This window comes from Sorex fumeus, unplaced genomic scaffold, assembly GCF_029834395.1.
Source record: "Sorex fumeus unplaced genomic scaffold, SorFum_2.1 ptg000058l, whole genome shotgun sequence".
In the NCBI taxonomy this organism is placed as follows: Eukaryota; Metazoa; Chordata; class Mammalia; order Eulipotyphla; family Soricidae; genus Sorex; species Sorex fumeus.
Window position 1 is genome coordinate 10,928,979 of NW_026606115.1, and position 72,089 is coordinate 11,001,067.

Sequence of the window (72,089 nt, forward strand, 5' to 3'; positions counted from 1 at the left end):
TATAACCATGGCCTACAATGTGTACATACAGGCATCAGATTGTTGTTGTATGTCATACAACAACCCCTGAGGTTTGAACTACAAGGCATCAAATTGAGGCTGATTTAAAGGAGAGAAATTCTTTTTAAAGTTTTTTATTGAATATCTGAAAGATAGACCATTTATAAATTGTTCATAATTGGGTTTCAGCCATACAGTGACCCAATACTCACCCTCCATCAGTGTACATTTCCAACCAACAATGTTCCCCATTTCCTTAAAACTATGCCCTAGTGCCATGCCACCATCAGCCTGCCTCTATGGGAGGCACTTTCTTCTTTCTCTCTCCTTTTGGACATCGTTATGGTTTGCAGTGGAGGTACTAAGAAATCACCATGTTTGTTTAGGGTGTTCAGTATTTTTATCAAGAAAGCAAGACTGGAGTAGCTTTTTAAACTGCATGTCAGCTTTGGTGTGTGGACATGACTGACCAAGCTTCCAGAACTACAGGAAAGTTGGGTGAGGTAGCTCATCCAAACCATAAAAAAACCTAGAGATTTCAGTCACAAAATCTTCATACCCTAATTTTCAGCAGATTATATCTCAGTAATTCCTGAGACAGTGGAGTCTGGCCGGGGGCATGGCAGTGATTTTTAATCGTGGAAGCTAGTGACTGCTGCCAGCTCTGCTTGGATGGGTATCAGGCTGACTCAACCCCCTCCAGGTTACCCCAGTCTGTTAATCCTTGCACGTGTCTAAGATTAACTGTGGTTTTTAAATCTCTTTTTAGATTTATTTCTTGGTCTCTGAAGCAAGGTCAGTAGAAGAGTTTGCATGTTGGTGTTGGAGTTGGTTTATGGGAGTGATTGCCAGTGCTTCCAGGAGTATAGGGATATGGGGCAAAGTAGATCATTCCAACTCCAAGAAAACCAGAAGATTTCACTCACAAAAGTCACATATATGAATTTTCCACAGTTAATACCTTGATGAGGTCTGCCCTGAGACAGTAGATTTCGGTTAGTGGCATAGTGGCAATTTTGGATTGTGAGAGCAAAGCGGCAAGGGACTCTGCTATGGTGGGCACCAGGCTAACCCGCTCCCCTCCAATTTATCTTGGTCTGTTTAGCTTGGTGTGGGTCAAAGATTAACTGCGGTTTTTGATCTCTTTCGAGATTTATTTATGAGTCTCTGAAGCAAGACCGATAAATGAGCTTGTATGGACAGATGATCTCGATGTGGTATGTGGGCATGGTTCACACATAACTACCTTCTGTCCATTTAATTTCTCAGAAACTTGGTCCTGAGTGATTGGAGTTCAGCTAGAGGTACAGTGGAAATTTTGGGGTATTGGGATGCCTGAAGCTGCCATCAGGCTGCTGGTGCATTTGTCCTGTGGGTACAGATTGACTTGTCAGTGGCACCACACCCCCAAGACAGAAATACTTTGCCAGAGAGGTTACACAGAGGCTAAAGTGCTTCCCTTGCTTGTATCTGACCCCAGTTTTATTCCCAACCCCACATATGGTTTCCAGACAACAATCAGAAGTGATCTCTGAGCACATGTCCAGTACTAATTCTTGAGTAATATGGTCTAATGCCCCCAAAACATACTCTGATACCTTGTTTATATCAAAAACATAAACTTAAGTATTAATGAATAAACACTAATATAGTAATTGACAGCAAATATCACACAGTACTTCAAGATACAATTTTTTTCAACATCTCTCCAAAGTTATCCAAAACTATCTTACAACAACTCCAATTATATACCAATGATTTATTGGAATGTTTATCTTCATATCTATTATCTCTTAAAATTAACTGCGCTTTATGGTTTTCCAAGAATGCCAATCTATCTATCCATATATTCCAGCTAACAAAGAAACTGTGTTCTTGTAGTTTCCTCATATCCTTCTACCATTATGAAATATAATTTACCTCCACAATTCTTGGTAATTTTTCTTCATTCTGTCCATGATTTTTTGGTACAAAAAGTCTCTGAAACACTAATCACAGACCCTGAGAGCCACCCCCAGTGATACTCAGTAAAGCAGGCCATATTGGTCAACTTATGAATCCAGAGATGCAGCACCTCAAGCCTGGAGGAGCTAAGATACTCCAAGGCTATAATCAATGATGTTCATGTGCCATGCAGTTCCAGGGATATTGGGATTTTCATTCAGGTCTTTGAACTTTTAAGGCATGTGCCTCTGACTCCTGAACTATGTACTCAGCTCTGTTCCTGAATTTAATCATTGTTATTTGTGTTGGTGAGATTAATTTACTCTGTTCCATTTCTGGAATTGAATAAAACTCAGAAAAAATAGCATTAAAAATGCACCCAAGCAATTCAATTCAAAATAGGGAAACTAGTTACGTAGATATTTCTCTACACAAAAAATACAAGTGGCTAATTAGCACAGGAAATTATGCTCAAGATCATTAGTCATTAAAGAAATGAAAATTAAGAGAACAATGAGATATCACTTTACATACATTAGGATAGCTATTAAAAAGACAATAAAAAACTTTGGTAAGGATGGAGAGAAATTAGAACTTTTGTGCATTGCTTCTAGGAACATAAAAAGTCAAAAATAGAATAAGGGGCTATGGTGCTTCCAGCACGTCAATCTGTACCTGTAAGGCACAGCAGCCTGATGGCACCTTCAGGCTTCCAAATACTCCAAAATTGCTGCTGTGCCTTTGGCCAGACCCCAAAAACTTGGGGCAAAGTTTACCAAGAAAGTAAACAGCCAATAGTTAGGTATGTGGGAGACACACCCACAAACCACCTCCAGCTCAGCTATATAATTGGAGGCATGGCCTCTCTGGTTCCTGATCGAACTGCTTAATGGCCATGATCTCATAGAATCAGAAACAAATCTTGAAACCCGACGGCTTTTGGCAGAAATGCGTCCATCCCTGCAGTAGGTTACCGGTGCCAGGCCACCCAGGTGGGAATAGGTTTTGTGCCTTGGCCTGTTCCCCCTGGTGGTCCAGTGGCCGTCATCCTCCAGAGGCCACTGGACAGTCAGGTTTGGGCCCGCAGTGACGAGACATGTGGGACCTCACAGGATGGGGGTGGAGCCAGCTCTTTCCTCCCCATCCCAATGAGACCCCAAGTCGCTGCCCACTAATCCCTTTCTGGCTCCTGATCAAGCTACTTAACAGCCATGATTCTAGAGACTCAGAAACAAATCTCGAAACCCAGCGGCTTTTGGCAGAAATGCATCTGGACTGTGCAGTAGATTACTGTAGCCGGGCCGCCCCAGGCCACTCCAACACCCCAAAATGGTGTTGTCCCTCCACCTGCTCAACCTAGGCAGCTTGGTGGCCGCCATCTTCCAGAAGCCATTGGACAGTCAGGTTTGGGCCCGTAGTGACGAGACACGCAGGGCCTCACAGGATGGGGGTAGAGCTGGCTCTTTCCTCCCCACCCCAACAAGACCCCAAGTTGCCACCAATGAACAGCCTTTTCTGGCTCCTGATCAAGCTGCTTAATGATCCCAGAGACTCAGAAACAAATCTCGAAACCCAACGGCTTTTGGCAGAAATGCATCTGGTCCCTGCAGTAGATTAGCATCACTGGGCCACCACAGGTCAGAATAGGTTTCATGCCTTGGCCTATTCCCCCTATTGGCCTGTTGGCTGCCATCCTCCAGAGGCCACTGGACAGTCAGGTTTGGGCACTCAGTGACAAGACACATGGGGCCTCATGGGATGGGGGTAGAGCTGGCCCTTTCCTCCCCATCCCAACGAGGCCCCGAGTCGCCACCCACAAACATCCTCTCTGGCTCCTGATAAAGCTGCTTAATGGCCATGATCCCAGAGACTTAGAAAAAAATCTCGAAACCCAGCATCTTTTGGCATAAATGTGTCCAGACTGAGCCATAGGTTACCGTCGCCAGGCCACCCCAGGGGGGAAAGGGTGCTGTCCCTCCACCTGCTCCCCCTTGGTGGCTCGGTGGCTGCCATCCGCCAAAGGCCATTGTACAGTAAGTTTTGGGCCCGCAGTGACGAGACATGGGGGTGGAGCCGGCCCTTTTGTCCCCGTTCCAACAAGACTCCGAGTGGTCACCCACAAACGGCCTTTCCGGCTCCTGATCAAGCTGCTTAACAGTCATGATCCCAGAAACTTAGGAACAAATCTTGGAACCCAGCAGCTTTTGGCAAGAAATTCCTCCAGATTTAATTGTTAAAATTTTGGAATTTCAAAATCACAGCTACTATTGCAGCCACGAGACATCATATGTTATTTATAACCAGCAATAGAAAACAAATTGTCTACTGTTGCCTTTTCGGCAGATCTGAGTGTTGGGGTAAAATCCCAAATAATAATGGTGGGTCTGTTGTCAAAATATTGAATGTAATCAAAGTAGAGAGAAAGTAATTTGGAAATCATCTGCCCCACAGGTAGGGGGAGGGTGTGGGATTGGGTTATACTGGGGTTTTTGGTGGTGGAGAATGGGCACTGGTGAAGTTATGGGTGTTTCATTGTATGACCGAGACTTAACCCCGAATGCTTTGTAACTACTCTCACGGTCATTCAATAAATAAAATTACAAAAATTGGGGAAAAAGTAAGGTGGAGTTCATGCACAATTCAATCAGCATAATCAGTGGCTGAATAAATAGCGGTACTTCTATATAAAAATATAATAACTATAATATCAATATGATTAAACCGCTCTTATCTCCTTGAAAATTATCTATTGTGGAAGAATCAGAATACCCTATTACTCATATCCAACTTCCTAACCCATCTCCCAAGCAGAAGAATGAGCTTGGATTATTTGCACATGATGAAGGTACTAAAATTTTTCATCAATGATTGGACACCTAGTTTTTCAGGGCACTTTACTAGTGTTTTACTGTGTTATTTCTTATCATAAAAAATCTGGGAGATAGTTGGATCTCTGTTTTAGAGATCAGAAAACTAAGGCAATATCAGTTATCTGTTTAGATCAAGTCACATAATTATTCAGTGGTTACAGTGGGTTTAAACACAAATCTTTCAGCAGCCTCTCAAATAATGTACTACATCGGAACACTTGCTTGTCACAAGTGCTTGTCACATAGATAGGATATATGAGGGAGGATTTTTACTGGTCCTAAGTAACAAAGACACAATTCATCTAAACAAAAGTATAAATTGAGTGGTTACTTTGATGTTTTAAGTTCCCTAGCTCTATACATTTTTCTAATTTTCTGTACTTTTTACTGTGAAATGCCTATAGCTCAGTATTCTTTGTACCTCAGGTTATTGCAATCATGTATCAGGAGACAGCTTTCTTCCTGGTGATGTTGGCAGGAAAACAAGTGAACCTCCTCTCCAGAACCACCGTTTGTCCATGAGACCAAAATAAGAGAGGACCGGTTTTTATTTCAAATATATCTTTATGTAAATACCTAGAGTCCAGCCAAGGCAGCATAAGGGATAATATAAGTATATTCTGTGACAGCAGATAAGAAAAGTTTCCAGGAAGCCAATGATCTCTCACAGGCTGCACTCAACCCTGATGTCACAAACAAGCAAGGGAATTAAGAACAGATAAGAAATGAGAATATAAGGGGATTTCCAGTATGGTCTAAAACAAACTAACAGAAAAGAGATAAGAAATGTGCAGGGGAAAACACCTGTGGCTGTCCAAAGTGCTAGACTTTGAAAAAATTATGAAGGAAGTTTTTTTTTCTCTTTCACTCCTACACTCCCCTCCCCTCCCATCATTCTAGAAACTCCTCTTTCCTAAAGAACCCCAGAGATAATAAATACTTCTTGAAGAAATTCATGTTCAATCCTTCTAATATGGAGCTGCCTCCTCTCTGCTACTGCTTAACATATTTTATGTCCCATAACCTCCTCAATTCCCAAGTTGAAACGTACTCTTTACTGTAACTTTTTTCTTATCAGAAACTTAATTAAACTCACTTGGTCAATTTATGTAGCAAAAATGTTAGTTTTACTATTAATGACTTAATGGATTATGCTTACAAGTTATATATATATATATATGTATATATACATATTTGTGTTCTGATGGAGCTCTTGAAACGTCAAAGCTATCTCTCTTCCTCAGCTGTCTCTTTCTTGTCTTTCATTTGTCAACCCCTTAATTCCAATATGGTGTGTGTTTTGTAATAAAATTTCCAAAATAGTCAATAATAAAGTTTTGACTACAAAATAAAAGGCTAAAAAGTGGTGTGACAAGTTTATAAACATTAATCAAGTATTTCTGTGATATAGGTATTCTCTGTTTTAAAAAAAAAATACTAGAGAGACAGTACAGGAGGTAAGGTACTTGCGTTGTATGCAACCAACTCTGTTTCAAAACTCAGTACCACAATATGGTCCTTAAAGGACTGCCAAGAATCACTACCTACAGAACGATGAATAGACCCTGAGCACTGCCAGAAGTGACTAACATTAACCCCCAAAAGGAAAACATCAGGGCCAAAATAGAATAATTTATGTAAACTCCCCATCTGGATTTTATACCTAAATCAACTGCAGTTTCAGACTTTTTTCAAAAGTGATATTTTAAATCCCAAACTTGCCAGTAAACACTAGTGAGGTAATCTTCATGGTAAAGTACCTTCACCATCTCCTTATGGAAGATGACTTTACCTGAAATAGTCTTATTTTTCTCTTTTCCCAACTAATGATATATTAAAAACTTTAATTTGTGCACAACTACTTGCAACACTTTTGTACGTGTTGCATGTTATAAAGCCTGTTTCATCGATATTTTGATAAGGCAAGTTATGTTTCTAAATGCTTTCAGATGTATTTTGTTTTTTAACATTTCTATCTTTAAGGGGACTATAATTGAGCTATGAAGAAAAACTTAACACACACAAAAAGGTAAAACAACATAAGGAAAATATGGTGAATTTTCTAAATTTGATTTTCTGACATATCAGCTGATTCCAGTTCATCTAATACCATTGAGCAGAGGAAGAGGAAGGAGGGATGAAAGAAACAAACAGAATCTTTATTCTCAAAGAATATGACCAGAATAAGTAAATATTGGGGGTGAGAAAATCAGTGATAGAGTCACAAACACACTGGGAAAATAGACCCATAATAGAGCCCCATCAATCTCAGTGCTGAGGGTAAAGTCTTTTGGTAAAGTCTTTTGGTAATATACAAATAAGACACTAATAAGGTTTTTCTTTCTGTTTTGGGGAGACACCCTGCTGTATTCAGTGCTTATTTTTGCTCTGTACTCAGGGACTACTTCTGTAGGGCCTTGTGGGACCATATGGGATGCCAGAGATAGAACCTGGGTTGGCCTTGTGCAAGGAAAGTGCTCTGCCCGATGTACTATCTCTGTAGGCCAAGAAACACTGGTCAGTTTCTCCTGAAAACTGCCTTCTATAATTTCTCTAGAAGAACACATTGAAAATACAACTTGATGGCTTTTAATTTATGCTGTTTAATGCACAGTTGACAATTTTAGCAATTATACAAAACATTCCCCTTAGATCGAAGCTCTGAAATTGCAATTTAAGAATCGAATTTTCAAAATGATACTTAAAATCACTACTGGGAGTAATGGTCCTGGTTTACAACCAATGTCTACAGGGGTGGGAGGCTATGGAGTAAAGAGATAAAAAAAAGAATTATCTATTATGTTTTTTTTAATTAAGTCACTACAAGATACAAAGCATTCATGAATGTTTCATGATTGAGTTTCAATCAGAATGATCGAACACCCATCCCTCCACCAGTGTAACTTTCCCACCACCAATCTCCCCAGTATCCCTCCCACCACCACAACTCTACCCCACCTCCTATTTCTATGGTGGGCAGTTTCCTTCTCACTCTGTCTCTACTTTGGGGCATTATACTTTACAATAAAGACACTGAGAGGGCATCATGTTTGGTCCTGTCTACTTCAGCTTCTATTGTGTTTTTCTTTATATATCCAAACTATAAGCATTGAAGATATTCATCTTCCTAAATACAGAAAGGTCAATAAAATATGCCTAATTATCTGTCAAATAACCCAATTTTCTCTCATGTTTAAATTAAATATATTTCCAAAGAACTTTTTCCTATTTGCCTTAGCAGTGCAGAACATAACGTTCACACAGAAAAAATTTAATAAATTAGTTTTTATTGAATCAGTGACATACACAGTTTCAAAATTGTTAGTGATTGAGTTTCAGAAATACAGTATTCCAACACCCTTTCCTTCACCAGTGTATATTTCCCATCTTCAACATCCCCAGTTTCCCTCCTGCCCACCCTCAGCTTGCATTTCTCTCTTTCTCTGTCTTTGTTTTTCTCTCTTTCCCTGTTTCCTTTAAGACACTATGGTTTGCAATACAGGTACTAAAAAGTTATCATGTACATTCCTTTACTTACTTTCAGCTCACAGCTCTTGTCCTCCTGGCTCTTCTTATAACCCCATCTACATATGTCCACAAAAAAACACATTAGATATATATGTCATTGAATCCATAGATATTTGAAAGCTCCTGTCTTCTTCTCAGAATATGTTGATTCCCTTTGTGTCCCTGAGAATAGTCCCCCATCCAGTAAGACTCACTAGCCCTTAAGTTTCAAGCCTGTAGTCACCCTCCTTACCATGGCATCCAAAAGTACATGACTATGACATCAATGAACATGTTGCCATGAGCCCTGCTTAGCAACAGATTGCATGTGAGTGCTCAGCTTAAAAAAGACACTCTCTCTCCTCCTACCAGAAGGACTTTTTTTTTTATTAGTGAAACACCATGAGGTACAGTTGTAGATTTACAATTTTTTGTGCTTGGGTTTGATTATACAATGATCAGATACCCATCCCTCCACCAGTGCCCATTTTCCACCACCATGGATAATATCCCCCCCCACCCCCATCCCCCCATCCCCCCCTGCCTCTGTGGCAGGGCAATCCCCTGTGTTCTCTCTCTCCTTTTGGGTGTTGTGGTCTGCAAAAGAGGCATTGAGTGGCAAACATGTTCAGTCCATAGTCCACTTTCGACATGCATATCCCCTCCTGGGAGGGTCCTCCAAACACCCTTTATTTGGTGTTCCCTTCTCTGTCTGAGCTGCCCTTTCCTCTAGAATGCCCGACTGGCCACTAAGCTATGGAGTAATCCTCCTGGTGCTGATCTCAGCTATTCTTGGGTATTAATCTCATATTTTGTTACTTTATATCCCCCAGATGAATGCAATCTTTCTATATCTATCCATCTCTTTCTGACTCATTTCGCTTAGAATGATACTTTCCATGTTGTACCACTTGTATGTAAATTTCATGACTTCATCTTTTCTAAGAGCTACATAGTACTCCATTGTGTAGATGTACCAAAGTTTCTTTAACCAGTCATCTGTTCTTGGGCATTCAGGTTTCTTCCAGTTTCTGGCTATTGTAAAGAGTGCTGCAATGAACAAACAAGTGCAGATGTCACTTCGACTATACATTTTTGCCTCTCTGGGATATATTCCCAGGAGTGGTATTGCTGGGTCAAATGGGAGCTCAATTTCTAATTTTTTGAGAATCGTCCATACTGTTTTCCAGAAGGGCTGAACCAGTCGACATTCCCACCAACAGTGAAGGAGTGTCCCTTTCTCACCACATCCGCGCCAGCATCGGTTGCTTTTGTTCTTTTGAATGTGGGCCAGTCTCTGAATACCAGACGGACTTTTCCCTATGTAGCACAAGAGATTTTTAAGTCATGGAGATTTGTTCAAAATGCAAATACAACCATAAATGTCCTTGGTTCTTAATGGAATTCAACATGAAAGTTGGATAAAAGACTCAGTTGAGCTTTTCATTGGATGCCAATGAGGAAATGATGTGACTATTGTCTGAAATATAGTACTTTTGTCACTAATTCTAGTTTCAAATAGGGCACTGCAGGAATAAATGCACACCAAGAGGTCATTGGCCTGCCAACACATCTCCAAATGGTAGAATCTAAGAGAATTTGAGACTCTATTGAGACGTGATTTCTTTTTGAGGGAGATTGTTTGGTTGGGGAATTGTCTTCCAACCTTTGACTTAGAGTCTGTGTTTGCTTTGACTGTGCAAATGTGTTTTTTGCAGGAAGCAGAGTGGTGGGATCAATTTTACAATCCATCTTGCTCAGTCTGTATCTATTAATTATTGAATTTGCCCATTGACATTTAGATAGATTATTCTTATAGGGCTTTTTGCCATCTCTCTGCAGGAGTCTGATGTGTTTGTGGAGCTTACAGTGTCTAAAGTGGCCTATTTAATTATTTTTGTAATAATGTTTTTAGTCTGTGAAATTACTGAGTTGTTTATCAGGAGTTGTGTATTGTTCTTTCAAATATGAATGAGAGTTTGAAAGGGTAAAAGTTCTTGGTGAGGCATTCATTTTATTGAGATTTTTTTTCACTATATCTCACCACTTTCTTTGGGTTTGGAAGGTTTCATATGATTAATCTGCTGTAAATATTAAGGACACTCCTTTGTATATATTCTCTTCTTTGGTCTTGCTGCTTTCAGTATTCTATCTCTATCTCTATCATTCTGATTAGGGTGTGTCTAGGAATATTTTTATTTGAATTTATTTTAACTGCTACTCTTCAGGCCTACTGCATCTGCAAACATGCACTCTTCAGCTCTAGGAACTTCTCTATGATGTATTTGACTATTGTTTCTTCATCAGCATTTTCTTCCTGCCCCTCTGGGTCCACAATGAATCTTATGTTGGTCCTCTTCAATTCATCTCATAGTTCATTTGTCATATACTTGTTAATTTTGAGATTCTTATCCATCTTCTGCTGTTGTCTGCAGGGTTTCTGTACCTCATCTTGGAGTTCAAGGATTCTATCCTCAGAGCTGTTACTCAGTCCTTTCAACAAATTTTTCACTTCACTTACCAAATTTTTTAGATTTCACATTTTTCTTTGTATTTTTCAATTTCTACTTGTATTTTTTAATATTTTAAAATTTTTTGTATCGAATCACCATGAAAACAGTTACAAAGCTTTCAGGTTTAAGTCTCGTTCATACAATGATCAAACACCCATCCCTTCACCAGTGCATATTTTCCACCACCAAGAACCCCAATATAACCCCCATCCCACCTGTCCCCAGGCCTGTGAGGCAGATGATTTCCACTTAACTCTCTCTCTACTTTGATTACATTCATTATTTCGACAAGAGATGCACCATTATTATTTGGAATTCTCCCCCAACAATCAGACCTGCTGAAAAGGCATCGTGAAATAATTTGTTTTCTATTGGTGGTTATGAAGACCATATGTTGTTGTGTGGCCGCAATAGTGGCAGTACAATTTTGGATTTCTGTTATTTTACTAATTAAATCTGGAGGGATTTCTCACAAAAACCGCAAAGTTTTGAGATTTGTTTATGTGTCTCTGGGACCATGGCTGTGCCAGAGAGCCACTCATGTTGGGGGGGGGGGGGGGTGGACAACTCATGGTTTCTGCGGGACGGGAAGGAAGTGCTGCTTCTGCCCCCCCATCCCATAAGGCCTCAGTTGTCCCATCACCGCCAGCTCATACCTGGCTGTCCAATAAGCTCTGAGGCAGTAGCCACCATGCTGTCTGGGGGGAAAAGGGCGGAATAGACAGACACCCTTCCCCTCCCGGGGGAGGCGGGCACAGCACCGTAGCTTAATACACAGTCCATTCACATTTCTGCCCAAAGTTGCTCGGTTACAACTCGTGGTCTTCGCAGGGTGGGAAGGACATGCCGGTTCCACAACACCCCCCCATCCCGTGAGGCCACAGTTGTCCCGTCACCACCGGCTCATACCTGGCTACTACTTGTATTTTTATTGTCACAGTTGGTTCCATTGTTACTTTGAGTTCCTTATACATTCTCTACAATTTCTCTCAAAATTTGTAACCAGAGAGGTTATTTAACTCATTAGTGGGCTGGAGAGATAGTACAGCAGGTAGGACATTTGCCTTGCACGCAGCCAACGTGGCCGACCCAAGTTCGATTCCTTCGCCCCTCTCGGAGATCCCAACAAGCTACCAAGAGTATCTCGCCCGAACAGCAAAGCCTGGCAAGCTCCCCGTGATGTATTCAATATGCCAAACACAGTAACAAGTCTCACAATGTTACTAGGTCTGCTTGAGCAAATCGATGAACAACGGGAGGAGAGTGACAGAGTGACTGGTAAAGTCTTTTTTTTTCTTATTTAATCACGTGAGATACAGTTACAAAGCTTTCATGTTTGAGTTTCAGTCATAAATTTATCCAACACCCATCCCTCCACTAGTGCACATTCTCCACCACCAGTGTCCCCAGAATCCCCCCATCTCAACCCTCACCCTGCCTCTATAGTAGACAACTTCCCCAATACTCTCTCTCTACTTTTGGGCATTATGGTTTGCAATTGGGCTGGAGCGATAGCACAGCGGGTAGGGCGATTGTCTTGCACGCAGCCAACATGGCCAACCCAAGTTCGATTCCTCCACTCCTCTTGGAGAGCCTGGCAAGCTACCGAGAGTATCTCGCCCGCACGGCAAAGCCTGGCAAGCTACCCGTGAAGTACTCGATATGCCAAACACAGTAACAACAAAGTCTCACAATGGAGACGTTACTGGGCCCACTTGAGAAAAATCGATGAACAATGGGAGGACAGTGACAGTGGTACACAGTGATGGTTTGCAATACACATACCGAGAGGCTATCACATTTGGTCCTTTACCTACTTTAAGCACACATCTTCCATCCCAAACGATCCCTCCAACCATCATTGACTTAGTGATCCCTTCTCTATTACAGCTCCCTTCTCCCCCAGCTCATAAGGCAGGCTTCTAACCATGGAGAAATCTTCCTGGCCCTTGTGTCTGCTGACCTTAGGTATCAGTCTCATATTACATTATTTTATATTCCACAAACGAGTGCAGTCATTCTATGTCTGTCCCTCTCTTTCTGACTTGTTTCTCTTAGCATGATACTCTCCATGACCATCCACTTAAAAGCAAATTTCATGACTTCATCTTTCCTAACAGCTGCATACTATTCCATTGTGTAGATGTTACTAGTTAAGTCTTCTGGCTAGCATCTTCACCAACTAAGCCTTTTTGGGTTCTGTGATGTTTTACCATTGTGACTTTTGGAGTTGTTTCTTGTATGCTGTTGTGTAGGTAGGTGCTTGCAGCTAGGATGTACTTGTATATTTGCGGTGAGTTATGGAGAGGAGAAGAAATATGTGGGCCTGGTGCATAGAGGAGCTGCCTCACTCTTAATGGTTGGGAAACAATTCTGACCTAGGAGGCAAAATGGAGATTCTGAGTAAAATACAAGTCCCCCACCACCTGGGCTTCCTCAGTAGCCTGAAATCAGGGCTGGGTGGTACCAATTCAGGATGACCATATACCCTTTTAATTACTTTATCACTCTATGGACGGGGGATATTGCATTGTTTTTATTAAGACTAGCTGCTTAATTTCACATCCTTTTCCCAATTTTCATTTTCCATTATGTTCTAATTTTACTACACTGTACTAAGATAGTATACTTTATTTTATCTCCATTCTTTAGAATGATTGGTTTGTCTTGTGACCTAGAATATTATCTATTCTGGAGGCTATTCCATCTACCTGTATGAAATATATACCCGGCTACTATCATATAATAGTCACATAGATGTTAAATATAGTTGAGTTGTATTATTTCTCAAGTTGTCTTTCCAGTTGGTGTTCTGTCTAAATGTTCTAACAAATTTGTGAAGCAGATTATTATTGAAGTCTCAGTGCTGTTCCTGACTCATCTTTTATTCTAAAATGGAAACTTTTCCCATTTATTTATAAGGTGAGGTAGTTTAGCCATAGACAACAATGCTCAAAGACTAACTTTGGTGCAATAATTTGGAATTACTACTAGAGTAACAACAATCAAATCCAGGCCTCCACCATGCAAAAAATTCACATAGTGAAATAAGGGAGAAGAAGAGAGACAGACATAGAATGATCACATGATTTTGCAGGATATATAAAATGTGGCATGAGAATAATACCCAAAGGAAATAGACATGAAGCCCAGGTAGGAATTTTGCCACAATGGATGGAGAGTGCAGTTATTATCAAGAAGGGAGCACTATGACAACAATAGTTGGAAATGATTGTTTTGGACAATAACTGAGTGCCAAAAGGAGGTAAAATAATATACATCACACACCTTCATCAGCAGAATTGCGAACCATAGTTCCTAAAAGTAAAAAAGGAAAAAGTGTCCAGCATACACTCAGGTTTGAAATGTGAGTGAAATGAGTAAGAGAAACTATGGACATTGGTGGAAGGAAATGTACACAAGTGAAGAGATGAGTTTTGAGTTATTAAACAACTTTGTCACCGTGATTCAGCTAAAAATTTCCATTAACTGTTTTTTTTAATTTTTTCCAACTTTATTTAAGTACTGTGATTTACAAAGTAGCTCATGAAAGTTTGTTCCAGGCACTCAATATTCCAACAGCATTCCCACCAACACTGTCCCCTTCCCTTCACCACTCTCCATTTTCCAAAACACCCATTAAGCCTACCTAAATAACAGGCCCACAACAGTTTATTTTGTTTCTGCTTGATACCTAAGTAGCTAATGGAATACTAGAAAAATACTCTAGTAAAAGAAATTTTGTGAATGGTCCTATTTCACTAGGTGGACTATAAATCCTCTGATAGTTTGCTTCCCTGTTGTTCTGAGTTAAACTGTCAATGCTGATTTTTTTTTTTAGTTAAGCTTAGTTGACTTCTACATCACATTCATATCCAATCTGGTGTGCTCCTGCTAGGATGTTACTATTGTAGAGTTTGGAGATGTAGTTCCAAAAAATACAGAAGATTTTACTGGAGAGAGTTGATGGTAGGACATGGCTGTGGCAGTCAAGAGTTCCTGAAAGACAGGGTGGGGAGAGGGAGGTCGCCTACTCAACTCGAAAAAAGGTCCAGAGTTTTCAGTCAAAAAGAAAGTGTATTGAAATTTTAGCAGGTTGGCTTCTCTGTGGAGCTCAGTTGTGCGACAGTGGAGTCTGACCTGAGTCTTGATAGCAGCTGTTGGGATGTAAGTGCAGCTGCTGGGACTTGAGTTGGGTGGGAACTTGGTCCACCATCCTAGGGAGATCATCCTTAAGGTCTTAATGAGGGACAGATGTAGCTGAGAAATTTTTTCATCTAGGTGATATCTGTCAAGGTTTTATTAGAAGTCTCTAGAACAGGGCCAGTTGATGTGCTTTGCATGGCAGTAAATAAAAATATTTTAAAAATTCTTATTAGCCCCTTGAACTATCTCCCTGATCTACATGTATATTTGAGTCTGGAATTAGTGTGACACCTTGGATGTACTGTTAAACTTCAGTTTTTCTTCATTTACACTATGGGCATCATTTATACTTCTCAGATTATTGGGAAGGTTTGAGAGATTATTGAATCATGTGTAAAGGACACAGCAAAGTCACTCAGTGTGACTTTTCTCTCACTCAAGCAAATAATTCTTTCAAGCTAGATTATTATAGCTTAAGTTTTTATCATAGTGTCTTGCATATGACATTTGTACAACAAAGAAACTGAAATGAAGGATGGTTGGATGTACAGTCGGAATAATTACTATTTTGTAATTATTAATTTACCAATATAAAATAGTAGTGATGTTTAAGAAGACTACATAACTGTATATCACACCATTAATCAAGGTATCCTCAGTCAGAGGTATACCTGTCAAGTTATCCTAGATCACTTTAAGCTCAAGTAGAACCCTAGGAAACTCTTGATTTAAGAACTGTTATTATTCAGTTGCCAGTAGGTCAAGGGAAGGGACTTCATAATGAAGAGTTAAAAGAAGTATATAAGTTAGGGTACTGTCTGTTTATAAAATGTTTGGTAAATATTTGATACTTAAAAACAAAAATATGCAGTCATAGAAAAATGGCATTTCAAAATTGAATTTAATGAATCTGAGGAAACATCATGATAAGTTAAAAAACTACAAGGCAGCAAGCTAGCCTTGTAAGGGTCCTTTGTTAAGGTCTAACTTTTCAGCATTTGGGTGCAATTTGCTTGTTATATCCACTTTGTTGGGAAAATAATTCTTGTTGAGGCTTTTAGGTTTATGACAAGGATTCCAGAATATATTTGTTACAGGAGCGATAGCACAGCGGGTAGGGCGTTCGCCTTACAAGCGGCCAACATGGCCGAACCGAGTTCGATTCCTCCGCCCCTCTCGGAGAGCCCGGCAAGCTACCGAGAGTATTCGATAAGCCAGACACAGTAACAACAAAGTCTCCAATGGAGACGTTACTGGGCCCGCTCGAGCAAATAGACGATCAACGGGAGGGCCTTTACTTTACTTACTTACTTTATGCTCTGAAGAACAGAACTGGAAAACTGACTCACGCAACATCCAGTGGTAATCCTCCTACTATTTCTGAGCTTATGCCCCACCAATGTCTCTTTCTTATTTCCCAAAACCTGTCAGTACACTGAGAATTTTGGCAAGCCTTGGCTCTGTTCTTATTACTAAGGGGATTTTAATCGTCAAAAAGTTAGGTCTGCTCAGAAAAATGGTGGTGAATCTTTTCATTAATTACAACTGATAGTAAATGATGATATTCTAATTAGCTCATGAGCTTTTTTACTTTTTAAGTTTAGACACCATGATATACTACTTGTCTGGAGAGGTAGCACAGTGGGTAGGGCATTTGCCTTGCACGCGGTCGACGCCAGTTCGATTCCTCCGCCCCTCTCGAAGAGCCCGGCAAGCTACTGAGAGTATCTCGCCCTCACAGCAAAGCCTAGCAAGCTACCCGTGACATATTCGATATGCCATACAGTAACAACAAGTCTCACAATGGAGACATTACTGGGCCTGCTAGAGCAAATTGATGAACAATGGTAGGACGGTGACAGTGACAGTGATATAATATTGTTAAGAATATATTTTTATGCACATGATGCTCCAACCCCACACTCTGAAAATCCTTCCAGATCCTACCTCAATAGGGACACTCTGGTGGAGGATGTGGTGTTGAAATGTTTGTGAATTGCATACTATCATCAACAAATTATAAATTATAGTAACTAAAGTAAAAATAATCAATAGTTTTCATCAGGGAGTTAAAGTTATTTCTGAAATAAATGACCAAATTGGTTGAGAATCTGACAAATCAGCAGTAGACATTTCAACCAAATAGTAGATTGCTCTAATAACAATTGTAATCAGTCATTTCATCATTAACATACCAGGCAACCACAAGGTTACAGAGCAGACAGAGAAAACAGAGAAAACAGTAAGAAAGGGGCATCAGTGGAGCAGTGTCAGACAGCAGTACAGGAAACTTCTTCAAATCTGATACCAGAGAGTGAATGGATAACACATCATCAGCATCTATATTGTCCAGTCTGGCTTCAATACATGCAGATCCATGTTGCAGATCATCCTTAATATTCAATATTAATTGCTTCTAAATGGAGGACAAATCTGACAGCTGAATAAGGCAACAGGCTGTGAAAATTCCACATATAAAGATAAAGTTTTGCTGAGATTACAGTAACAGATTTTTACTCTTAGGTGAACAAAAATCACAGTACACCTCAGAAGAAAAAATCAGAGGACCATGGTTTTGTTTTTCCAAAATCAGTGTAATTTTTCCCATGTTTGTTTATATATATAACAGTGATTTCTATATGTTGTGGCTTACTCAAACACCATTCTTCTTGTTACATGCTAAAAATGAATTGAAATACAAGGCATTTATACAGGTACAAACAAATACAAAGATGCACCATTTTGATGTACTTATGTCTTAAAGCAAAACAGGACATAGAAGCAGATAAGAACAAAGAAATTTTCAAAATGTTTGTAAAAATATTCTGTCAAAACAACTAAAGGGAAACAAAAAAAGACATTTTGATGTTACTAGGGTTCTTAGTTAATATTGTCCTAAAAATTATTCTACTATGTTTAAAAATTAGCTAAAGTTATTATTTCTTCCACAAAAAGCCCTTAGATCTTAAAACAGTTTCCAAAACAGAGCCATTTCAGAGGAATGATTAAAGACAAACATAAAGACACAAACTAGATATAAAGTTTGTTCTGATAAACATATGGCTTGATCTCTCTGTGTGTATATCTACAGGGCATAACATAAACAGGTTGCCTGTCTCAGGAACCAAATGTCCATTAAATACTAAAAGGTATATTTTAAAAATCACTATTACACAAGCTGAGATCAGCACCAGGAGGATTACTCCATAGCTTAGAGGCCAGCTGGGCATTCTAGGGGAAAGGGCAGCTCAGACAGAGAAGGGAGCAACAAATAAAGGGTGTTTGGAGGATCCTCCCAGGAGGGGAGATGCATGTTGAAAGTAGACTATGGACTGAACATGTTTGCCGCTCAATGCCTCTTTTGCAGACCACAACACCCAAAAGGAAAGAGAGAACAAAAGTGAATGACCTGCCACAGAGGCAGGGTGGGATGGGGGGATAGGGGTGGGAGGGATATTATCCATAGTGGTGGAAAATGGGCACTGGTAGAGGGATGGGTATTTGATCATTGTATAATCGAAACCCAAGCACAAAAAATCGTAAATCTACAACTGTACCTCATGGTGTTTCACTAATAAAAATTTTAAAAAAATAAAAATCACTATTACACAAACAAAATGCAATTCACATTAAATGTCTTTATTATGATAATAATTGGAAATGATCATTTTGGACAGGAACTGAGTGGTGAAAGTAAGTAAAGAGATATGCCTGATAACCTTTCATTATCTGTATTGCAAAGCATAAGGCTCAGAAGGAATAAGAGAGAGAGAGGAGAGAGAGAGAGAGAGAGAGAGAGAGAGAGAGAGAGAGAGAGAGAAGGAAAGTGCTTGCCTAGTGGCAGACAGGGGAGGGGACAGGAGTGGGAGGGAAACTGGGACCATTGGTAGTTGAAAAAATACACTGGTGAAAGAATGGTTGTTGGAACATTACTGTCACTGTCACTGTCCTCCCGTTGTTCATTGATTTGCTCGAGCGGGCCCAGTAACGTCTCCATTTTGAGACCTATTGTTATTGTGTTTGGCATATTAAATACGTCATAGGTAGCTTGCCAGGCTTTTCTGTGGGGGCGAGATACTCTTGGTAGCTTGCCGGGCCCTCCAAGAGGTGTGGAGGAATCGAACCTGGCTCTGCCGGGCTGGCTGCATGCAAGGCAAACGCCCTACGGCTGTGCTATCGCTCCAGCCCATATAATGTTTGAACATTATATGACTGAAATCCAATCATGAACAACTTTGTAAATGTGTATATCACTGTGATTCAATTAAAAAAATTAAAAATTATATCTTTGTTAAAATGCCATTGTGGTTTCATTTGTATCAACATTTCAAAGCACATCTTTTTGAAAAAAGAAACGACCTGTTCTTAGGGCTCTGAAGCTAGTGAGTAAAGCACTTTCCTTTCATGTGGGCAGGGTTGAGTTCCTGGTACTGCACATGGTTCCGAAAGTGGCATCAGGAGCCACTCCCTGAACACAGAACTGAGAGTATATTTGCGCACTACCGGGTGTGGTCAAACAACAGCAATGAAACACTGTTAGCTAGCAAACAATGAAACAATTTATTAATAATCTGCAATAGATATTTTACCCAAAGTTATAGATTAAGAAATCCTTATACACCTACTTTTAGAAACTCTGAATCACAATATATAAGGGATCTGTCAACTGCTGAACAGACAAATTACAGGGCAAGAGAAACAAAAGTAGCTTTACTTTAGCTGAAAAAAATTCTCAGTCAGGAGTAATTTTCAATCTGCTTAGGATGGGAAAAATGATGTTTTCTTTTCTTTTTAAAATATTTTTAATATTAGGCATTTTTTGAATTAAATATTATTAGAAAGAGAAGAAAGTAGTACTTAGTGACAAAAGTACAATTAATCAACAAAATATAACAAACCTAGATGTATATGCTATTTATAAAATACCTCTGATATATATTTTTAAATAACAGATCACAATCAGTAATTAAATGTATTTACTTTATTTAATATAGATCAGATCAACAGGAAGTGATTAAGGATACTTGAATGATAATTAATGGCTTAGTATTTCTGTCCTCTTGCTTTATGATCTCATCCAAGTTAATTTTTGGTAAGAAGAGTGGGATTAATTACTATGTTTAGCACCTTTAACATGCTTCATTGCATCTTCAGAAATTATTTTTTTCTAAAGCATAGTAATCCACAGCAAGAATTATTCTTCTTATATGCCTTAGCACTTTACCAAAAATACAGGATCCAAAGACATGCTGTTGAGTGTGTATATGGTGTGTGTGTGTATGTGTGTGTGATAATGCACATAAACTTACTCATTTACTGATAGGCCCAAATACTTGCAATAATTTTCACATAAAAAAGAAGAAAACAGTACAATTTTATAAAATGCCTTTTTAACTTGTAAACACAGTTCAAGCTGCTCTTAGATTCAGTTGAAAAATCAAGCTCACATTTCTACATTTCCTTAAAAAAGACATAACTTTATCAGTATTTCTCATTCTGAAATGTACATTGCATACTCTGCATGTCATCAACAACAAGAGTGGTTTATACCATGACACCCTCAATGTAAGGTTAAATTCAACTTCGAAGTCATATTACTGTATATTCTAATGTAAGGAGAACATAAGTAGAAGTTTATCTAATGTGGAAAACGATTTTCTATTAGCATCTGAAATATGTAGTCATTTTCTCACAAAAAAATGCAATAGAGCCTTTCCTTTATAATCTTCCAGAACAAATGTTTACTACTGTTTTGGCAAATATGTCGTGACAAAAATTCCAATGTGCAATCCCAAATATTTACACAGATGGTCCAGTATATTTTGCTTTTGATTTATTTATTGTTTAATTTTGGGCCACCCTGAACAGTGCTCTATACATACTTCTGGCTCTGCCCTCAGTGGTCATTCCTTGTAGTTCTGGAGTAGCAATATGAGTTGTCAGGGAATGGAACTGTGTAAGTCACGTGCAAAGCAAGAACCTTGCCTGCTCTACTATCTCTACAGCACTCCCACCAAGATTTTTGAGTTGTATCCCTATTATCTAAGGTCCTTAATAATTTATAGATGAAATTAAGTGAGGTTAAATAAGCATACATTTCAGAAAAATTCCTTCTATCCACCATTTCACCATGTGAGGTATCAGTCAGGCATGAATGGAGAAAAGGAAGACAGAAATTAATAATTCAACATAAAACGACACTTTAAACCATTCAGTTTAGTGTTCTAATTCAATTAATTTAATGACTACCTTTGTAAAGCTGGTATAACCAAAGCATCCCAGGTTTTAATTTTTTTCAACTTTTAAAAATTATTCTTATTGAATAACCATGAATTACAAAGTTTAAAAGCTATTCATGGTTGAGTTTCATGCATACAATTTTCCATCAGCAATCCCATCACCAATATCCAGTTTCTCTTCTGTCTCCCTGTCATAGATGACTATGACTGTTCTTCTTTCCCTCTACCCCCAATTTTATGCACTGTTGTTTCTAATACTGTTGCTGATAGAGTAACAGCACGCATGTCACTCTACCTCATTTCAGGACCTCTGTTACTGTCATAGTAATCCATTCCCTGAACTATCACATACCTCCCCACCCCCTCCACCAGTAGTAAGTGTCCTACTAAGGACCTGTTTTCCCACTTTTTGCTGCTCAGGTTGTTACAGCCTACTATACTTCTAGACAAAGTATGTAAATGATTATTTTGATTGTAATATTTAAAAAATACAATCTTTACCCAGAATAATTTATATCTGTGGACATTTTTATTTCATTGGCGCCCAATGGGTTAACCACGGTTAACCGTGATAAGATCTAGGCTAGCCACTTTTTTCCATATCAATACACGTTGTTTCCACAATGTAAGGATATGCACTTTATGGGGTCTAGGGAATGTATTCCATAACATGCTGATGTTCCCAAAGCTCACTCTTGCACTGCATAGTTGCTATGGCCCAGACAGACACAATATGGTCATGGGAACAGCTTGCTGTCAGCATGTCATCCTAATTTGGTCACACTATATACACGCACTTTGTGTGGCCTGTGAATGTCTTCATGCAGTAGCCAGTGTGTACATCCCACGTCTTTAAGGTTGTATCCAAAGGAAATAGGGCGACAAGCACTACTTAACTTCCACTGGGTATAATGACCACTGAAGAAATACCGTGACCATGATCATGGATGGTTTTAATGCAGATAACTATGAAAATCCCACACTTTGATGGCCATATCTGCAGAACAAGAGGCAAGAAATCTCTCATTTTGGTCAAATGAAATACCCTGAACTGAGTCTATACGACCTTTAAGAGTTTGTTCCAAAACTCCAGTCTCACAATACCATGCTTTAATTGTAGCACCTTTGAAAGTCAAAACCATATAGTGAATACAGGGAGGAAAATCACTCTAACAACAGGGGTCCTGTGGTATTAAATGCATGTTTTTCCAAAACAAGGAGAAACATTACATCAGATCTTGAAACTCTCCAAGGCAGAAATTTGTTTTTCAGTTATTCTTTTGCTTGTTTTAGTTTGAATTCTAAATTCATAAACTTCTTCTGTAACCTAATAAAGTATGTCCATTTCTTTTCCAAAAGTGAGGCACATTTGTTATCTAATTGTTGACTCATCCAATTCAACTTCCGCTTTAAAAAAGGAATATGCCTTTTCAAAGTCATTTGAATCTGCCTTGGTTCTATGGAGTTTTCGTTGTGTTGGGATCAGTGCCATGTTGGCTACAGCATTAAGTTTATTTCATGTAGTACTGTTTCCTTTCTTGAGAAAGCAATAAGTCTTTCAATTACTGGATGTATAACAGGCTGATTCAGCTCCAAACATGATAAATATTTCCTCTCACAAATGAGTGATTAAGTATATTGACAAATATATTTTATCAAATGACAAAAAAATGAGTCCAACCTATAATCAAGAGATACCCAACAAATCAGATTCATTCTATGAAAGCTCTGCACCCTCAGACTTAGCAGAGCTTCTTCCCACCTTTGCTTTCATAAAGTTATGGGACACTGGGAAATTCAGAGAGAAATGAGGATGGATGGAGGAAAAAGCAAGGAGAATGTTGGGCTAAGTTCCTGAGAAGAGAAGAAGCAGTATAATACAAACTCCTGAGACTGTATAGGACCTAATACCAGTCCTGTTTTCTCTCCTCACACACACCAGATGACTTCCATCCTTCCCTTTCTCACTGCCTAGACTAGACCTGGGGGCTTCTGCTTCTCTCCTCCCTCACAAGGTATCTCTGCATCCTGACTCCACAGCCACCCAAACTCTGAAGTTACTTCTTCCTGGCTCTTCTTATAATCCATTCTACACATGTCTATAAGAGGCCTCAGCAAACATCTCAAACTGTGTCATCAAAGATGCTTGAGGGCTCAATCTTCTCAGGATGTGCTGATTTCTTCCATGTCTCTGAGGTTACTTCCCCATCTAGGAAGCCTCACTGACCTTTGAGGCTTAAGGATGTGGTCACCCACCTCACCATGGAACCCCAAGGTATGTGACTGTGACATCACTAAACATGTTGCCATGGGTCCTGCTGCTATGGCTGCAAGCTTAAAGGGGCCACCCTTCTTTTACATCAGAAGGAGTTTGCCCTCCATAGGACAAGAGACTCTAAAGCAATGAAGATTTGGTCAAAATACAAATAAAACCATAATTGTTCTTTTTAAAATGTTTTATACAACTATTTTATTTTATTTTACGTTTTATTGAATCACCTTGAGATACAGTTACGAAGCTTTAATGTTTGATTTTCAGTCATATAATGATTGAACACCCATCTTTCCACCAATGCACATTTTCTACCACCAATATACCCAGTATTCCCCCCCACCCCTAACCCTGCCTCTATGGCAGACAAGTTCTCCCACACTCTCTCTCTACTTTTGGGCATTGAGGTTTGCAATATAGATACTGAGAGGCTATCATGTTCGTTCCTTTATCTACTTTCAGCACACATATCCCATCCCAAACAATCCCTCCAACCATCATTGACATAGTGATTCCTTCTCTATTCCAGCTGCCTTCTCCCTCAGCTCATGAGGCAGGCATTGTCCTTAGTTCTTAAAGGAAGTTGTAGAAACTCAATTAAATGTTTATTTGGGTGCTATTTAAGAAATTATGTAACTGACTATAGCTCAAAACATAATGTTTTTCCACAAAGTGTAATATAAACCGAGGCACTGGAAGGATAGCTGCACATTTAGAGATCACATGCTCGCCAACAGGTCACCAACTTTATACTCTAACAGATTCTGACATCCTAATGGACTATGAGATATGGGGAAAGACCACTGGGAAAGTGGTGACTTCAGGGCCTGAATCTCTCTTAGAGGCCAGATGTTGACCCAGATTTGTAAGAAACCAAAGAAGCTAATTTATGTTGAGTAGGAGGTATGATGAATTCTTTTTATTGAACCTCTGTGACATACACAGTTACAATTCATGATTGAGTTTCTGTGATACAGTGTTCCAATATGCATCCCTTCACCATTGTACATATCCCACCACCAGTGTCCCCAGTTCCCCTCCTGTACCTTCACCCTGCCCACATTCTAACGAGCAGACGCCTCTCTGGCAGATACTTCTCTTTCTCTCTCACTTTCTCTCTCTGTGTCTCTTTTCTATTTTCCTTTCAGGCACTGTGGTTTGAAATACCGTTACTCAAAGAGTAGCATGAATATCACTTTAACTCCTTTCAATATTCAATTCTTGTCCAAAGTGATAATTTTCAACTATCATTGTCATAGTGGTCTCTTGTCTGTCCTAATTGCACTCTTCCCTCCCACCACCATATAGCAATCTTCTCACCATGGACCAATACTCCTGACCCTTGTTTATATTGCCATTGGGCATTATTCTCATACTGTTATTTTATTATTCAAAAAATGAGTGTGATCACTCAATGTTTGTTCCTCTCCCTCTGACTTATTTCACTCGGCATGATAGTCTCCATATCTATCCATATACAAGCAAATTTCATGATTTTATTTTCTTAATAGTCGCATAATATTCCACTGTGTATATTTTCCATAGTTTATATATCCAGTCATCTATTTTGGGGCACTTTCATTTTTTTCCAGATTCTGGCAATTGTGGATAGTGCTGAAATGAACAAAGTAGTGCAGATGACTTCTCTGCATTGTGTTTTGGGGCCTCTAGGGTATATTTCCAGAATTGATATTGCTGGGTCATATGAAAGCTCAATTTTAAGTTTTTTAAAGCATATCCATATTGTTTCCCCCAAAAGTTGGCATTCTCAACAGGAATGAATAAGAGTCCCTTTCTCCCCATATCCACACTAACACTAGTTGTTATTGTTCTTTTTGCTATGTGACAGTCTTTCTGGTGTGAGATGACATCATTGTTCCAATATGCATCTCCCTAATGATTAGCAATGTAGAGCACTTGTGTCTTTTGTCCATTTGTATCTCCTCTTTTAGGAAATTTCTGGTCATCGTTTCTCCCCAATTTTTGATGGGGTTGCATTTTTTTCTTGTAAAAGTCTACCAGTGATTCAGACTTCTTTGATATTAATCCATTTTTAGATTAATGTTGGCTAAATAATTTTTCACAGCCTATGGACTGTCTTTGTGTCCTGGTACCATTTCCTATCAGGTGCCAGAGCTTCTTGAATGTAGTCCAATTTGTTTATCTTTGCTTCCACTTGCTTGATCAGTAGCATTTGGTCCTTGGAAATGCCTTCATCTTCAATGTCATGGAGAAATTTATATTTTCCTCTATGTACCTTACTGATTAAGATATCATGTTAAGGTCTTTAATCTATTTTGATACGATTTTTGTGCATGGCATTAGAAATAGTTCTGAGGTTTGTTTGGTTGTTTGTTTTTTCAAGTAGCTGACCAGTTTTTTAAAAATCACTTGAAGAGGCTTTTTTTGCTTCACTTAATATTTTTTGATCCTTTATTATTTCAGTAAAAAATATTTTGGCATGAACTGAAATTTTCCTAACTCCAAAATGTATTTCTGAAAATTCTCTGAAATTATGATGACACTAAGAGAATCGTTGATGGTAAGCTACCAATTCCAGTTAGGTTATAATGAATGAAATAAGGTTGAAGTACTTTTCCCTGAAAGAAAACAGAAAGAGAAAAACTAACACTCGTCTCTCCATGAACAGAGGCACATCGGTACAGTAGAACTAAGTGGACAATAAATGTGATTAATTCAGGAACAAACCTTTGAGTGTCCTGATATTATCCAAAGTCAAAACCATGTTATACTAAGTTAATCACAATGAACTATCTCATTAAGACTTTCCTCTCTGGGCTGGACCAATAGCACAGCAGGTAAGGCATTTCCCTTGCATGCAACAAACCCAGGTTCGATTCCCAGAATTCCATATGGTCTCCCAATCACCACCAGGAGTAATTCCTGAGTGCAGAGCCAGAAGTAACCCCTGAGTATCGCCAGGTGTGAGCATCGCTGGGTGTGACCCAAAAAGCAAAAAGCAAAAAAAAAAAAGACTTTCCTCTCATTCTCCTATTTAATTGCAGCACTGACACATCCTTCTACATCCAAATCCTACATTATTTCCCTGCTATGTTTTCCTCCTTACCACTTATCAATACATACTATAACAAACACTTATATTTTTGTTTTCAATTTCACTAGAATGTAAATTCCATGATAATAGTCTTTTGTCAAAATCTTCATGGTTAAAAGATAATATCTGAGGCCAGACAGATAGTATTTGTACATTGTACACAGATGACTTCAGTTCAATCCCCAGAACCACATATGATCTCTTGAGTCCAGACATGTGTGACCCAAAATCCCACTTCCAAAAAAATGTTTTTTTTTTTGTGAAACACCATGAGGTACAGTTATAGACTTAAAAATTTTTGTGCTTGGGTTTGTTACCCAGCCCTCCACCAGCACCCATCCTCTACCACCACGGGTCCCAGCATCCCTCCCACCCCCTATCCTCCCCATCCCACCCTGCCTCTATGGCAGGACATTCCCTTTTGGTCTCTCTCTCTCCTTTTGAGTCCTGTGGTTTGCAAGAGAGGTATTGAGTGGCAATCATGTTTGGTCTATAGTCTACTTTCAGCATGCTTCTCCCACCATGGGAGGATCCTCCCAACACCTTTATTTGGTGCTCTCTTCTCTATCTGAGCTTCCTTTTCCCCTAGCACGTGTGGCTGGCCTCCAAGTCATGGAGCAAAATTCCTGGTACTAATCTCGGCCACTCCTGGGTGTTAGTCTCCCATTTTTTTGCTTTATGTTCCCCAGATGAATGCACTCTTTCTGTGTCTATCCCGCTCTTTCTGACTCATTTCGCTTAACATGATACTTTCCATGCAGTACCACTTGTATGTGAATTTCATGACTTCATCTTTTCTAACAGCTACATAGCACTCCATTGTGTAAATGTACCAAGTTTCTTTAACCAGTCATCTGTTCTTGGGCACTCGGGTTTTTTCCAGATTCTGGCTATTGTAAAGAGTGCTGTAATGAACAAACAAGTGCAGATGTCACTTTGACTATACTAAAAAATAAGTTTTTAAATGGGAAAATCATGACAATATTGTTGCACTGTCGCACTGTCCTCCCATTGTTCATGGATTTGCTCGAGCGGGCCCAGTAATGTCTCCATCATGACACTTGTTTTTACTGTGTTTGGCATATCAAATACGTCACGGAAAACTTGCCAGGCTTTGCCTTGCGGGTAAGATACTCTTGGTAACTTGCCGGGCTCTCCAAAAGGGACAGACGAATCAAACTGGCGTTGGCTAAGTCAGCCATGTGCAAGGCAAACACCCTACCCTCTGTGCTATTGCTCTAGCCCATGACAATACTAACATGAATATAAAGTCAATGATTTTATTTAAATAACTGATGAGGAAAATGGTTAAGTGCTATATGAATTTTAAAAAGAATCAGAAACAGAATTATTTATAATCAACAATATTGACTGGAAGGGGGAGCAGGGGAGCCTACCCAAATAGAGTCCCAGTAGCCAAACACTTCCACACTCCACAATCATCATCATGTTGACAGCTGCACTCCACTGCTCACGATGAACCTCTTTCAGAAATTGATAAGTTGAAAAATTCAGATATTTGGATTTTATGACTGAAATCTCTAGGCTCTCATAGATCCAGGGATGGGCTACTTTGCCCTGTCTCCCTGTTGTTCCAGAAGCCTTGGTAATCATGCCCATGAGCTGACTCTGTAGCCAAATAAGCTCATTAACTAGTCATAATCCAGAGACTCATAAATAAGTCTCTAAACAGACAAATAAGTTGCAGACATGCTTTCAGACCCCACGCTAGACTCTCATTCAAGGCACTCAAAGTTACCACCCAGTTAAAAATTTAACTTCAGCTGTATCACCCCATTCAAAATGTTTTAATTCCTCAAGCAACATCTCAAACTCTATATCACTGATACACCAGGAGTAGAACAACACATTGAATGGGATGTAATGTAGAAGGCAACCAATCTCAATTAAGAAAATATGCACATAAAAGGCTTGACTAGTAATGACATGTTAGTAATCTCTTTTACAAGGGCTTAATGGTTCCATGGTGAGATACACCAATATTCACACACTTTCTTCTAAGAAAACATTTTTGACCATTTTTAGTGAATTCTTTATAAAAAGCAATATAAAAAATGATAAAAAAAGTATCTTTATCCAAAAACATACAAAACAGGGCTATTATATTTGATGGAAAGAAACTATAGATTAGAGTTGACAAAAGATAAACATTGTGATAAATTTCTGGAAGAATGCATCAGTTGATAATTATCTGTCTTATTTTTATGTTATTTCTCTGGAAGGTTAGTTGAAATATTTATCCAATTACATCAGAGAATTTTATTATTATGTGCTAGAAACTTTGATAATAAAACAACTCATTTTGCTCACTAAATTCAATTCAGAACAATTTTAGTAAAAAATATTGGAAGAATCATGGAAGTAACCAGCCAAGCACTAATAAAAATCATATGCACTATAAATAAAAAAAGCAATATAAAATAAATTATTCAGGACCTGCTATAGGGGCAGGTTTAAGGGGTTCTTCAGAAAATTGGAATAATAATAGTGGGAAAGTGCAATGGTGGTGGGATTGGTGTTGGAATATTTAATGTAATAAATCATCCTGAACGAACATAAAAATTAATTATTTTTTTTAAAAAAACAAAATATTGAAATTATTGTCAATTGGGAAAAAACGTTTTTCCATAGCGTAAGAGTTGCCACTATACCTCAAAGTTTCATTTGCTTGTTTGTAGGCAAACATCATTGTCTACAGACAAGAATTCTTTTTCACTGTTTTCAGTCATTTCCAATCTACAAGTGAAAAGCAAAAGAAGCTTTTCAAGCAATACTAGATGCTATAAAGTGTGCATATTAATAGGATAATTCATTTCCGCTGATACACAAAATTATCCCTACACCACAGTAATAATTAGCAGAATACCTGGCACATAGACACTATAAAGAGCAGCACAAGAAACAATATTATCAACACAAAACATAGTCTCCAACCCAGTAACTAGGGCTCTTACTTTTCTTCCTGTATATCCAGTCACTGAATCCTAACTTTTTTTAGTATCTAAAAAAATTATTTCCCTGCGTAATAAAAACCTATTTGGAGAGAGGAAGGTAAATTAGCCTTTAAATATGCATTTATCCAATGTACACGAGAATAACACTAATTCAAAAGAGTATTTGCACTTGTAAGTTCACATCAACATTATTTACAACTTCTAAAATATGAAATCAGCACAGATATCCAGCAACAAATATGTGGCCAATATATCTGTACCTATAATAAACTTAGTAGAATACTGTTATGTAATTCATAAAATAGGAAATTATTACTTTGGAGACAGAATTAATGAATCTTGAAGTTATTATGCTAAGTAAAATAAGTAAAAACTTTAAATTATTGGATGGCTTTACTCATGTGGAATATGAATGTCCAAAGAAAAAGAATTGACAAAAACACAATAAAACAATTTTCTAGACACAGTAAAACTATGGTGGTTGCCAGAGGGAAATGAGGCTGGGTGGGAGGAGTCAGCAGATGAGTCTTTTTGGTGATGGGACACTGCTGGAATATTTAATTGCAGGTATTATAGCTATGATACACAGTGGTATAAATTTTGTCCCAGTAAATTTCACAATATTGCAAACCAATGATAAATAAGTAGAAAGATATGTTCTAATAGGTAAATCTCATGGCAGAGCCTGGCAAGCTACCCGTGGTGTATTTGATATGCCAAAAACAATAACAATAACGGGTCTCACTCCCCTTACCCTGAAAGAGCCTCCAATATGGCAGCGTTGGGAAGGAGAAGTAAGGAGAGGCTGCTAAAATCTCAGGGCTGGGATGAATGGAGATTTTACTGGCGTCCACTGGAGTAAATCAATGAAAATGGGATGACAGTGATACAGTGATATAAATCTCAATATGCCATATCAGTGCTTAAAATCCATCAACTAAAATTAAACTGTAAAATATTTCAGAACCTGTTTGTCCCCAATGCTGTGCCCGGTTTTCTCTCTCTCCCAGGTCAGTGAGTATTCAAACGAGAGTGAGTATTCAAATACTCAAAACTGAGTATTCTCCGCCTCCACTGCACACACGCCCTAGGTGTCCTCTGGTACCCTGGGACACCCACCATCCCTGAGCCCCTTCCTGTCCATCCCCAATGCTGCGCCCAGTTCGCTCCCTCTCCCAGGTCAGTACCCCACCTCCAACACACCAGGTACCCATAGGGGGCGTGGCCTCTGCAGAATTGGGCATGACCTCTGCAGAAGTGGGAGTGGCCTACTTTGGGGCAGCAGCAGTTATTTTACCCATACCCAGAAATCTGGTGTCACATCTCAGTCTCCATACCACCAAAACAACACGAAGAAACAGTGCAAATTCCACCATGAGTAGAGGACGATGAAAAGAGTCCAGAAGCCTCAGTAGGTGCTATTCACCTAAGGGACCTCTATGAGAAATAATTCAGATATGAAGTAATGAATATGTTCAATACACTCAAAGAAACAGTGAGACAGGTATCCAGTAAATTAAAGGAGGACATGAAAGAAACAATTGAGAAAATACAGGAAGAAATGAGAGGAGAAATTGGAAAGTTATGTGAGCGCGATAGCACAGCGGGTAGGGCATTTGCCTTGCATGCTGCCAACATGGCCGACCTGAGTTCGATTCCTCCGCCCCTCTCGGAGAGCCCAGCAAGCTACCGAGAGTATTCGATATGCCAGACACAGTAACAACAAAGTCTCCAATGAAGACGTTACTGGGCCCACTCGAGCAAATCGATGATCAACGGGAGGGCCTTTACCTTACCTTTACCTTTACACAGAAATGTCACGAATAAAGGATTCCGTAGATGAAATAAAAAAAACTCAGTGTGTGCCCTCAACAGTAGAATGGCTACAGCTGAAGACAGAATCAGTGAGCTGGAAAATGAGCTGCAGGAAGCCTACAGGCAACAACAAACAATGGCAAGAGACCTCAAAATAGCTCTAGAACAAATCAGAGTCCTAGAGGATGATTCCAAAAGGAACAATATTAGAATCATTGGTGTACCAGAGGGTCAGGGGAGCAATCCCAATGAAAAATCCATGGTTAAACAAATCATTGTTTAAGTTGAAAAGTTCCCAGAGCTGGACAATGCAGGCATCCAGATTCAAAGAGCCCGAAGGGGCCAGATAAAATAGACTTTAACAAAAACACTCCAAGACATATCATAGTTAGAATGATGGATGCCACAGATAGAGACACAATACTGCAATCAGCAAGGTCAAAGAAGGAAATCACGTACAATGGAGCAGCCCTAAGATTCACTGCAGACCTATCAGAGGAAACCCTCCACGCCTGAAGGCAATGGTGGGATATAGTGAAAAAACTCACTGAAATGAATGTTTCACCAAGAATACTCTATCCGGATAAACTCTCACTCAAACTCAAAGAAATGGTACACTATTTTGTTGATAAACAGCAGCTCAGAAACTTCATAGACTCAAAACCAAACCTAAAAGAAGGGCTAAAGGGGCTACTATAAGACAAGAAAAAAAAACCTAAAGGCAAAACAAACCCTTACAGAAAGATGACACAAAACCCCATAACAATAATTCCTCTCAACGTCAATGGTCTAAATTCACCAATTAAGAGACACAGAGTGGCAAAATGAATTCAGCAACAGAACCCAACATTCGTCTCCCTACAAGAAACACATCTGAACAATCAGAACAAACACAAACTCAATATTAAAGGATGAAAAACCACCCTGCGAACAAAAACGCCCTCAAAAAAGCTGGAGTAGCCTTAATAGTATCGGACAATATGGATTTGAGGTTGAAAAAGATTAGAATGAACAGTGAAGGGCATTTTTTGTTAATCAAGGGATATGTACAGAAGGAAGAAATCACACTCCTAAACGTATAGGCACCCAGTGAGGCACCAACCAAATACTTACAACAAGTGCTAACTGACTTTAAGAATGACATTGCAAAACAACACAATAGTAGTTGGAGACTTCAACATTGCCTTATAACTCCTGGATAGATCAAGAAGATTAAAACTCCGCAAGGAAATAATGGCTCTGAAGGAAGAAATAGGAGAGGGCTAATAGATCTATACAGGAATTTATACCCCCAAAAAACAAAATACACATTTTTTTCTGTGCACATTCTTTTCCAGTGCACATAGAACATTTTCCAGAATAGACCATGTACTGGGTCACAAAGCATACCTCAACAGAATTAGAAAGATAGACATTGTATCAACTTCTCAGACCACGATACACCGAAGACTAATGGAACAGGGTTGAATATACTGACACCTCCCCCCAAAAAATATGATCATCTAATCTATGATAAGGGAGCAGGAAATGTGAAGTGGAGCAAGGAAAGCCTCTTTAACAAATTGTGCTGGCAAAACTGGACAGCTACATGCAAAAAAGTGGGCTCAGATCTCTACCTTACACAAAAGTAAGATCAAAATGGATTAAAGACCTCAACATCAGACCGGAATCCATAAGGTACATGGAAGACAAGATTGGGAAAATCCTCCACGACATTGAAGCGAATATTGAAGATATTCAAAGATGACATGCCACTGGTCAAGCAAGTGAAAACAGAGATAGACAAATAGGACTATCTTAAACTAAGACGCTTCTGCACCACACCAAAAAAAAAAAACCAGTGACCAAAATACACAAACAGACCACAGAATGGGAAAGGATATTTTTCCAATACCCATCCGACAAGGGATTGATATCAAGGATACACAAAGTACTGGTTGAACTCCGCAACAAGGAAACATCCAACCCCATCAAAAAATGAGCGACGAAATGAACAGAAACTTTCTCAAGGAAGACATCCGAATGGCAAAAAGGCACATGAGAAAATGCTCTACATCTTTAATCATCAGGGAGATGCAGATCAAAACAACAATGAGATATCATCTCACACCACAGAGACTGGCCCACATCAAAAAAAAAAAAGCAACCAGTGTTGTCACAGATGTGGCGAGAAAGGGAACCTCCTTCACTGCTGGTGGGAATGCTGACAGATTCAGCCCTTTTGGAAAACAGTATGGACGATTCTCAAAAAATTAGAAATTGAGCTCCCATTTGACCCAGCAATACCAGTCCTGGGAATATATCCCGGAGAGGCAAAAATGTACTGTTGAAATGACATCTGCACTTCTATGTTCATTGTTGAACTGTTCACAATAGCCAAAATTTGGGGGAAAAAAAACCCGTGTGCCGAGAACAGATGACTGGTTAAAGAAACTTTGGTACATCTACACAATGGAATACTATGCAACTATTAGAAAAGAGGAAGTCATGAAATTTACATACAAGTGGTTCTTCATGGATAGTATCATGCTAAGTGAAATTACTCAGAAAGAGAGGGACAGACAGAGAAAGACTGCACTCATCTGGTAATACAAAGTAACAGAATGGAAGTTGAACACCCAAGAATAGTTGAAATAAGTACCAGGAGTTCTGCTCCACAGCTTGGGAGCTGGCAGCACGTGCTGGGGGAAAAGACAGCTCAGACAGAGAAGGGAACACCAGGTACCTCTATTTCAATACCTCTATTTCAAACTACAATACCCTAAAGGAAAGAGAAAGCAAAAGGGAATGCCCTTCCACAAAGTTGGGGTGGTATGGGGGTGGGAGGGCTACTGAGATCAACGGTGGTGGAGAATAGGCACCAGTGGAGGGATGGGTACTCGATCATTGTATAAATGAAACCCAAGCACAAAAGTTCGTAAGTCTACAATTGTACCTCATGGTGTTTCACTAACAAAAAATAAAATAAATAAGTAAATAAAATGTTTCAGAACCTAACTCCATTTCTACTATATCCTTTTAATGAAAACAATAACAACAACAAAGAACAAAATCATAAAGAAATCATCCGTTTAGCCTTGTTCTAGCATGATTAGTATTCAGTAGCTAATGAAATGATGAATTCATTTAAAGCTATTCAGAGCTGAGCCTATATAACACAAATTTTTTCTTAATTTTTAAATTTTTGTTCGTTTTTGAGTTTAAGCCATTGATGCTTAGGGAGATTATTTTTCCATGATTTTTTATGATTTTGATCATAATTTATTTTACAGATACACATTCTTTATATTTTCCATACATAGCTTATCTCTCATCTATAAAGGTACAAGAGAAATAATCTCTGGATGTGTATTCAAAAAATTAATTCAGGGGGTATGGTGCCGCCAGCAGGTCAATCTGTACCTGTGAGGTGAGTGCATCAGCAGCCTCATGGCACCTTCAGACTTCCAGATACCCCAAAATTGCTGCTGTGCCTTTGGCCAGATCCCAAAAACTTGGGGCATAGTTTACCAAGAAAATAAACGGCCAAAAGTTAGGTATGTGGGAGACACACCCACAAACCACCTCCGGCTCAGCTATATAATCGAAGGCATGGCCTCTCTGATTCCTGATCGAACTGCTTAATGGCCATGATCCCAGAGTCTCAGAAACGAATCTCGGAACCCAAAGGCTTTTGGCAGAAATGCAGCCTGTTCCTGCAGTAGGTTACTAGGTTACTGGCGCTGGGCCGGGCCAATCCAGGTGGGAATAGGTTTTGTGCCATGGCCTGTTCCCCCTGGCGGCCTGGTGACCACCATCCTCCAGAGGCCACTGGACACTCAGGTTTGGGCCTGCAGTGACCAGACACACAGGGCCTCACCACATGGGGGTGGAGCCGACTCTTTTACCCCATCCCAACGAGACCCCGAGTTGCTGCCTACAAACGGCCTCTCTGGCTCCTGATCAGGCTGATTAATAGCCATGATACCGGAGACTCAGAAACAAATCTTGAAACCCAGTGGCTTTTGGCAGAAATGCATCTGGACTGCATACAAGAGGGCCACCAGCTCAGAGCTTATTGTAAAGCCAGGTATGAGCCAGCAGTGATGGGCAACTGCAGTCTCATGAGAAGGGGGGCGGTACCAGCTCGTCCTTCATGCTCTACCAAGGTCGCGAGTTGCCCCTCACAAGCTGCTCTCTGGCATGTCCATGGCTCCAGAGGCAAAAGGTCTTAATCCAGAACCCAGCAGCTTGCGGCAGAAAAGTGAATGGATCATGTGTTAAACTACAGCGCCATGCCTCCCCAGGAGGGAAAGGGTGTTGCTCCCTTCAGTCTTTTTCCTCCCTGGAAGCAAGGTAGCCACCACCTCAGAGCTTATTTGGAAAGCCAGGTATGAACCGGTGGTGAAGGGGCAACTGCAGTCTCATGGGAAGGGGGGGCGGTACCGGCACGTCCTTCACACCCTATGGAGGTCACGAGTTACCACCCACGAGTGGCTCTGTGGCACAGCCATAACACCAGACACACCGAAACCAATCTCATAATTATCTGGCTCTTTGCAGAAATCCAAAATCGTGGCAGAGTGACATTATATGATTCTCATAACCAGCTATAGAAAACAAAATATTTCGCAATGCCTTTTCAGCAATTCTGATTGTTGGGGGGGGGGGGGAAATTCTAAACAATAATGGTGCATCTTTTGTCGAAATAATGAATGTAATCAATGTAAAGAAAAGTTAAATAGAAATCATCTGCCTCACAGGCATTTGGAGAGGTGGGAGGGGGGTATACTGGGGTTCTTGGTGGTGAAAAATGAGTACTGGTGAAGGGAAAGGTGTTTGATCATTGTATGACCGAGACTTAACCCTGAAAACTTAGTAACTTTTCCCACAGTATTCAATAAATAAATATAAAAAGAAAAAAATTAAGGTGGAGTTCATGCCCAATTTAATCAGCTAATCAGTGGCTGAATAAATAGCAGTACTTTTACAAAAAATTAATTCAAAGCCCTGGCTCTCTCTTGCCGCCTGTGTTCAGTGGTCTCAGGCCACTTCCCATGCTAGAGAAGACTTATGGCAATGGGCAGTCAAAGGAGGAAATGAGAGCCAGGCTGGTTGGTGATCAGTTGCAGTTTATTCCAATCACATCACCCTCTGCCTCCTTCCCTTCTCTCCAACTCCCGTAATCCTCCTCCATCCCCCTAGATTCTCCTCCTCATGCCCACTCTTATAGCCTTAGTTATTTCCCAAATTATGAGGGGTTGCGGTAGCAATTACACATAGGTGTGGTCATAAAATCAACAAATGTAAAGTCCTTCCCTCAAGGAAAGCTTCTTCTAGGACAAATTCTCATCTGGCTAGATGACCCACCTAAAGACTAAATACAGTCTAGGAGTGGTTTCTCTTTTACTTAGTCCAGCAACCATTTAAGCATTCATCTTATTTCTACTTCTTAATATTATTATTAATATTCTTAATTCTACTTCTTAATAATATTGTACATTTTGTATGGACACAGTAAGAGATATATTAAGCTTATAGGATGGCTCTCCTGCGGACATCTCGCTGTAGATCTCAGACTACAGTGCACAGGCCAGATCAGCCCTTCCCAAACTTACTGAGCAGGTCCTTGTCCACTTGTTACTCTTTGGCTCATATAATTTGTCCACGACCATGCTCTTAACTTATACTTATTATGGCACTTGAACTGGCCTGTTTCAATGCCAGGGTAGCTCACAGCTTGCCCTTGGTCTATCCAGTCTCTCATCGGGATACTGCTATTGGGGTGCTAGGAACTAAGGGCAACTGAAGCTTACGTCGAGAAAACAGATGCCTAGAATTGAACATTATCTGGAATCAATTAACTCCCAAGTTGCAATAGCATATCATTAACTGTCTTCCTGTGTTTATACAAAAAGGTCATTGTTCTAAAGTAACTGCAAAGGACATAAGAAGAAGATAAAAAGTAGTATTTCACGTGGAGTAAGGAAAGACTCTTTAATAAATTGTGCTGGCAAAACAGGATGGCCACATGCAAAAAAAATGGGCTCAGAACTCTGCCTAACACCATGTACAATATAGGCAAAGGTAAAGGCCCTCCCGTTGATCGTCGATTTGCTCGAGCGGGCCCAGTAACGTCTCCATTGGAGACTTTGTTGTTACTGTGTCTGGCATATCGAATACTCTCGGTAGCTTGCCGGGCTCTCCGAGAGGGGCGGAGGAATCGAACTCGGGTCGGCCATGTTGGCCGCTTGTAAGGCGAACGCCCTACCCACTGTGCTATCGCTCCAGCCATTGTACATGGTCTAGAACCTCCAAACCATGTACAATAGTAAGATCAAAATGGATTAAAGACCTCAACATCAGACCGGAAAACATAAGGTACATCGAAGACAAAGTTTGCAAAACCCTCCATGATACTGAAGCTAATGGTATCTTTAAAGATGTCATGCCACTGGGAAAGCAAGTGAAGACAGAGACAGATAAATGGGATTATCTAAAACTACAAAGCTTCTTCACCTCAAAAGAAACAGTGACCAAAATACAAAGACAATCTACAGAATGGGAAAGGATATTCACCGAATACACATCTGACAAGGGGTTGATATCAAGGATATATAAAGTACTGGTTCAACTCCACAAGAAGAAAACATCCAACTCCATCAAAAAATGGGGCAATGAAATGAACAGAAACTTTCTCAAAGAAGAAATCCGAATGGCAAAAAAAGCACATGAGAAAATGCTCCACATCGTTAATCATCAGGGAGATTCAGATCAAAACAACAATGAGATATCATCTCACACCTCAAAGACTGGCCCACATCCAAAAGAACAAAAGCAACCGATGCTGGTGCAGATGTGGCGAGAAAGGGACACTCCTTCACTGTTGGTGGGAATGCCAACTGGTTCAACCCTTTTGGAAAACAGTATGGAAGATTCTAAAAAAAATTAGAAACTGAGCTCCCATTTGACCCAGCAATATGACTCTTGGGAATATATCCCACAGAGGCAAAAATGTATAGTCAAAGTGACATCTGCACTTGTTTGTTCATTGCAGCACTCTTTACAATAGCCAGAATCTGGAAAAAACCTGAGTGCCCAAGAACAGATGACTGGTTAAAGAAACTTTGGTACATCCACACAATGGAGTACTATGTATCTGTTAGAAAAGATGAATTCATGAAATTTACATACAAGTGGTACTACATGGAAAGTATCATGCTAAGCAAAATAAGTCAGAAAGAGAGGGATAGACATAAAAAGATCGTGTTCATCTGGGGGACATAAAGTAACAAAATAGGAGATTAATACCCAAGAATAGCCCAGATCAGTACCAGGAGGATTACTCCATGGCTTAGAGGCCAGCCGGGCATTCTAGCAGAAAGGGCAGCTCAGATAGAGAAGGGAGCACCAAATAGTTGGATGATACTCCCAGGATGGGAGATGCATGTTGAAAGTAGACTATGGACCGAACATGATTGCCACTCATTGCCTCTTTTGCAGACCACAACACCCCAAAAGAGAGAGAAAACAAAAGGTAATGCCCTGCCACAGAGGCAGGGTGGGATGGGGGGGATGGCAGGGAGGGATACTGGGATCCATGGTGGTGGAAAATGGGCACTGGTGGAAGGATGTGTATTTGATCATTGTATAATCAAAACCCAAGCACAAATGTTTGTAAGTCTACAACTGTACCTCATGGTATTTACTAATAAAAATAAAAAAATAAACACTTTTTATTAATTAAAAAAATTTTTCTGTATGACTTGTCTATACTGATATTACCCTCCTTAGTAAAAGGTGCCTGCATTATTCGCTTTCTGTGGAGGGGAAATGCCTTACACAAGTATTTTCCAGAAATAAAGATTCACCAACTTAAGGAACTAGGTTCCAGTGACAATGGTCAAAGAGCATTTTGAGTGTCACCATACGTAGGTTTTAGGATTTTCATTTGGTAGATGAAGATCTGAAGTTCATGGAATCTAAACACTTGTCAAATTTACAGCTTTGACTGGGAATCAAAAAAAGTAGCATTTCACTTACAAATATAAATACAGAGTCCTTAGAAGGATCTGACCTTACAAGTCAATAGAGTCTGATTTGGGGACATAGGTGATTAACAGATAGGGAAAACAGAACATAGAGAATAGGTTAAAGATAAAAACAGAGGAATGGGAGTGCCTTAGGAGCACTGTGATGGGTGTAACCCAATAAACCTAAGCTCCCTGTGGCAAGGGAGAAAGAACACACCAATGTTAAACCTAAAATGTTTAGAGCTATATTGCAATAAACACAGAGGAATGGGAGTGTCTTGAGAGCACTGTGATGGGTATAGCCCAATAAACCTAAACTCCTTGAGACCCGGGAGAAAGGACAAACCATTGTTATCCTACATCTGGAGTCTATGAAAAGTTTTACCTTGAGTCTAATAGTGTATTAAAATTATAGTTACAGACTGGAAACTTACACACAGCTGACCCAAGTTTAAACCCAGGTATTCCTTATGGTCACCCAAGCCTGCCAGGAGTGAAGCTGAGCACAGAGCCAGTACTGAGCCCTGAACACTGCTGTGTGGAACCGAAACCAAATGAATGGGTCAGAGTGATAATACAGTGTACAAGGTGACTGCCTTGCATTTGGTCAATACAGGTTTTATCACTGACATCTCTTATGGTCACTGGAATGCCACTAGGTGCTCTGTGAGCACAGAGTCAGGGGCAATCCCTGAGCAAATAAAGTGTAACTCCAAAAAAAACCCAAAATAGAAAATAAATAAAATAAAAGTATAGCTATGGCCCAGTCATGCCTTATCTGACCTCCTTTGCTTCCTGAACTCCTCAGATTAATACAAATGAGTTTTCTCCAGTCACTTAAAGGGTCAAGAGAGAAACTTTAGCTTGACCCACACTTCCATATTGGACCTCCTCCACTTTCTGGATCCTGAAACTTCACAATTCTATTCTACCTGCCCCACATACTCATAATTAAGTTGAAAAATCCACACTGGCTCACTCTAGGATCAGGTTGTTTACAAAACTAACCAGCATTCAAAGGTGGAACCAAATCCACACCTCATAGTAGCAGAGGTCCCAAACTTTGCCAGACATCTGTAGTTGATAACTCTTAAGTCATCCGCTTAAAACTAGAGTCTTGATGTAGACACCAGTGTACACAAGTACTAGTCACCATAATGGGCTAAAGAAAAAAACTCACAGGTTTTAACATAGAGCTGCATAAGTCCAGGAGGATCCCCAATGACTTCAGACCTTTGTAATTTGCTTAAAGCAGTCCTTAAGACAGCTATCCTAGCAATGCTCCATTGTCTGAAAATTTCGTGTGAACAGAGAATCAGTAAATATGAAGAGTCTAAATGGGAAAAAGTGAATTATTCTTTTAAAAAGTAAATGAACTATTGTATAAGTATTAAGTCTCAGAAATAGTACAGATGAAGCTGAAAAAGAGAATTGGTACACTAGAGGATTTAGTAAAGAATTCCAGCAAGAAAGAAGAGGAAGTAATAAAGAGAATGGGAATAAACACATAGAGAATATAAGGGACATTATTCACAATACCATGGGAAAAAAACCCTCAAAAACATAGGAGAAGAAAAAATAACTGGTGGAATATTTCCTGAACCTGAAGAATGTATTGTATTACTGGTACAAGAGGCCCAAGTAAACCCAAACAAAACACTAAAACATTTTGTACCAAAATGACAAGAACTATAGACAGAGGCAGACTTCCTAAAGGTGCATGAGAGAAAAAGTACATGACAAGTAGGGGTCAAGAAATAAGTAAGTTCACTACAAGACTTGGAGGCCAGCCACACATGCTAGGGGAGAAGGCAGCTCATATAAAGAGGGGAGCACCAAGTAAAGGGTGTTCGAAGGATCCTCCCAGGATGAGAGATGCATGCTGAAAGTAGACTATAGACCGAACATGATTGCCACTTAATGCCTCTTTTGCAAACCACAGCACCCAAAAGGAGAGAGAGAAAAAAAGGGAGTGCCTTGCCACAGGAGTGGGGTAGGATGGGGTGGGTAGGGGGTGGGAGGGATGCTGGGAGCATTGGAGGTGGGGAATGGACACTGGTGGAGGGATGGGTACTCAATCATTGTATAACAGAAACCCAAGCACAAAAATTTGTAAGTCTACAACTGCACCTCATGGTGTTTCACTAATAAAAATTTAAAAAAAAAAAGACAGCAACAACAAAACAGGCCAAACTAAAAAAAAAAAAAAGAAAGAAAAAAGAATCAGGGATGCTCTCTCGTTTCCCAAGATATCGAAAATCAGATGGGCTGGACATGTAATAATATTTGGAGACAACCACTGGACTAGAGCCATTACCGACTGGATTCCACAGGACGTCAAAAGATCACGTGGCCACCCACCTTCGAGATGGTCAGACTTCTTCGTCAAGACCCTGAACGATCAGTTTGAGGCTCTTCATGTTCCTAAAATGAGCAGATGCCATTGGGCTACACTAGCGTGCTACATGGATGAATGGAGATGCTACCGGTACCCGCTTGAGCAAATCCATGAGTAATGTGATGTCAAGTGATCAAGTGATCAAATGAACTATGATTATTATGTTGCATCATCAGAACATAGTTTCTGTGTCCTGCACATTGCGGTATGTGTTCAATTATAATAGCTTGTCCATTGGTAAAAAATAACTACCAAATACCTAGGAACCAGTTTCACAAGGGTAATTTTGCAATCTTTTTAGTAGTAAATGCTTTCTCTCAAAGATCATAGAATGATTATTTAAAGATCATAGCTCATTTTTCATTTTTTTGTTTTTACAATTTATTTTTTATTGAATCTTCAGAAATTACAAAGTTACAAAGATATTTGTTATTGAGTTTCAGGTGTAACCAATTTCTTAAACCAATGTCCACTACGAGAGACCAAGGTCCCCAGTTTTCTTCCTAGCCCCCAGCTATTCTCTGTGAAGACCGGTAATCCTGCTCTTCATTTCTATTTCCTTTGGGCATTTGCTATTTACTAAGGAAGTTTCCATATATCTCACTTATGACAGTAATTATTCTGAATCTTTCATTTGCCTCTACCTCATTTTATTCAGTATGATATTCTCCAGATCTACCCAAATCACAGCAACTTGCATGAATTTATGTTTTTAGGGGCCAAGTAGTATTCCATTCTGCATTTGTACCATACTTTCTTTAGCCAGTTATTTTCTTTTCTTGAACATTTGGATTATTTGCACACTTTGGCTCTTGTTAATAGTGCTGTAATGAACATAGGAGTTTAGATATCTTTTCTATGGCTTATGGATATTACAATTTTTGTAACTTGTATTATAGGGAAGAAAAATATTTCTTCTAGCTTTTTATGACTGGTCATGTAATTAATATGACATATTAATAGAATAAGAAATTAAATATGCACATATGCTCACAAGGACATAAGGTTCTTCAATAATAAGGTGATTGGAGCTTTAAAAATTATGTGCTAGCTGTTCGTCATAGCCAAAATTTGGGGAAAAAAAACGTGTGCCGAGAACAGATGACTGGTTAAAGAAACTTTGGTACATCTACACAACGGAATACTATGCAGCTGTTAGAAAAGAGGAAGTCATGAAATTTACATACAAGTGGTTCTACATGGAAAGTGTCATGCTAAGTGAAATGACTCAGAAAGAGAGGGACAGACCGAGAAAGACTACACTCATCTGGTAATATAAAGTAACAGAATGGAAGTTGAACACCCAAGAATAGTTGAGATAAGTACTAGGAGGTCTGCTCCACGGCTTGGGAGCTGACAGCACATGCTGGGGGAAAAGACAGCTCAGATAGAGAAGGGAACACCAAGTAAAGGATGTTTGGAGGACTCACTTGGGATGCGAGAGGCGTGCTGAAAGTAGACTATAGAATCAACATGATGGTCACTCAATACATCTATTGCAAACTACAAGATTCTGAAAGAAAGAGTGAGCAAAAGGGAATGCCCTGCCACAGAGGCTGAGTGGGGTGGGGAAGATAGGGTGTGGGGATGGGAGGGCTACTAGGATCACTGGTGGTGGAGAATGGGCACTGGTGGAGGGATGGATACTTGATCATTGTATAACTGAAACCCAAGCACAAAAGTTTGTAAGTCTACAACTGTATCTCATGGTGTTTCACTAATAAAAATATTGTGTTAGGAAACAGGAAGTAGAAGTCTGAGACTTCAATGTGGAGAAAAAAACAAATGAGAGAAAAATGAGAAACATAAACATTTGCTAAAGATGTGTTTTTCAAGCAATGCAGACACAAAAAGACACAGAATGAATTTAAATAAGCAGAACTTGCTAAGTTTTCCTAGTCCAAGAGATAGACCATACTGTTTTGTAGTAATCCCTGAAGAAATCTCTCTTCCTACTAAAGGCACTATGTCTAAATTTTTTAAAAACATTAATGGAGAGGTAAAGAAAAATTTCCTGACACTGCTATTATAAAAACATCCCTGCATTGGAGAGATAATACAGCAGGTAGGGCACTTGCCTAGCATTTGGCCAACCCAGCTTTGATTTCCAGCATATTTTTCCATTTTTTTCCATTTTTCCATTTTTTTCCAGCATTTGATTTCCAGATTGTCCCTCAGGCCTGCCATGAGTGATCCCTGAGCACAGAGCCAGGAGCAATCTCTGAGTAAAATTAAACAAAAATTATCAGCCCCAAATATACATAAACCGATGAGACATCGTTTGAAGTGGCTAGTTTTGCTTCACCATAGAGTACATTTGTGTCTTTACAGTTCAAAACAACCATAAAAATACATAAATAAACATTTCTTTGTTGAATGACACTTCATTTACAAAAAAAGGTCATAAGCAAGATACATCAATAGGCTATAGTTTTCTAGACACAGATTAAAATAAATAAACAAACAAAGGTTCAAGACGATAGAACAGGTGTTTTGTCGTTAACTGGCCCTGGATACAGAAAACTTGGGTTCAAACCCAGCACTCCATATGGTACCAAAAGCAGCGCCAGGAGAGATTACTGAGCAGAAATTCAGGAGTATGTTTCAAGCACTGCTGAGTGTGGTACAAAATCTACAGTAATGATGATAATGATGACGACGATGAATAAAAAAGAGGACGAGGATTAGGAAGAATGATGAGGGACAGAAAAGAAGAAAAGGGAAAAACTAAAGAAGAAAAGAGAACAAGAAGAAGAGGAGGAGGAGGAGGAAGAATAAGAACAAGAAGAACAAGAAGGAGAAGGAGAAGGAGAAGGAGAAGGAGAAGGAGAAGGAGAAGGAGAAGGAGGAGGAGGAGGAGGAGGAGGAGGAGGAGGAGGAGGAGGAGGAGAAGGAGAAGGAGGAGGAGGAGCAGGAGCAGGAGGAGGAGGAGGAGGAGAAGAAGAAGAAGAAGAAGAAGAAGAAGAAGAAGAAGAAGAAGAAGAAGAAGAAGAAGAAGAAGAAGAAGAAGAAGAAGAAGAAGAAGAAGAAGAAGAAGAAGAAGAAGAAAGAAGGAAGTAGGGGAGGAGGAGGAAAATGAAGGGAGGAGATGGAAGAGGAAACAGGAGGAGGAAGAAGAAGAAAAAGAGGAAAAAAGAGGAAGAGGAGGAGAAAAATGGAAGAACAAAGAGAAAGAAGTAGGAGGGAAATGAAGAAGGAAGGAGAGGAAAATTAGGAGGAAGAAGAGGGAGCAAAGAAGTATAGTCTCTGTATCACTTGGATCACTGTCATCCCATTTTCCATTGATTTGCTCGAGTGGGCACCATTAACGTCTCCATTTGTCCCAGCCCTGAGATTTTTTTTAGTTTAATCTTCTGGCTCTTAGGATGAGCCCTGAGATTTTAGCAGTCACTCCTTACTCTTCCTTCCCAAAGGTGCTGTATTGGAGGCTCTTTCAGGGTCAGGGGAATGAGATCCGTTATTGTTACTGTTTTTGGCATATAGAATACGCCATGGGGAGCTTGCCAGGTTCTGCAGTGCGGGCAGTATACTCTCAGTAGCTTGCCTGGCTCTCCAAGAGGGACAGAGGGTTTTGGGGAGGCCAATAATCGCTTTTATAGGTGTTGCTGTCTTCCTGGAGCTTTATTTTATAGTCTCTGAATCTTGACTGTTGATGGAATTACATGGCCCCAGGGTCAGTTTGTGGGTGTGACTGACAAGCTGCTGGAAAATGGGGGATCTGGGTGGAGGAGGCCCAGTCCCAATCCGAGCAGGCTTGGAGATAACAGCCCCGGGTCCCGCATACCTGGGTTCCTCTGCCAGTTCCTTTATATGTGAGGCTCCTCCGAGTGTGTGGAGAGTGGCCTTGAGCATGGCTGTGGCTGGGTTCTGGATGTTTTCATCTGCCAGGGTTCTGCTTGGGGCAGGGAGGGAACCTCAACCTGCCCCCCTCCGAAGGTCCCCGGTGAAGACAGCCTGGCACAGTTTGCAGTTATATTAGAATAATAAAATACTTGAGAATGAACCTAACAAAGGAGTCAACTTACATGCACACCAATAGCTGTGAACAGAGTAATGTCTTTTAATTAAGGTGAATATAAGGACCAAAATGGCTGAATAGGCAGGATCTGTGCAGCACTCTCCCATGATCATGGCAAAATCTGTAACAAAAAATTGAATTAAATGAAAGAGTCTGTCCTAGATTTTACCAAAGTGACACAGGCAATCCCAGACATCATACTTATTAAAAGAATGCCCACTAATGAACAATAATGGTGGCAGGAAATCCAAGCTCTTTAGAATATAACTCTGCTATAGGCAATGGTGTCATATAGTAGTGACAACAGTTAGGAAGCATCATTTAAGGTGCTCAGGTATGTAGCACTTTGTGGAAGTCTACTTAAACCAAAATCTGTCACCCCAATCTTATAATTCTAGTCTTGTAACACCAGAATGGGTGGCAAGAATAAATGTGGGGAAGATAGACAGTTTCTAGTTATACACAGGCACCTTCACCACAACAGCCTGCTGCAATAGAATATACCATCTTTGTTCCCTCTTTGATAAAGAAACATCCTGAAGTCAAATTCCTGTAATAAGTTCTGTGCATCCCAAGCTAAGGACTAAGCAACAGGGGACTGAATAACATTTGTGTATGCCTAGCAAAATAAAACCAATTCCATTGGGAAACAGCACAAGGTAGAAAATAGACTAAAAAGTAATGAACAGCATACCAGAGAGTTATGGACAAGTTAAAGAGGAGCAATATAAGAATCTTCATAGTTCCTCAAGAACAAAAAAGCAAATTTGATGTAAAAACGAACGTTAAAGAAATTATCAATAAGAATTTCTCAGAGTTTAGAAATACAGGCACCAAAATCCAAAGAGATTTAAAGGGTTCCCATGTGTACAGACTCAACTAAGAAAACTCTAAGACACATTACCCAATGACAAAATCCATATGAGGCAGAATATTGAAATCAGAAATACCTGATTTATCAGATATATCAAAAAAAAGTAATTTATGAAGGAAAGCCTATAAGAGTTGCAGCAGATCTAGCAATGAGACTCTATGAGCCAGAATATAATGGAGGGGTATTGTACAAAAGCTCAATGAAATAAACATGTCACCAGCATAGTCTATCCAGGTAGATTATCATTAAAATTTAAAGGAATGATGAATAGTTTCAGAGACTGTGTACCAGTCCTTAGGTCACAACTTAGGGAATTCATAGCCTTGAAAACAATTTTGCATCAAGCATTAAAGGAGTTTCTTTAAAAACAGGACAAACTTCCCAGCACAGGGCATTAAGTATGGCACTCACTCATAGTGCTTATGGTTGCCGTCTACCAGATTAAGAAAAATATGTTTACTCCTTGCTTGCTAAGCCATTTATACATTTTAAAAAATGAAATATTGTCTTAATTATATTGATTGTTTTGTGTCTGGTCAGTTTTTATCTAATATTTTAAAATTGTGATCTTTTGCCTATTAATGCAGAAACTCAAAAATATGTATAATACTGTATTCTGTGATATAAAATCAATATTTTTATTCTCAGGATAGAATGCTTTGTACTTTTATAGGCCTTCTCAGATTTTCCATTTAACCTTGCTTAATTCTGTTCACTGTTACTAAATAAGTTTTGCCTATTTCATGGAAACTCTAAAATTTATTGGCATAGAATTTTTTTCAATTTTTATTTATGACTGTCCACTGTCCACTGTCCTCCCGTTGTTCATCGATTTGCTCCAGCAGGCCCAGTAATGTCTCCATTTTGAGACTTATTGTTACTGTGTTTGGCATATTGAATACGCCAATATGTATACATCATGGGTAGCTTTGGCATATTGAATACGGGTAGCTTGCCAGGCGTGCAGGCGAGATACTCTCGGTAGTTTGCTTGGCTCTCCAAGAGGGGTGGAGGAATCGAAACCTGCTCAGCGAGGCTGGCTGTGCGCAAGGCAAATCACTCCAGCCCTTTATTTATGACAGGGAAGATAATGATAATAACCACAATTAGATACAAGAACAAAATAAAATGTAATGAAATATATATATTAGGTGCCAGTGTTAATAATTAACTTATGTAAATGATAATAAGTTGTATACTATACTGTATTAAGTGATTTGCATTTATTTATTTACAATATTAATTTAGCAATTAATCATCACAAGTTGACTTTTATTGACTTCTGATAATTTCATTTGATATTCCTCTGTTTTATTGTAGGAAATATTACTAAATAAATTTGCTATGTAAGTGTTGGTGGGAACAAACCTGGGGACACTGGTGGAGGGATAAGGACGTTGGTTGTGGAGTTGGTGTTGGAACATTGTATACTTAAAACAACTCTATTATGAACAATTTTGTGACTCATGGTTCCTTAATAAATATTTAAAGAAAAGCTACTCTAGTAACCATGCAGATCACTTTTTTCACTATAGTTACTATTGAGCACTTAAGAAAACAAACCCTCAGTCACTCGTCTGTCTTCTGAACATCAGCACCACACTCACTATTAAGCATCAGCAAATGTGAGCCCTGGGTTGAAGTTCAAGTCAATTAAACATTGCTGCTGTAACTGCTACAGATACTCACGGCTTTAAATTCCCAATAGTCATCACAGTAAATTTAAAGTCTCTGCCAGGAATTAGAGGTTGAGGCCACATTGGCTCCCTATAAAAGTAGAGTTACATGTGACCCAGCTATTCCACTTCTTGGCAAATGCAGCCAAACCACAGAATTAGTTTGAAAATGTATGTGTAACCTGTGTTCATTGCAGCAGTTAGTTCAAGAGTTAGGATAGACTCAGGTATGTCAAGGGCACCAGCCACCAGCCTGCCTAGCAAACTGTGTGCCATCAGGACCCTTTCCTGTGTCTCCTGGACTGAGAAAGCCCTTCACACAGTAGATGCCCACAAGGACCCAGAAAACTAATGCTGGATTCTTTAGTCACTCAGTTGTGTTGAGGGTGACCAGCCTCCCCTGGTGACTTATGAGCAGACTGTGACCAATTCCAGTAACCCTGGATCAAGGAAACCTCTCCCAAACCCCTCCTGAACTCAAACCATGTGAAGGCATTAGGGTCCATGAAACAATACCCCTTCATCCCCACCAATTTAAAGGGTTTGGGGGTCTTATATATTTCCTCAAATGTGTTTATTTTAACCCTTTGGTACAAACATTATGCACTGAACTGCATGGCCAGTATAGTAACATCCTAAGGGCACAGATATTGTTAGATTAACAGATTATAAGGAATACTGCTTCCTGAAAAACAAATTAAAGCAGACCTCAGATAGCTAGAATTTTCATCTCAAATTGTAGCACCCAAAAATCTTTTTTTTAAATGTAGGAGTACTGCTATTTATTCAGCCATCAGTTAAGCTGATTGAATTGGACATGAACTCCACGTTACTTTTTTTATTCAGAATGTTAATTTTATTATGATTATTTTTTAATCACTGTGAGATACAGTTACAAAGCTTACCTGTTTGAGTTTCAGTCATACAATGATCAATTACCCAACCCTCCACAGTGCACATCTTCCACCATTAAGGTCCTCAGTAAACCCCCCCCCATCCCACCTCTCCCCCTACCACTATGGCAGACAATCTCCCCCAAACTCTTTTTTGTATTGCTTGTTATGAATTGCGCAAGATGTCGCACGGCCATGAAAGTCGCTGCATGCTTCTGGAATTCAAAAATTTTAGATAATTAGGAACTGGAGAAATCTCTGTAGCGAGCTGTTAGGTTAGGAGATTCTTTTGTGTATCTGAATCATGGCCGTTAAGGAGCTTAAGTAGCAGCAGAAGGCAGTTTGTGGGCATCACCTCCAGGGTGGGGAAGGGGATATGAAGAAAAGGCCCATACCCCCATTACTTGAGGTCTGGAGTTTGCTGTCACTGAACCTACATACCTGTAACTCTCAGTGGATTCTGGAAGTTGACAGCTTCCAGGGATTTTAGGGGACAGTGCCTGCCCCCATCTGAGGCACTCCAGTGAAGTTGGCTTGCCTTAAAGTCTGGAGGCATCTCTGCAGCGAGCTGTTCGGTTTGGAGATTCTTTTTTTAATTTTTATAATTATTTTTAATAAATCACAGTGAAATACAGTTACAGACTTACAAACTTTCGTGATTACGTTTCAGTCATACAATGATTGAGTACCCATCCCTCCACCAGTGCCCATTCTCCACCACCAATGTTCCCAGTATTTCTCACGCCACTCCCCACCCCACCCCCCACCTCTGTGGCAGGCGCATTCCCTTTTACTGTCTCTCTCCTTTTGGGAGTTATGGTTTGCAGTATAGGTAGTAAGTGGTCATTATGTTTGGTCCATAATCTAGTTTCAGCACATTATGATTTGCAGTACAGGTAGTAAGTGGTCATCATGTTTGGTCCATAATCTAGTTTCAGCACACATCTCCCATCCCGAATGAGCCTTCCAAACATCATTCAGTTAGTGGCCCCTTCTCTATCCCAGCTGCCTTTCCCCCCAGCAGGTGAGGCTGGCTTCCAAGCTGTGGAGCAATCCTCCTGGCCTTTGTCTCTATTATCATTGGTTGTTAGTCTCCCATTCTGTTACTTTATATTCCACAAATGAGTGCAGTAATTCTATGTCTGTCCCTTTCTCTCTGACTCATTTCACTTAGCATGATACTCTCCATGTTTATCCACTTATATGCAAATTTCATGATTTTATCTTTTCTAAGAGCTGCATAGTATTCCATTGTGTAGATGTACCAAAGTTTCTTTAACCAGTCATTTGTTCTCGGGCACTCAGGTTTTTCCAGATTCTGGTTACTGTAAAATAGTACTCCAATAAACATACAACTGTATATGTCATTTCTACTGTATTTTTTGCATCTCCAGGATATATTCCCAGAAGTGGTATAGCTAGGTCAAATGGGAGCTCAATTTCTAGTTTTTTTTTTTTAGAAATGTCCATATTATTTTACAAAAAGGCTGAACCAGTTGGCATTCCCACCAGCAGTGAAGGAGAGTCCCCTTCTCCCCACATCCATGCCAACACTGGTTGCTCTTGTTCCTTTGGATGTGTACCGGTTTCTGGTGTGAGATGAAATCTCATTGTTGTTTTGATTTGCATCTCCCTGATGATTAGTGATGAAGAGCATTTTCTCATATGGCTTTTGTTCATTTGTATTTCTTCTTCTAAGGAAGTTAGTTTAGTATCCAAAATGGTAAACTCAAAAGACAAAGACAGGCTACATAAAGCAAAAGGAGAGAAGAAAACTGTCAAATATAAGTGAAACAACATAATAATCACAACAGAAGAACCAGAATCTGGAAAAAACTTGAGTGCCCGAGAACAGATGACTGGTTAAAGAAACTTTGGTACATCTACACAATAGAGTACTATGTAGCTGTTAGAAAAGATGAAGTCATGAAATTTACATACAAGTGGTACTACATGGAAAGTATCATGTTAAGCGAAATGAGTCAAAAAGAGAGGGATAGACACAGAAAAATTGCATTCATGTGGGGAACATAAAGTAACAAAATAGGATACTAACACCCAAGAGTGGCTGAGGTTAGTACCAGGAGTTTTGCTCCATGGCTTGGAGGCCAGCCACACATTCTAGGGGAAAAGGGAGCTCAGATAGAGAAAGGAGCACCAAATAAAGGGTGTTGGGAGGATTCTCCCAGGATGGGAGAAGTATGCTGAAAGTAGACTATAGACCAAACATGATTGCCACTCATTGCCTCTTTTGCAAACCACAACACCCAAAAGGTGAGAGAGAACAAAAGGGAATACCCTGCCACAGAGGCAGGGGGGATGGGGGATGGGAGTTGGGAGGGATACTGGGACCCATGGTGGTAGAAAATGGCACTGGTGGAGGGATGGGTATTTGATCATTGTATAATTGAAACCCAAGCACAAAAAGTCGTAAATCTACGACTGTACCTCATGGTGTTTCACTAATAAAAATTTTTAAAAAATGGTCAGGAGAAAATTTCCCATTATGGCAGAGTATGATATTCACCAATGGTGCATATGGTTGTCCTAGATTGAGAAAAGTTAAAAACACGTAGCAGTCTTTCATCACAAATTGTCTGTTATTATTTTCTGATAACTCTATTTGTTATTTCTTTATTTTATTGGAGCGAATAATATGAAATAAACTGCCAAAGGGGCAGGTCTGGGGATAGGGGATGGGAAAGAACCTTTGGATATTGGTGGTGGGCTTGTTGTTGGAATGTTTTATGCCTGAAATGCTACTATGAGCAACTTTGTAAATCATGGTGTCTTAATAAACATTCCTGAAGAAAACAAACAAAAAAAATCAGACCTTCCATATAACATCTTAAAACCCACGAAATAGTCAAATGGCATATGAAAAGTACTGACTGATTGAATGAAAGATAAAAATATTTCAGATAAACAGGAGTTGGCATCACTTGCAACAATTAAACCAATCCTACAAGAATTACAGAGAGACTTCTAATAAAAAATAGACTCTTGTAAAAACAGCTAGATTATACACATACACACTCACCAATTACACACAAGTGCCAACACAACCCTTGCTCTTTATGTCAGTAATCTCTCTGAATGTCAATGCACCAAACTTCCCTTTAAAAAGTCATAGAGTAGATTCAAAGACCGGGAAAAAAATCAATTGATTTATCCATTTCCTGCCTCCTGAAAACACACACAAAAACTTGAGATAAAATACAGACTTAGAGTGAAAGAATGTAAAACAATCATACAAGCCAATGGAAGACCAAATAAACCTGGTACAGTCATACATATATGAGACCAAATTCCATTCAATATAAAGCAAATAATTACAGAAAATGAAGGGCACTTCTTATTGGTCAAGGAACCAATAGATCAAGAAATACTGTCACCAACTTTATGCACCAAATAAATAGTTGGCAAAGTTCATAAAGCTTCTGTTTACAAACTCAAAGAAGCACATTGACAGAAATATAACAGTAAAGGAAGACTTCAGCATACCACTTTTTCCTACTAGACTGATCAACTACACAGAATATAAGTAAAAAGACAAGAACCAAAAATGAGGAGTTGAACAAACTTTCATTGTTGGACCTACATAGGGTTCTATGTCTCCCAAAACAGAATACACATTCTTCTCTAATACACATGGAATACTCCCCAGGAGAGATGAAATATTAGGACAGAAAACAAGCATACATTAATTCACAAATATAAAAATTGTTCAAACTACCTTGTCAGACTAATGAAAAGTAGAAATAAAAGTAGAAATTAATCACTATAAGAATATGGGGAAGACGTCCAACCATTAGAAGCTGAACGAAACACTGCTAAACAATTATAGAAACAAAGAGAAAATCAATGAATTAATTTAAAAAGATTCCTTGAAAATAATGAGAATGGAGACACATGCTTTCAGAATCTATGGGACACAGCAAAAGTTGTACTAAAGGGGAAATTCATAGCAATGCAGGCCTACATTAAGAAAGAAGAAAAAGTCCAAATCAATAACCTAAATATACATCTCAAGAATCTGGAGAAGGAACAACAAATGAATTCAAAAAGTAGTAGAAGGAAAGAAATAGTAAAAACTAGAGCAGAAATCAATAACATTGAAACCAGGAAAGCAATTCAAATAATGAAACCAGGAGCTGGTTCTTCAAACAAAATAAATGAGATAGATATACCTTTTGTTAGACTCATGAAGAAAAAAGAGAAAATGTTCAAATAAATTGGATCAGAAACAAAGTGGGGAAAGTTACAGTGTGCCCTTCAGAAATTCAAAATATAATGAGAGATTACCATGAAAATCATTATGTTCTTGAGCTAGAAAACATGGAAAAATGTGTAGATTCTTATAGTCATATATTATCCCAAAGATGAACAAGAAGGAATTAAAAAGCCTAAATAGGCCAGTTACAAGAAACTGAAACAGTAATTAACAATCTCCCCAAGAATAGAAGTCCTGGTCCAAATGGGTTTATTGGTGACTTCTATCAAACCATTAAAGAATATTTACTGAATATACTTCATAAATATTTCCAAAATAATAAAGATACTGTAATTCTTCCGAACACCTTATATGAAGCTAATATTTCACTAATAGCCAAAGCAAACAGACACATCCAGAAAATTTTAGACCAATCTCCCTGTTGAATATCAATACAAAAATCCTTAACAAAATATTAGATAACTGAATTCAACAACAATCAAAAAAATCATACAACTATATCAAGTGTGGTTTATCCCAGGATGAAAGGATGGTTCAATATACACAAATCAAATAACATAATACACCACATTAGAGAAGGAAAGGTAAAATCATATGATCATGTCAATTGTTACAGATATAGTCTTTGTAAACACAGAATAATCTCACTTATCTATGTATATATAATACTGGATGAAGAAATGTCTTGCAGCAAAGGGGGGATGCCTAGGTAACTCTTGAACCCAATGTTTAGAGAGGAGAAGGAACGAGAAGGAAAGAAATCAAGGGCGAAAGAAGAGAATGGGAAGTAATGGGTGACAAGCATCCGGACTTTAGTCATACTGATGATATGGTTGAGTGTTATAGCCATTTATCCCATTTATCCAAAACAAGACTCAACAAATCTGAAAACATGCAATCTAAGCTGCAACCACTGAATCTTTGTAATATGCTTTTCAAGTTCACAGGTGGAGATGGGGAAGGTTTTGGGGTCGGGATGGAATATTGCAGCACTGGTGCAGGGATTTTGACAGTGGTGTTGGGATTGGTGTTGAAATATTATATGCCTAAAATGCAATTATCTGTACCTTTGTAAATCACAGTTCTTTAATTTAAAAGTTAAATAGCTAGCTAGGGTAAGGAAATAAATCCCAAATTTCCTATGACAGATGAATGGATAAAGAATGTGTGGTATATAGTCACAATGGAATGCAATACAGCTATAATTAAAGATAAAATCGTCATGTTAGCAACAATTGAATGAAACTAGAACTTAAGTTGTATGTTGGGCAACTGCAGGATAAACTTACTTATGTATGGTATACAGATAAATAAAATAAGGTAATATACCATATTTAATGATTAAAATCCCTTTACCTATTTTTACAAAATTGAGATTACAAACAAGAAGTTAAGATGAGAGGAATAATGGAGGACATTAAAGTGATATTAGGTCATTGGTAGAGGGCTTGGGCACTCTGCTAATGATGAGATATGGTAACAGTATAGATTAATATCATACCCCTTAAGTCTTAGAGAGATAGTATAGCAGGCAGGGAACTTGCCATGCATGGTCAAAACAGTTTCAATCCCCAAAAGTTCATGTTTTCCTGCGCCCCACCATGAGTGATCCCTGAGCACAGTGCCAGGAGTCAGTCCTAAGTGCTACCAAGTGTGGCTCCAAAACAATATATTAATATATATTAATTTTATATAAATGTATATTTAACATCAATACTATTGTCAATTTGTTACCTAAATTATAATTTAAAATATTTAAAGGAATAAAAGAGTTCCTGTTATGAAAAAAATTAGGACAAGCTACCAAAACATATGGGGCATAGATAAAGAAGTGGTAAGAGGTAAATTCACTGCAGTATAGTGCTATTATCAAGAAACAAGAAAAGGTTCAGGGGTTGGAGCGATAGTACAGTGGGTAGGGCATTTGCCTTGCACACCGCTGACCCAGGTTTGATCCCCCAGCATCCCATATGTTCCCCTGAGAACTGCCAGGAGTAATTCCTGAGTACAAAGCCAGAAGTAACTGCTGTGCATCCCCAAGTGTGACCCAAAAAAGCCAAAAAAAGTTTCAAATAACAATCTAACATCACATCTTAAGGAGGCAGGACAATGAACAACAAACACAATCCAATGTAGGTGAAAAGAAGGAAAGAATAAAGACTACAGTGGAAGATAATTCAATAGAAATCATGGTTAAGACAGTAAAAAACTATCAATAAAACCAAGACTATATTCTTTTAAAGTATAAGCAAGACTGACAAAACATTGACTAGATTCAAAAAAAAAAAAAAAGAAAAGAAAACTGTAGTAGGAACTGAATGTTAACACATTGTCTTTTGATACATGAATGGGAACAAAGACTGCCAGGCTAAATAAAATAAGTCGGGGACAAAAAGGAAAATGAAATGATCCTACTCATAGGTGGCACATAAGGAAATAATGCAAGGGAATAGACAATGTTTAATAAAAATACATCCCATACCTTAATAAAAACAGAAGTTCCCACTAGAGGGCCTGCGGGGTAAATTGGACTGGCCTTTAGTAGATATTGTTGGAGAGATAACAGCCATTTGTTGGTGGGTGAGATATGGTAACATTATTGCCATAAAACTTATAGGCATATTTTTCTTATAAACCAATGTTACCTCAATGAAAATTACTTTTTAAATAATAAAGTCAGGGGGTATGGTGCCGCCAGCAGGTCAATCTGTACCTGTGAGGCAAGTGCATCAGCAGCCTCATGGCACCTTCAGACTTCCAGATACCCCAAAATTGCTGCTGTGCCTTTGGCCAAACCCCAAAAACTTGGGACAAAGTTTACCAAAAAAGTAAACGACCAAAAGTTAGGTATGTGGGAAACACACCCACAAACCACCTCCGGCTCAGCTATATAATTGGAGGCATGGCATCTCTGATTCCTGATTGAACTACTTAATGGCCATGATCCCAGAGACTCAGAAACAAATCTCAAAACCCAGCGGCTTTTGGCAGAAATGCATCCGGTCCCTGCAGTAGGTTACTTATGCTGGGCCAACCCAGGTGGGAATAGGTTTCATGCCTTGGCCTGTTCCCCCTGGCGGCCTGGTGACCACCATCCTCCAGAGGCCACTAGATAGTCAGGTTTGGGCCCGCAGTGACGAGGCATGAAGGGCCTCATGGGATGGGGGTGGAGCCGGTCCTGTCCTCCCTGTCCCAGCGAGACTCCATGTTATCGCCCACGAACGACCTCTCTGGCTCCTGATTAAGCTGCTTAATGGCCATGATCCCAGAGACTCATAAACAAATCTTGAAACTCAGTGACTTTTGGCAGAAATGCGTATGGACCCCGCAGTAGGTTACTGTCTCCAGGCCACCCCAGGGGGAAAAGGGTGTTGTCCCTCCGCCTGCTTCCCCTTGGTGGCTCAGTGGACCTCATCCTCCAGAAGCCATTGTAGAGTCAGGCTTGGGCCCGCAGTGATGAAACTTGTTGGGCCTCACGGGATGGGGGTGGAGCTGGTTCTGTCCTCTCTGTCCCAAGGAGACCCCGAGTCATCACCCACGAATGGCCTCTCTGACTCCTGATCAAGCTTCTTAACGGCCATGATCCTAGAGACTCAGGAGCAAATCTCGGAACCCAGCAGGTTTTAGCAGAAATCCCTCCAGATTTAAGTGTTAAAATTTCAGAATTTCAAAATTGTGCGGCCACTACTGCAGCCACGCGACATTATATGTTATTCATAACCAATAATAGAAAACAAATTGTCTACTGTTGCCTTTTCAGCAGATCTGAATGTTGGGGTAAAATCTCAAATAATAATGGTCAGTCTGGCATCGAAATATTGAATGTGATCAAAGAAAGTAGAGAGAGAGTAATGTGGAAATCATCTGTCCCACAAGTAGGGGGAGGGTGTGGGATGGGAGTATACTGGGTTGTTGGGGGTGGGGAATGGGCACTGGTGATGGTACGGGTGTTTCATTGTATGACCAAGACTTAGACCTGAAAGCTTTGTAACCCTCTCACGGTGATTCAATAAATAAAATTATTAAAAATTAAAAAAGTAAGGAGGTGTTCATGCACAATTCAATCATCTAATCAGTGGCTGAATAAATAGCAGTACTCCTACATTAAAAAAAGAAAGAAAGAAAATGAATAATAAAGTAAAATAAAAGTTTATAAAAAATATTCTTGCCAGTACAACACGGGTGAGAAAAGGGCGGAGCGATAGCACAGCGGTAAGGCGTTTGCCTTGCACGCAGCCAACATGGCTGACCCGAGTTCGATTCCTCCGCCCCTCTCGGAGAGCCCGGCAAGCTACCAAGAGTATCTCGCCAGCGCGGCAGAGCCTGGCAAGCCCCCCGTGAAGTATTCGATATGCCAAACACAGTAACAAATGGCAGTTATAGGAAATACTCAATTTCAGAGAATATTGTGGAGCATTATGGGGAAAGTTGTTCTTTTTGGGAAGAGTAGAGAGGCTGATTGAAAAAAGAGATTCTTGATGCAGCAAGTGCCAGAGGAATGAAGAGAGAGAGACAAGTTACACCCATGTTGCAAAAGTGTCGCTTAAAGGATAATGACAAAATGTTAGACATTGGTGGGAAAATAGTATGTTAGTAGTAAAAATAATTTTCTTAGAAGGAAAATATGGAAATTCAGATGATCCTATCAATATTTAGTCTTTCCCAAGGATTAACTAACCAGGTTTAGTGACTGTAAAATGTAGGCTTTTATTACAGAAAATCATCATTAAAAAATCAAAATGTGAAAAAAACAGCCAGAAAAATACAAAATTTAGCAAATACCCAGTGGCCAGATTTATTATGACTTGGCCATCATGTTTTTATGACTTTATTCAGAAACCACAGACTGGGACTGGAGAGATAGTACAGTGGGTAGAGCTTATACCTTGCACATGGCCAACCTGCATTTGATTCCTGGAACCCCATATGATCCCCCAAGATTGTCTGGAGTAATTACTAATAACTGAGCCAGTACCAATCCCAGAGCACTTCTGGGTGCCCCCCATAATTGCAAAAACAAAACAAAGAAAGAAAATGCAGACTAAATTTCAAAATAACAGGAATGGAGTAACAGAAAGTTTTTTCCCTAGATTGAAAATAGCCTTTGGAAATTTAATGAAATATTGAAAACATGACGTATTATTTGAGTTAATGTGGAGAAATGTTAAAATGGTATCTCATATAACCTGATATGGGTAAACAAATGAAAAAATACTAAATGGAAAAGCCCATCAGGAGAAAGAGATTGGAGAGTATTTGTGAGGTGTCTGAAAAAGTAGCGAAGTCTACAGGTATAAAGGAGGAGAGATAAGAAAGGAAATATCATTGTAGTCAGAGAATAGTGATAGCTGGTCCTTAGAATTGACGCACTGAAGAAACAAATAGGCTAAATAAAGTATATGTGGGAAACAATTTGTTGTGAATGGAATTGCTACCACCTCTCTTGTAAAATATAAACTATTGCAAGACACAATGGAAAAAAAGCAATATGATGATAAACTAAAGATCTATTAAGATAGTTTTACCTTTTTCTGCAACACAGATTATCTCCAGAAAGGCTGAAGCTCTATCACTATGGCATCAAATCAGAGAGCAGAGACAAATCAGCATGCTTTACTTTACCATTCATTTATCAGTTTTAGTGCAGACTTCTGCCATGCTTACCCTTTCCATTTCTACCACAGTAATAGGTTGCTATATATAATGCATTCCAACTGTCTGCTACATTCCCCAAGTGTACACTGGCAATTTAAATATAAAATATTTAATCTTTGTAAACTCAAATCTATATAGTTAAACCCTTATTACAAATAACACTAATATATTCTTGCTGACTATGACTGAAACAAAGCATGAGGATTCAATAATAAAACTGACTGTTGCAAAATTGGATGCAAAGAATGGGAGCTTGAGGCTAATGATAAAAACAAAGCTCAAGCCTTTGGAGAAGTTATGTTCTCTCATTCACTCTCACTCTCCCTATCCGTCTCTCCCTCCCCACTAAATATGTTTCTTTTAGAAAAATTATCTTCTAAAAATCCCAGTTATATGAGTTACAAAGTCCACCATAGAGCCAAGGTAGCAATGATTAAGATTTGTTTGCTTCAGGTCCGAAAAGATAGTACAAGAATAAGGTGCTTGTCTTGCATGTGGCCAATCCTGGTTTGAATCTAAAGCATCACATATCCGCCTGCCCATCCCTTCCCCTGACACACACACAATGCACTACAAAGGTCACTTATGAGCACAGAACCAGGAATATTCTCTAAGCGGGGTCAGGAGTGGCCAAACCCCTCCATCCCTCAAAAAATGAGACTTGCATGATGCAATGAAAAGGACATAGATAAATCAAATTACTCAAGTAATTTTCTTGGGAAAGGAAAGAAACTCACTTTATTTAAAATTCTTAAACAGTTAGGTTTTTAAAACCAAGTATAACTTAGGTGGGAAAAATTAGGACTGAAAAAAAGAGTACTGAAAAGAAGTAACCTTTTTAACCCTAAAAATATATTTTACCTTTCTGAGCAGTTTTTACAGTTATAAAGGTAAAGGTAAAGGTAAAGGCCCTCCCATTGATCATCGATTTGCTCGAGCGGGCCCAGTAACGTCTCCATTGGAGACTTTGTTGTTACTGTGTTTGGCATATCGAATACGTCACGGGGAGCTTGCCAGGCTCTGCCATGCGGGCGAGATACTCTCGGTAGCTTGCCGGGCTCTCCGAGAGGGGCGGAGGAATCGAACTCGGGTCAGCCATGTTGGCTGCGTGCAAGGCAAATGCCCTACCACTGTGTTATCGCTCCAGCTGTTATAACAGTTATAAAATAGAAAATATTAAGAACTAGATTAAATATTTATTTAATTGATAAACAATTACTAAAGATATCATCTTCAATTTTATGCATTCGCAGTTAGGGTTGTTATGAGGATTAGAAGAAAAAGATTCAAATAATGTCTTTCACAGAGAAAGTGCTCAAAAGATTTAATTTTGCTTCCAGTTCTCTAGTTTGATAGCAAAATTGACCTCAGAATTAGAGGCAAGTTGAAGCAGTTTCAGTTGTGGAGACTAGGGAATGTAGAAGATCCCAACAGTGTCAACTAAGTATAATTTAATGTTGCCTGGGAGAAAGAACTCTTGAACAGTCTAAAAAAATCCCAAAACTCTTGCATCTATTCTATGTTTATCTATTTTCACAGCAATAAAATTGTACTGCAAGTCGGAAGTCATTTTTTTCATACCTAGAAACTTGCCCTTGGGAGTAGTTTAGTCTTTATTTCATTCCATCAAAAATTGTACTCAACATTTAAATGTATAGCTACTTGAATTGTCTTACTTGTGAGATGAAAGTTTCGGAAAATTTGGATCCACACAAATAATGTTAAAAATTAAGTGATAGTAAAAAAGCAAAAGTGCATTATTAAATAACACAAATGTAGGTGCCCCTGAGATAGAACAGCGGGGAAAGCAATTGCCTTGCACACTATCCACCTAGGTTCAATCATTAGCATTCCATATGGTCCCCAAGTCCACAAGGAATAATTCCTGAATACAGAGTCAGGTGTAATCCCTGAGCATTCATCGGGTGTGACCCCGAAACAAGACTAAATCAAAATAAAACTAATACAAATGTCTCTAAAAATTTAATGCTCTGGGGCTGAAGCAATAGCACAGCGGGTAAGGCGTTTGCCTTTCACACAGCCAGCATGATCGACACAGGTTCGATTCCCAGCACCCCATATGGTCCCCTGAGCACTGCCAAGAGCAATTCCTGAGTGCATGAGCCAGGAGTAACCCCTGAGCATCGCCGGGTGTGACCCAAAAAGAAAAAAAAATCAATGCTCTGATTTTAAAAATCATGACTAGTCTTCAAGATTGACCTACAAAATATATTTAGAAAGGAAAAGCACACGGTGACATTGCTTCTGAAGGGAGTTAATACATAATTTATTAATTGCCTCATCAAGAGAGGTTATTGTGAAAAGTTAAATGAAATTATTTTGACAGCATGTCATGCACACTCACTGTCACTGTCACTGTCCTCCTGTTGTTCGTCGATTTGCTCGAGCGGGCCCCATAACGTCTCCATTGTGAGACTTGTTGTTACTGTGTATATTGAATATATCACGGTTTTTTTAATAATGTAGGAGCATTGCTATTTATTTAGCCATTGATTAAGCTGATTTCATTGGGCATGAACTTCACATTACTTTTTATTTTTTTTTAATTTTATGTTAGTTCACAATGTTTAATTATATTCAATATTCAAAAACCAATCCCACCACCATTAAACCTTCACACCACCAAATTTGGGATGTTTACATCCCAAATCTCAATCCCTGTCCCAAAACACAACCAAAATAATATATTTTGTATTGCCTGTTATGAAGAACTGCTGAACAGGATTACAAAAAAGTGTTCATATAGGAAACAGTGTGAAGATTGTTCTATTTTGGCAGGAGCCATTAAGATATTCTATAGGATATCACTAACATGTTTTTGAAATTTGGGTGATGTGAGCTTTGGTATATATATCTGAAAATATGTATATATGCATATATATATTTCCCTCTATAATTTGTTGCCTACTATCTGAACCCCAACAAATGCGGTGTGGTAATTATGGAGAATGGGTAGTGAGTGTTTTATGATGTGTCGTGCGGCCACACAGTCCAGGAAAATGTTTTCTCATATGTAAGGCTCAGCCCAAGTGCATGGGGAGTGGCCTTGAGTGTGGCAGTGGTTGGGTTGTCGAGGTTTTTGGCTGCTGGAGGTGGGACCCTTGGGGCAGGGAGGGCTCTCATTCGCCAACCTCTGGGGTGCCCCATGTGAAACAGTCTGGCACAGAGTTCGGTGGCATGGTTATGGAGAGGGACGCTCATGTTATGTTCCCTTTCGGGAGTAGCAGCCATGTAATCTGGATGGTGGCCGATGGTGAGATCATCTGGTGCCGGTAAGAGGTGGCTTATGGGTGTAACCCATGGGTTGCCAGAGACTTGGGAAAGAGGGGAAAGGATCTCCGCTCCTGGTCCCATTGAGCCCAGAGTCCAAGGTCACAAAGCTCCACATTACCTCTGTTTCGTAGGAATTCACTCATGCGTGAAGTTTGTCCTGAGCACGTGGGGAGCAGCCTTGAGCATGGCATTGGGTTGTGGAGGTTTTTGGTTGCAAGAGCTGAGTCCCTTGGAAGGGCTCTCATTCACCCTCCCCTAAGGTGCCCTAGTGAAGACAACCTGGCAAGGGGTTAGGACATTCTGTGGCACTCTTTCGGGACTCTTTGTTTATAGTCCCTGGGTCTTGGCTGTTGATGAGATTACATGGCACAGGGGCAGTTTGTGGGGTATGACTGCCAAGCAACTGGAAAACTGGGGACCTGGGGGCAGGAGGCCCAGTCCCGATCCAAGCGGGCCTGGAGCACTCAGTCACAGGTTCCCGCCTACCTCTGTGCTACAGGCCCTAACTATGTCTTTTGATCTCTTTTGAGATTTATGGATCTCTGAAATAAGGCCAATAAATGCATTTATTTAGCTGAGCTGAAGGTGGTTTGTGCATATATATCCCACATACCTAATTTTTGGCCATTTACCTTCTTGGTAAACTGGTCCCCAAGTTGTTGGGGTCTTGCCAAAGGCATAGCAACAACTTGGGGTATCTGAAAGTCTGAAGGCACCATCAAGCTGCTGATGCACTCACTCTACAGTTACAGATTGACATGCTGGTGACACCATACCCCCAACACTCAGTATTGTTAAGCTGCAGATTCAGTCAGTTCAATACAATACCCTCATCAGTTATCCCCTCATATGAGCCATGAATAAAACACCACTAAAATCTTTCTTTGTAGTCCCATAGAAGCATTTATCTTAATAACCAATTAAAAACATAGTATACAAACAAATAAACACCGTCCTCCGGTTGTTCATCGATTTGCTCGAGCAGGCCCAGTAACGTCTCCGTTGTGAGACTTGTTGTTACTGTGTTTGGCATATCCAATACATCACGGGGAGCTTGCCAGGCTCTGCTGTGCGGGCAAGTTACTCTCAGTAGCTTGCCGGGCTCTCTGAGAGGGGTGGAGGAATCAAACCAGGCTCAGCCGGGCTGGCTGCGTGCAAGGTGAACGCCCTACCACTGTGCTATCACTCTGGCATAGTAAAGCAATCTATATACATACTAATGATATCTCTTCATCCTGTTTTTCGGGGCATTAGAGAAAACAAAATTCCTTATGTATAGGAACAATGAAATATAAAGCTTAAAACTGAACTTTAGAAAAATAAATGTTTGAGAGGAAAACTTTTAAATGAAAATGTTTAATAAAATCAAAGCCTTATCAAGAAAGTAAATTTTCTTATGAAAGTATCCAAATTTACTAATACTGTTTTATTAGAATCAGGACACATTTTGACTTCTGATCTGCAAATGCTCATTGTAAGTGATATTAATTAGACACTATTGAAAAATTCACAGGTTTATCTTTTACATTATAAAATAATGATAGTTCTAACTTACTCCTAATACATGGACATATGATAAAGGTTAAGTTAGATAATATATGAATACATTTGAAAGAGTGTAAATCACCATATAAATAAATGTTCCTTAATTTCCCTCTGTTCAACTCAAATCTTCTACAATTCTAGCACACACCCTTTGTCGCATCTCTAAATAATTTAAAAAGTAGTTTTCCAATGTTTGTGTTTATTTGTGACCGGTTGTACTCTTGATTCAAGTTAAAGAGAAGAGACACCAAAGAAATTTAATATATAATATAGGCATAACAGCTGAGCCATTAAAGTTGGAGTATGGGATCTGCTTTTAAGCCCATGTGGGGGTCCTCTGAGGCAGGTCCAACAACCACAACCAGAAAACTACTAATCTGGTGATCATAAAATGATTACTACCTCATCTAGTTCCAAATTATTCAAAAATCTGTGCACATTTTCTTTATTTTTTAATTAGTGAATCACCATAAGTACAGTTACATACTTACAAATTTTTGTGTTTACGCTTCAGTCATACAATGATTGAGTACCCATCCCTCCACCAGTGCCCATTCTCCACCAATGATGGCAGTATCCCTCACACCACCCCCATCCCATCCCCCACACCCCGCCTTGTGGCAGGACAGGGCATTCCCTTTTGTTCTTTCTCTCCTTTTGGGTGTTGTGCACATTTTTATCATTTAGTTTGTCAACTTTTCAAAGGCAGAATCCATGTTATCTTTTTATTCTCTATAATATTAAGCATATTTATAGGCAGTGCAAGTACCATATATCAGCAAATCTTACATGTCAATTTTAAGATGCAGACTTTTGTAATTTTTTATTATTGAATCACCATGAGATACAGTTACAAAGCTTTCATGATTGACTTTCAGTCATACAATGATAAAACACCCATCCCTCCACCATCGTACATTTTTCATCACCAATGTCCCTAGTATCCCTCCTGCCATCCCCACCTCACCCCAACCCCTTTATGGTAGGCACTTTACTTTTTACTCTCAAGATGCATATGTTTAATGCACCTTGGTGAAATAAAAATGCTTCCCTTTGGCCATCTTTTGATAACCTCTCACCATGAGATATTAATTTATAACCCATAAACTAAACATTTAAAAATATTTTGAGATTATTTATCAACAAAGGTATGAGAAGAGAGATTCACTAATGAATGCAGTAGAAATAAGTAATATCTTATGGGAAATAAGCTTTATTAATTTTTCTTGTTAATTGTGTGGGCACATCCAGTGATTCTCAGAGGTGACATGCAAGATATGTTTTCATCAATTGAGCCACATCCAGGCTTAATAATTAACCTATTCAAACAATGTCAGTTACATAATACCATGAAGAGGATAGAAAATATTTCTGCCCCCAGTAGGATTTACATACATGAGGAGAGAGAGAGAGAGAGAGAGAGAGAGAGAGAGAGAGAGAGAAAGAAAAGGAAGGAAGGAAGGAAGGAAGGACGAAAGAAAGAAAGAAAGAAGGAAGGAAGGAAGGAAGGAAGGAAGGAAGGAAGGAAGGAAGGAAGGAAGGAAGGAAGGAAAAGTATAAAGGAAGAAAGAAAGAAACTGGGTTTGCTGTGTTCCTCTTGCTGTATTGAAGGTGAATCTTTGTTGTTAGTCCTCTTGAGAGACACTGAGAGACTAGACTAGGAGTTGTTCTTTTAGTTCTCTACCATCACTAGTGATAGGAAATATAATCGTGAGCAGTACAAAATTCAATAAATTGTGTTGTTGCACCATCATAAATGTGGTCATGCATATGACAAGAGCCAGATCTCTTAATATTGAGAAGATAGGTGTGGAGTCCACCTGGGCATCCCCAGAAGACAGGAAAATCTGCCACAGCTCCAAAAAGTTCCAAGAGCTGTCAGCTGGAAGAATTATTTCACTTGGAAAGGTGGGAAAGCAAGCAGTGGTGTAGGATATGTGGAACTGGGCCTCTCCATGCTTTCCTTTTTTTTTTTTTTTTTTGAAGGATCCGTAGTATATTTTGAAGTAAAAAACAGTTTTATTTGTAAGTTTTGCAGAATGAGAGAGAGAGCTAATAGCATGATTAAGAACAAAATTCTTCAGCAGAGTGCAGGGGGTGAGTCAGTACACATCCCACCCTTAGATATGAAAGTAGGAAAGTAAACATCTCAAGAGAAAAGATGAAAGTGACACTTGTGCTCGGGCACTAAATGTGCTCGACAGCAACTTATGGGCACAAACATCACATGAGCTTTGGCAGCCTATGTTCAAGGTTCTTTTGTTCAAGTTGGCTTTTATAGGGTTTCTCCCAAGCTGCCCCAGCTGCTTTCTACCTAGCTAAGAGTCTATTGCTAGGGTGATTTCCAAAGGTGCAGAATTGGGAGAAGTTGATGATGTTTGATATTCCTTTCCTGACTTTTGCTCCTGCTGGAGCTTTTCTCTAAAGGTCTTATCATGATTTAGCTCCTGTGTTCCTGGGTCCACAAGATGAATTTTTCCAACCATGTTAGTCTGAAATTCTGAAAAGAGAAAAGAATATGATTAGAACTGGAGGAGTTAAAAAAAAAAACTTTTCTCTGTCCCAGGAGGGCAGAGCAGCTTCCTGTTTTAGAAAACACTCTCTGGATGGTGAGACAGAAGTTAAAACAACAAAAAAAAAACAAAAAACAAAGCAACATAGTTCTATACATATTTCTGTTCTTATAAGGACAAAAAGTAATCATCTCTTAACCTATAAATTTGGTTAATAGAAAATAATGTTTTGTGTCCAGGTTCTCTCGCCTACATGGTAACACCAGGCCATTAACCTATAGGACCTGGCAATGGACATATTTAAAAAAAGAAAATTGGGTCCTGTGAAATTTATTAACTCTTTAGTAGCTGCCCAACCAGGGCAATCCCAAGGTACTAGTAGGGGTATAAGACATCATGCCCAGCATGAACTTTGATTTCTTTGTTTTGCATACTAACAGGCCAGTACCGATTCTGGGAATATAACCCAGTGGTGCAAAAACACACAGCATAAATGACATCTGCACTGTATGTTCATTGCAACACTGCTCACAATAGCCAGAATCTGGAAACAACCTGAGTGCCTGAGAAAAGATGACTGGTTAAAGAAACCATTATACATCTACACATTGGAATTATAATACAGCTTCTGGGAAAAAATGAAGTAATGAAATTCGCTTATAAATGAATGAACACGGAGAGTATCATGTTGAGTGAAATAAGTCAGGAGAGGGACAGACATAGAATGACTGCACTCATTTGTGGGATATTAAAAAAAAACATTGCATGAAGACTAACATCCATGTACAGTAGAAACAAGGTCCAGGAGGATTGGTCCACAGTTGGCAGACTGCCTTGAGGGCCGGTGGAGAGGGCGTTTGGGATATAGAAGGGACCGTTATGAAAATGATGGTTGGAAGGGATCGTTTTGGATAGATGTGTGCTGAAAATGGGTAAAGGACCAAACATGAATGCCTTTCAGTATCTTTACTGCAAACCATAATGCCCAAAAGTAGAGAGAGAGAAAAAGAGAAGAAAAGTGCATGTCTTAGAGACAGGATGCTGGGAGGTGGGAGGAGGAGAGATGGAAGATGGGATGGGAGATGGGATGTTGGTGGTGGGAAATACACACTTCTGGAGGATGGACGTTGGAACATTGTATGAATGAAATCTGATCATGAAAGCTTTGAAACTGTATCTCATGGTGATTCAATTTTAAAAAATCCTTGTTTTCTCAAAATGACTCTGTGCATATTGAATTCACTGTTATTGTCACTGTCCTCCTGTTGTTCATTGATTTGCTTGAGTGGGCCCAGTAATGTCTCCATTGTGAGACTTGTTGCTACTGTGTTTGGCATATCAAATGTGTCACTGGTAGCTTGCCAGGCTTTGCCATGCAAGCGAGATATTCTCAGTAGTTTGCCAGGCTCTCCAAGAGGGGCAGAGGAATCGAACCCCAGTCAGCCACTATGCTATCACTCTAGCCCCATATTGAATTAAGAACAAATTTTTAGAACCAGTTAAGATGTTTACTTGGAAGTCCCTCAGCCTATTACTAGGCTCAAGAAAGAGCATGTTTGCCTTTTCAGCTGAAATTCTACCTGTTAAATCTATGACTTCCACTGTCCAGGTCAGACTAGTGAAAGCATATGGAGTTTTGATTCCCTTTATAGACTAGGCTGCCACCCATAGTTAGTAAACCAATTTTATCTGGATTACCTACAGAAGCCATTTTTAAATCAAGCCTATTAAAATTAATTTATTAAATCACCTTTGTAGAACAAGCATCTAATTTTTTAAAAGGGCAACCTCAGAAACAGTTTTCTCTCCACCTTCATTTTATATTTGCCAGATGGCTTAAGAAACCTTATTTGTTCTTTTGCATACACAAGGAAATATTTGAGAACTCTCCATTTGGGTTATCCCATTGGCTAAGGCCTTAGCAGGTGCCTTACATCAGTAAAGCATTAAAATGTTTACCTGTCATATCAGGGTTACCCATTCTTAGCCAGTGTGAAGATGAGCTGTGAAGCAGTGTGGAGATCAGGTCAGCAGAACGAGCTGGAGGTGGCCTCAGACCTCTCACCTTCTGTAGGAGTATCCTGGCAGGAACAAGTACATCCCATACCTCTTGAGGGTTGGGTGAGAAACTAATATTCAGGAGTTTTCTCGACTCTGAGAGCAGGGTCCAGGCTGTGGTCAGTCAATGCAGATCTACAATCCCTTTGCAGATCTGGAGGTTCCTTATTTTTTATAGCAGAAATGACTTCCATTTCTTCTTAGAGCCAGCCTGCCTCTAGAATCTCCCTAAGGTTTGCAGGGTACTTGCAACAGTATCTGATATTACTGCACTTGCTCCTGTCCTTTAAATCCCATCCCATTTTAACTCTATGTTTTCCTGAGAGAGGGCTTTGTATACCACATCTGTCTTTTGGGATTTCCTGTCTGTTTTAGAAAGGAGACTCTACCACAAAGAGCGAAGATTTCCTTTATGAATTTATGCAAACCAACATAATGCCATAAAGCTTGAAAAATGTACTAAAAATGCCAAGAAGAGAGAAAAGCAAATATTTTATTTTACTCACAAGAAGATGCAAGATATGGTGGGTCCTAGTCAAAAGTAACATTTTCAAATCTGTAGAGGTGAAACATGCAGTTTAACAAAATTGTGTTAAATTCATTTAGTTCTATGTTGAAAACCTTGATTTATTGTAGCTCTTAAAATTTTTTATTGAATGACCATGAGCTACTGTTACAAAACTTTCATGTTTGAGTTTGTCATATAGTGATCGAACACCCATCCATCCACCAGTGTACATAGCGCCTAATTATCTGAGAGTACCATAACATGATTCAACACCATCTAACATCTTTCCCATAGACTTTGCCAAAAAATATTACAACAGTTCTGCAGATAGAATTTAAAGAGTTCCTAAAAACAGTATTTTGATCATTTATTTTTTCCCTTAAAACCCAATCTCAAACCTTTTACACTTTCCTTTACAGTCATTATGAAACTTTTCTTCATCCACTTCAAAAGCAGCTTCACTTTAATAGTTTCTTTCTTTTCCCCATTGATGATATCTCAATCCACTATTTTTCTTTCTTAAAATATACATCTATACTCCATTTAGTCACATCCTACAGGCTTAACTTCTTTCTCTTACTGAACTTAGTACAACTTTGTATCCCAAGAAATCTGGAATCAAGTTGCTAATATTGTCTCAGTTAGCATGATGAAATTGTACTCTGCAGTTATCTTAAAATTTTGTTCCAGACGTCTCTTATCAAAAGAATTGTATCAGTTCTATAGATGTCTAAAGGTCTTTAGGATGCTCACAATTAAAGATCTTATAAAAAAAACTATACTCGGCAAAAAATTTACTCCATGTCATGAATTAAGAAGAACATACTAAAAAGTTTCATCCTCAAAATTCAATTAGGAAAATACAGATATAAAAAGTTTTAAAACACATAAATTACTATAAAACAGCAAGGACTTCACACTTGTGAATTAAGTTCTCTTAAGGTCAAAACTAGGCTTGATATCTGTTGACAAATCTGACATGAAATAGTCATCTTAATAATTGCATGTATTTTCATGTACTAGGGAGACTAATTAGCAATATGGTATGAAAAAAGATGACTACAAGGGCTGGAGCGATAGCACAGCGGGTAGGGCATTTGCCTTGCATGCGGCGGAGGCGGGTTTGATTCCCAGCATCCCATACAGTTCCCCGAGCTTGGCCAGCAGTAATTCCTGAGTGCATGAGCCAGGAGTAACCCCTGTGCATCGCCTGGTGTGACCTAAAAGAAAAAGATTACAATGATTTTCTACATTTCTCACTCCATTCTCAGAAATAACTAAAGTTGAATTGGCTTTTCATAGCAATCCCTGAATTTTAAAATTACCTTTTTTCTTCAGTCTGTTACCAGTAGCTGACTCAGTGAATTTTCTTGATTCCTCTTGGAGGGGAGGGGTAAGAAATGGAGTTTTTGTGCAGTTCCTAGGGATATTTGAACCTAAGAAGCTTCCAGCATCCTTCACAAACACCCTAAAAGGGAAGCATTTTTAGGAATTGAAGCTTAACTTTCCATCCTTCTGAACAACAGCAATCTATAGAGAAGAAAAACTAAAACAGGAAATCTTTGGCATTCTCTTTCTCAGGATTTCTTTGATTTCTCCCAAGGACATTTTAACTCCTTCTGACTTACACCTCAGTGTAAGTTTCCATTATCTGTTATAACTTCTGATGTGAAAAGCCTTTAATCCCTTAAAGTTTATGGGAGAGTATTCCACCCCACGCCCTGGCAAAGGTCCCTAAAAGTTGCCATAGAGTCATTGTATTGGACGTCTGCATCAATGTTCTCTGCACTGCGTCCCAAGCAACCCTGGGATCTGTCCTGGGATATGATCACAGTTGTATGGTGGGTCTTTCCTTCCTAGAGAGCCTTGTCTTTGGAAGACCTTGCTTCTAGATTTGGAGAGAAAAAGTTCTGCCTTGTTAACTTGCCGCATCTTTTCACTATTTTTTTTTTAGTTTTATTAGTTTGCTTATACCTAAGCCTGCCAGCTGGCTTCGTTAATATCTATTTTCCTCCTGGTGATGTCTAGCCAACTCCCTTTGTTTGCACAAGAGCAAAGGTGGGAGAAAAAGTTCTACCTGGGGGTTGATCTTGTGCCATAGTCCCTCAGAATCTTAAAGTTCTTAAACACTAGTGGGATTATCTTGTTTCCCTCCCACTCTGTTTGGTGGAAGAGGAGACATACAAGTGGGACTACACGTTCACACGGAGCTTAGACAGTAGAGTTCTCCCACTAGAGATTTTTCCCAAAGAGCATGCCTCCACAGGAGATTTTCCTCATTCTGCTTGAAGTTCTTCTCTGCATGGTCATCCCTTTATGGACCAAAACTTTTCTAACAGCTACATAGTACTCCATTGTATAGATGTACCAAGAACATGATTGCCACTCAATTCTTCTTTTGCAAACCACAGCACCCAAAAGGAGAGAAAAAACAAAAGGCAATGCCCTGCCACAGAGGCAGGGTGGGATTGGTTGGATGGGGGGTGGGAGATACTGGGATTAGTGGTGATGGAGAATGGGCACTGGTGGAGGGATGAGTACTCGATCATTATATAACTGAAATTGAGAACCTCAAAGATTAACTGACATGCCAAAGTCACACAACTATTATCATCTAAATTTATACTCATTCTGTGAAAGTAAAACATTTGTTACATAATTTATATTATGTAACAAAATAATGCCATTGCTACTGTAGTCACACAAAGATGTATTTTCCCATTTAACCCTCATATTTAACACATAAAAACAATTGCATTGCTAGAACACTAGGTCTGCTTCCTCATAATATAAATATGAAATTGAAAAAAATTGATGTTTTAATTTCATTTCTGGAAAATACATTTTATTATGTATCATTGGCTCAATTATTCAGCAAGTATATAAATTTTTTGTTAGGCTAGAGATCAAAGAATATATGGAAAGTTACCTACAAGTAATGTAGGTAATGCATTCCTCATTGTCAATTGAAAAACTTTAAAACTAGCTGGAATAAGGAGCAAAATATACAGAAACAATTTAAGATCAATCCAAAACTATGCACGTCTATGTCAG